The 59,202-nt window shown below is 37.9% G+C and overlaps 2 protein-coding genes across 4 annotated transcripts in view; one reads left to right on the top strand and one right to left on the bottom strand.

Annotated features, from left to right (window-relative positions):
* LOC138306723 (uncharacterized) overlaps window positions 1-4,139 on the top strand; it is a 5,602-nt gene extending 1,463 nt beyond the window's left edge. Inside the window, exons 3-5 of the mRNA XM_069247193.1 lie at window positions 926-1,068; window positions 2,337-2,453; window positions 2,793-4,139. Coding sequence (XP_069103294.1) covers window positions 926-1,068; window positions 2,337-2,453; window positions 2,793-2,920 — 388 coding nt within the window. The 3' untranslated portion in view covers window positions 2,921-4,139. The remainder of the gene's footprint in view (window positions 1-925; window positions 1,069-2,336; window positions 2,454-2,792) is intronic.
* Window positions 4,140-22,157: 18,018 nt separating this feature from the next.
* Window positions 22,158-41,822, bottom strand: LOC138306702 (uncharacterized). 3 transcript variants are annotated; one of them, XM_069247165.1, is made up of 7 exons: window positions 41,720-41,822; window positions 41,201-41,317; window positions 36,906-37,019; window positions 36,599-36,751; window positions 35,956-36,161; window positions 35,439-35,597; window positions 33,616-34,441 (listed from the first exon to the last, which is right to left on the bottom strand). In XM_069247165.1, the coding sequence occupies exons 1-7, from the start codon at window positions 41,820-41,822 to the stop codon at window positions 34,238-34,240; spliced, it is 1,056 nt and encodes a 351-aa protein (XP_069103266.1). In that variant the 3' UTR covers window positions 33,616-34,237. The 3 variants fall into 3 exon arrangements, 1 of the variants encoding a protein (XP_069103266.1); XR_011205898.1 differs by lacking the exons at window positions 33,616-34,441; window positions 35,439-35,597; window positions 35,956-36,161; ... (1 more) ...; window positions 41,201-41,317; window positions 41,720-41,822 and adding exons at window positions 22,158-22,300; window positions 23,708-23,903 and having other exon boundaries at window positions 36,599-36,712; XR_011205897.1 differs by lacking the exons at window positions 33,616-34,441; window positions 35,439-35,597; window positions 35,956-36,161; ... (2 more) ...; window positions 41,201-41,317; window positions 41,720-41,822 and adding exons at window positions 22,158-22,300; window positions 23,708-23,903; window positions 24,520-24,653.
* Between the last annotated feature and the right edge of the window lie 17,380 nt (window positions 41,823-59,202).

Here is a 59,202-nt window from a genome sequence, read left to right as displayed (position 1 = left end):
GCGAAATATGATATGTTCTAGTAACTCAAAGGACAATGAAACACAGCCATTAAATAATTTTCACGGTGTATCTTTTAAATCTCGTGATTACGTTTCTTTATGAGATAACATTACACACACACAATAAGATGGAGTTAAAGCTACCTATTTAATTTCTGATTTTATTTTGTATCCATAAGAAAAGGTAGATAAAAATCTACTATTGTATTCCATTCATGTTGACATAACACAGAAGTCATAGGATACAAGCCATGTACTGAAGTTATGGGAAACTGGACATTGCAATTCGAGTTTTTCTCTTCTAGTGGCACAAAAGACTAGTGAAAAACAAAATGGCTGTCACCGGACTTAAAAAAGCTTAACACAAAAAAAAAAAAAAAAAAAAAAAAAAAAACAACAACAAAACAATATTTCACGTCAATCCTCATGCCCGATAATCCAGAGGTTACTATCACTGACCTTATATCCACTCCTGGACTATCTCAAAGTAAAACTGGAAAATCGAAATGCTCAACAGTAGTCTTTTTTTTCTAATTATGAGGATGCCTGTTTAGCTTGTATTTGCTTGTTTGCATCAATAACGGGTTCGACAATCTTTTCGTAGACCATTTATTTTCTTCAGATTTGATATTGTTAATTTTTTTCTTATGATTTTAAAATGTATTTATTTATAATTCATCTTTTGAAATACTGTCTGAAAAATGAATATTGTGCAATTTTATCTCCTCCTTTTCTTTCATTTTTGATAATTGTAATATCCCATAAAGCCTCCCCTTTAAGGACAGGTACGTTTCCAACTCTAAAAAATAGTGATAAATAGTTACTCTCTAGGATAATACTATATCTGAATAAGTTTAAGGAACATTATTGACACAATGATATCGAATGTGAAGAGACAAGAAAAAAAGTTCTTTGTTTATTCCAGGTTGCGCGATAGAGTAAAGAGACAACCCTCTTCCACGGTTATAAGAAACAAAATTCCGGAATGGACAAACAGTCGGAACGTCGTAGCTGACTTTCTTAATGCTGATCCAAGCGATATTGTTCTTGTGCCGAATGCAACAACAGGTATCAAATGTTTACCATAGTATTGAATGAGATGGTAGAATCATTTACCTTTGAACCTAAGGTTTCAACTACTGTTCATCTATGGAACAATTTACCTACTACAATAAGACAGTCCTTAAAATTATCTTGATAGTGACAAAAACAAACCGGCGGATCAATATCATCTGTAGAAACCATAAAGCACAAATCTATCATCCTATTCTCCAATTACAATATAGAAGCATAAACGCAAATCTTTCTGATAGACACCTTAGTGATGATCTATTTTATTACTGTGATTACATCGGAACACATTTTCATTTGCTTGTTATATAATTAGACTGAGAGAACAACATATCTGGACGTTCAATTATGACTGAAATGTTGGTTGTTTATTGTGGGGGTAGTCCAGGCCTTTCTGTGCAAGGAAATGACGTAAATATATTGGCTATACCAGATAAATGTACAATTACATGATATGTTTTCCTCGTTATATAAGTAAATTTCTATGGCATCACACTATCAGAGTGGAGTCACTGATGGTAATGTCTCGGTTGAAGTTGCTAGAGGTGACAAAGTCATGGTACAGTATTATTGATGATTCCCACAAACTACACCTCAAGTTAAGTTCGGGTATTACTGTAGTGTTTTTACGTAGTAACAGGATTTATTATAAAAAAAAACTTACTTTAAGAAGTGCATTGCTAACTAAAGGAATACATAGTCAGTCACGCAGAACAGTGGGTTAATCCGGGTATATGCTATTTACAGTTACATGCATCATAGGTCCATTTGGCAATAACTTATTTGAACAAACTGGGGCTACAGTTTGAAGTCCGCGGTTATGGTTAAATGTATTTATTGCCGTTATATGTTACATTTTGAGTCCTTACTTTGCCCTTAACTGGTGAAATGGAATACTGAATTTTAAAAATATTAATCATTGTACATATGGCAATTTTACATGAGCCTTTTGATGTTCCATATCCGTATTAGTAATAATTAATACCCAACATGTGTCACCTAGCAACATATGTTGATGTCATATCTCTTGGATCGGAGAAGGCAGGTTACTATACAGAGTTTGGTGAACACTTCTGGGAAAGTGATGTGCTGTATTAGTCGAGATTATGTCTACAATATCTTCTCCAAAACAGAATTTGTTATGGAATGTTCGATTGGAAACAGCTCACCTATATGTATATAATATAGTTACTGATATTGTCTATATGGCCAGTTTTACATCAGTGATTGTTGTAGTACTGTATGATTATTTCTTTGTTTACTAGCTATCAGTACCTTGTTGATGTCGGTCCCGATAAATACGGGAGATACTATCCTCATCACCAACCACACCTATGCCTCTACACACAACGCATGCGCACATGTTTTAGAGCACCATAAAGGTAATAAAACAGAACCTACAACAAACTGTGACGATGTCACTAAATAATTATATTTCGCCGTTCTCATGATTTAGTTTAGTATTATGCTTGTTTTATAATGACACACTTTAGCCTGTTTTATAAGAATATGTTCTGTAGAGGTATTTCAGACACTGATATGATTTACATGAAACTGGAAGAGATTTGATTAGGATAAATAAATTCCTCACATTTACAATCCGTATTAATGTGTACCTGATTCTTCTTGATAAAACATCATGTAGGTAAGATTCTTTAGTTGGTGAACATATTAACATGTATATATAAATATACAACTGTTGTCCTCTTGTTCCATGACAGGTGTTAAGACGGAAGTGTTGCGGATTAGCATCCCTATCAAGGACACAGCTCAAGTTATCGACTTATTCCGTGAGGCGCTAAACAACGACCCCAACATTCGAGTTGTTGTCATTGGTACAGTATCATAAGCTCACATGAGATATAGAAACAGACTACACAAAAAAGCAAAAATAAACACCAATCCCCATGTTTGGCATAGATATCGTATCTTAAGAAATTAAACTGTCGACTTGATCCGTGAAGCAAAATCAAAATATATTGAACAACTTGAAAACTCTCTGAATGATGATAAAGTCCCTCCAGACAAACGGTGGAAAATAGCTAAATCTATCACCAACTTCACTAACAAATCTTCCTCTATCCCCCTTCTTGTATCTAATAATCAAGTTTTTCATCATCCGGTAGAAAAAGCTGAAATACTAAACAATCACTTCGCTAATATATCTACAACCTCACCAAACCTTAAACTTCCCCAAACAGCAGAACATATACAACTACCACCATTCTCACTTTGAAATATCCAAATAACATAACAAGATGTCCTTGACCAAATTAATATTATTAATGTTAACAAACCAGCTGGTCCTGATAGCATTATTACAAAAATAATTAAAAAACTCAATACTTCAATTGCACTTCCCCTCACACTATTGTTAAATAAATTATTAGAATCAGGATCAGTACCATCTAACTGGAAGCAAGTTAATATTAATGCAATATACAGATGAAATGGTTCTTCCAACGATGTTCTGAATCATAGACCAATTTCAATTACTTCCTGTTTTAGTAAATTGATTGAAAAAAAAAATATTTTTAAATATTTTTATAACTACCTTGTTGATAATTCTATAATTACCAGACATCAGTCAGGCTTAACACCAGGTGACTCAACTGTAAAGCAATTATTGTTTATTTATAATGAAATTATTAGTAATATGGATCAGGGAAAAGAGTTGAGGTTTATTTTTTGTGACATAAGCAAAGCATGTGACCGAGTATGGCACCATGGTCTTCTATTTAAATTTAAAAAAGTATGGTATTTATGGAAATTTGCTTAATTGGTTTCAAAATTTCGGATAGAATGCAGAGAGTAAGTACCGAAGGTCGTTTTTCTCAATTCAAGATTATTAATGCAGGGGTACCCCAAGGATCTGTTCTTGGCCCGTTTCTATTTCTTCTTTACATTAATGATATCACAGAAAATATCTCAACTAATATAAAGATTTTTGCAGATGACACTTCTCTTTATGTTATTAAAGACAACAACCCAGCACGAGCGGCACAAGAATTAACATCTGACCTTACTAACATAAGTCAATGGGCACACACCTGGGACATAAAATTTAACCCTACTAAAACTCTGTAATCTTTTCCAGGAAAAGAAACACAAATCACCCTACAATAAATTTTCAAAACAGCCAAATCACTGACACTTCATTTAATACACATCTAGGGCTTACATTAACAGATGATGCAACATGAAATCAACACATCCACAACATATATGAAAAATCTTACAAAAGACTCAACATTCTTCGCTACATAAAAACTAAAGTCAGTAGGAAAACATCACTTTTGTTATATACACCATTTATAAGGCAAATTTTAGAATACGCTGACATTGATTGGGATAACTGCACCCAAAAATCTACTGAACTTTTAGAATCAATTCAATTAGAAGCAGCAAGAATAATCACATGCTTTCGATCAAGCACTTCTCATATTAAACTTTATACCGAACTTGGTTGGGAATCTCTGGCTGCCAGAAGAGAGAAACACAAATACATCCTGATGTATAAATCAATGCACGAACTTTCCCCACAAAATAATACTAATAACCCTAATGAAAACCACTATTCTCTCCGTCACACTAGACAATTTAACCCCCTAATATGCAGGACTAACAGTTACTATGACAGCTTCTTTCCATTCATGTGACGCACTGTTGATACCTCTGATACTAATCTCTATAACTCTCCTACACTTGCAAGAATCAAACTTTTATTAGATAAAGCTAAAGTAACTGATATAATATCAGTTCAAATTTTTAAATCAGAAGGGGAAAGGAGGGCAAATATCATTCTTACGCAACTTAGAAATAATTGTAGTGATTTAAATTCTTATTTACACCATGATCATCTAATTGATAACCCTTCATGTAGTCGCTCTAATTCATTAGAAACAGTTTCTTATTATTTTCTAGCTATCCCCTTTACAATGATTCCCGCAATGAATTACTCCAAAACCTGAATAGGTACACTAATACACATAATCATATTAGTATTGACACATTTCTGTACGGATGTCCTGATTGTGGTATAAATACAAATAGACAAATACTTAAGATATTCATATATTCATAGGAAAGTCTCAACGTTTTAATCTTTATAAGATACAGTAAGCCTTTATATTGACCTTTGGACTTATTCATAGAATATTTTTCATATCAATCAAGTACATGTAATTTTGTAAAATCCTTCAAAAAGTTGGAAACTAGTTTGGTAATATTTCTGTGTTTCTGTGTTAATAAACTGATTTTCATTTATTTAGTTTGTGATTCTTTACAACAGTTAATAAGTTATCATATTATTATATTTCTAAACTTAAAATAATTAATTATGTATAATTCAAACAATAACATTTTGGATGGTTATGACCTGTGCAATAATGCACGCGGACTTTTGGTCAATGCACCTAACTGTATATTATTCCATAAAAAAGTTATGACTCATAATATATATATATTGATATCGATATTATGATCACTATATCCTCATGTTTAGATTATAATTGTGTGTAAGGTGTGTGTTATGGTGTGTCTGTGTGTGTTAAACCTGAGTTACCTCCCCTGAATGTTATTGTATTTTTTTCATTTCAAAAATATTAATGTAACAATATATATAGAGATATTATAACTGATATAAACACTCCATCCACCAATGGAGAGAACTTATATAGGCCTAGCCTGTTGTTCCATCCTTTTAACTGTACAATCAATATGTCAATACAATTTGTTGAAATGAAATCATTAGCTCAAATCATAAACATTCTGGTTGTTGTCATTGATACAGTATCATTAGCTCAGATCCTAAACATTCTGGTTGTTGTCATTGATACAGTATCATTAGCTCAGATCCTAAACATTCTGGTTGTTGTCATTGATGCAGTATCATTAGCTCAGATCCTAAACATTCTGGTTGTTGTCATTGATACAGTATCATTAGCTCAGATCCTAAACATTCTGGTTGTTGTCATTGATACAGTATCATTAGCTCAGATCCTAATCATTCGAGTTGTTGTCATTGATACAGTATCATTAGCTCAGATCCTAAACATTCTGGTTGTTGTCATTGATACAGTATCATTAGCTCAGATCCTAATCATTCGAGTTGTTGTCATTGATACAGTATCATTAGCTCAGATCCTAAACATTCTGGTTGTTGTCATTGATACAGTATCATTAGCTCAGATCCTAAACATTCTGGTTGTTGTCATTGATACAGTATCATTAGCTCAGATCCTAATCATTCGAGTTGTTGTCATTGATACAGTATCATTAGCTCAGATCCTAAACATTCTGGTTGTTGTCATTGATACAGTATCATTAGCTCAGATCCTAATCATTCGAGTTGTTGTCATTGATACAGTATCATTAGCTCAGATCCTAAACATTCTGGTTGTTGTCATTGATACAGTATCATTAGCTCAGATCCTAATCATTCGAGTTGTTGTCATTGATACAGTATCATTAGCTCAGATCCTAATCATTCGACTTGTTGTCATTGATACAGTATCATTAGCTCAGATCCTAAACATTCTGGTTGTTGTCATTGATACAGTATCATTAGCTCAGATCCTAATAATTAGAGTTGTTGTCATTGATACAGTATCATTAGCTCAGATCCTAATCATTCGAGTTGTTGTCATTGATACAGTATCATTAGCTCAGATCCTAAACATTCTGGTTGTTGTCATTGATACAGTATCATTAGCTCAGATCCTAATCATTCGAGTTATTGTCATTGATACAGTATCATTAGCTCAGATCCTAAACATTCTGGTTGTTGTCATTGATAGAGTATCATTAGCTCAGATCCTAAACATTCTGGTTGTTGTCATTGATACAGTATCATTAGCTCAGATCCTAAACATTCTGGTTGTTGTCATTGATACAGTATCATTAGCTCAGATCCTAAACATTCTGGTTGTTGTCATTGATACAGTATCATTAGCTCAGATCCTAAACATTCTAGTTGTTGTCATTGATACAGTATCATTAGCTCAGATCCTAAACATTCTGGTTGTTGTCATTGATACAGTATCATTAGCTCATATCCTAAACATTCGAGTTTTCATTAATACAGTATCATTAGCTCAGATCCTAAACATTCTAGTTGTTGTCATTGATACAGTATCATTAGCTCAGATCCTAATCATTCGAGTTGTTGTCATTGATACAGTATCATTAGCTCAGATCCTAATCATTCGAGTTGTTGTCATTGATACAGTATCATTAGCTCAGATCCTAAACATTCGAGTTGTTGTCATTGATACAGTATCATTAGCTCAGATCCTAAACATTCTGGTTGTTGTCATTGATACAGTATCATTAGCTCAGATCCTAAACATTCTGGTTGTTGTCATTGATACAGTATCATTAGCTCAGATCCTAAACATTCTGAGTTGTTGTCATTGATACAGTATCATTAGCTCAGATCCTAAACATTCTGGTTGTTGTCATTGATACAGTATCATTAGCTCAGATACTAAACATTCTGGTTGTTGTCATTGATACAGTATCATTAGCTCAGATCCTAAACATTCTGTTGTTGTCATTGATACAGTATCATTAGCTCAGATCCTAAACATTCTGGTTGTTGTCATTGATACAGTATCATTAGCTCAGATCCTAAACATTCTGGTTGTTGTCATTGATACAGTATCATTAGCTCAGATACTAAACATTCTGGTTGTTGTCATTGATACAGTATCATTAGCTCAGATCCTAAACATTCTGGTTGTTGTCATTGATACAGTATCATTAGCTCAGATCCTAAACATTCTGCATTGATACAGTATCATAAGCTCATATCCTAAACATTCTGGTTGTTGTCATTGATACAGTATCATTAGCTCAGATACTAAACATTCTGGTTGTTGTCATTGATACAGTATCATTAGCTCAAGATCCTAAACATTCTGGTTGTTGTCATTGATACAGTATCATTAGCTCAGATCCTAAACATTCTGGTTGTTGTCATTGATACAGTATCATTAGCTCAGATCCTAAACATTCTGGTTGTTGTCATTGATACAGTATCATTAGCTCAGATCCTAAACATTCTGGTTGTTGTCATTGATACAGTATCATTAGCTAGATCTAAACATTCGTTGTTGTCATTGATAAGTTCATTACTCAGTCCTAAATTGGCTAATGATACGTCATTAGTGTTGTCATTGATACAGTATCATTAGCTCAGATCCTAATCATTCTGGTTGTTGTCATTGATACAGTATCATTAGCTCATATCCTAAACATTCTGAGTTAATGAATACTGTATCATTAGCTCAGATCAATCATTCTCGTTGTTTGTAGGATCATTAGCTAATGATACTGTATCATGACAACAACTCGAATGATTAGGATCTGAGCTAATGATACTGTATCAATGACAACAACTCGAATGTTTAGGATCTGAGCTAATGATACTGTATCAATGACAACAACTCGAATGATTAGGATCTGAGCTAATGATACTGTATCAATGACAACAACTAGAATGTTTAGGATCTGAGCTAATGATACTGTATCAATGACAACAACTCGAATGTTTAGGATCTGAGCTAATGATACTGTATCAATGACAACAACTCGAATGTTTAGGATCTGAGCTAATGATACTGTATCAATGACAACAACTCGAATGATTAGGATCTGAGCTAATGATACTGTATCAATGACAACAACTCGAATGTTTAGGATCTGAGCTAATGATACTGTATCAATGACAACAACTCGAATGATTAGGATCTGAGCTAATGATACTGTATCAATGACAACAACTCGAATGTTTAGGATCAGCTATGATACTGTAACAACAACTAGAATGTTTAGGATCTGAGCTAATGATACTGTATCAATGACAACAACTCGAATGATTAGGATCTGAGCTAATGATACTGTATCAATGACAACAACTAGAATGTTTAGGATCTGAGCTAATGATACTGTATCAATGACAACAACTCGAATGTTTAGGATCTGAGCTAATGATACTGTATCAATGACAACAACTCGAATGATTAGGATCTGAGCTAATGATACTGTATTAATGACAACAACCAGAATGTTTAGGATCTGCGCTAATGATACTGTATCAATGACAACAACTCGAATGATTAGGATCTGAGCTAATGATACTGTATCAATGACAACAACTAGAATGTTTAGGATCTGAGCTAATGATACTGTATCAATGACAACAACCAGAATGTTTAGGATCTGAGCTAATGATACTGAATCAATGACAACAACTCGAATGTTTAGGATCTGAGCTAATGATACTGTATCAATGACAACAACTCGAATGATTAGGATCTGAGCTAATGATACTGTATCAATGACAACAACTCGAATGTTTAGGATCTGAGCTAATGATACTGTATCAATGACAACAACTCGAATGTTTAGGATCTGAGCTAATGATACTGTATCAATGACAACAACCAGAATGTTTAGGATCTGCGCTAATGATACTGTATCAATGACAACAACTCGAATGATTAGGATCTGAGCTAATGATACTGTATCAATGACAACAACTCAGAATGTTTAGGATCTGAGCTAATGATACTGAATCAATGACAACAACTCGAATGATAAGGATCTGAGCTAATGATACTGTATCAATGACAACAAATAGAATGATTAGGATCTGAGCTAATGATACTGTATCAATGACAACAACTCGAATGTTTAGGATCTGCGCTAATGATACTGTATCAATGACAACAACTCGAATGTTTAGGATCTGCGCTAATGATACTGTATCAATGACAACAACTCGAATGTTTAGGATCTGAGCTAATGATACTGTATCAATGACAACAACTCGAATGATTGGATCTGAGCTAATGATACTGTATCAATGACAACAACTCGAATGTTTAGGATCTGCGCTAATGATACTGTATCAATGACAACAACTCGAATGATTAGGATCTGAGCTAATGACACTGTATCAATGACAACAACCTAGAATGTTTAGGATCTGAGCTAATGATACTGTATCAATGACAACAACTCGAATGATTAGGATCTGAGCTAATGATACTGTATCAATGACAACAACTAGAATGTTTAGGATCTGAGCTAATGATAATGTATCAATGGCAACAACTCGAATGATTAGGATCTGAGCTAATGATACTGTATCAATGACAACAACTTCGAATGATTAGGATCTGAGCTAATGATACTGTATCAATGACAACAACCAGAATGTTTAGGATCTGAGCTAATGATACTGTATCAATGACAACAACTAGAATGATTAGGATCTGAGCTAATGATACTGTATCAATGACAACAACTAGAATGTTTAGGATCTGAGCTAATGATACTGTATCAATGACAACAACTAGAATGTTTAGGATCTGCGCTAATGATACTGTATCAATGACAACAACTCGAATGTTTAGGATCTGAGCTAATGATACTGTATCAATGACAACAACTAGAATGTTTAGGATCTGAGCTAATGATACTGTATCAATGACAACAACTCGAATGTTTAGGATCTGAGCTAATGATACTGTATCAATGACAACAACTCGAGTGTATAGGATCTGAGGCTAATGATACTGTATCAATGACAACAACTCAGAATGTTTTAGGATCTGAGCTAATGATATTGTATTAATGACAAAACTCGAATGTTTAGGATATGAGCTAATGATACTGTATCAATGACAACAACTCAGAATGTTTAGGATCTGAGCTAATGATACTGAATCAATGACAACAACTCGAATGATAAGGATCTGAGCTAATGATACTGTATCAATGACATCAACTAGAATGATTAGGATCTGAGCTAATGATACTGTATCAATGACAACAACTCTAATGTTTAGGATCTGAGCTAATGATACTGTATCAATGACAACAACCTCGAATGTTTAGGATCTGCGCTAATGATACTGTATCAATGACAACAACTCGAATGATTAGGATCTGAGCTAAAAATACTGTATCAATGACAACAAAACTCGAATGATTAGGATCTGAGCTAATGATACTGTATCAATGACAACAACTAGAATGATTAGGATCTGAGCTAATGATACTGTATCAATGACAACAACCAGAATGTTTAGGATCTGAGCTAATGATACTGTATCAATGACAACAACTCGAATCATTGAATCTGAGCTAATGATACTGTATCAATGACAACAACTCGAATGTTCTGGTATCTGCGATTAATGATACTGTATCATTGACACAGTATCATAGCCGATTAGGATCATGAGCTGTATGTCATTTAATACAGTATCATTAGCTCAGATCCTAATAATTCGAGTTGTTGTCATTGATACAGTATCATTAGCTCAGATCCTAATCATTCGAGTTGTTGTCATTGATTCGTTATCATTAGCTCAGATCCTAATCATTCGAGTTGTTGTCATTGATACAGTATCATTAGCTCAGATCCTAATCATTCGAGTTGTTGTCATTGATACAGTATCATTAGCGCAGATCCTAAACATTCGAGTTTGTTGTCATTGATACAGTATCATTAGCTCAGATCCTAATACATTCGAGTTGTTGTCATTGATACAGTATCATTAGCTCAGATCCTAATCATTCGAGTTGTTGTCATTGATACAGTATCATTAGCTCAGATCCTAATCATTCGAGTTGTTGTCATTGATACAGTATCATTAGCTCAGATCCTAAACATTCGAGTTGTTGTCATTGATACAGTATCATTAGCTCAGATCCTAATACATTCGAGTTGTTGTCATTGATACAGTATCATTAGCTCAGATCCTAATACATTCGAGTTGTTGTCCATTAATACAGTATCATTAGCTCAGATCCTAAACATTCGAGTTGTTGTCATTGATACAGTATCATTAGCTCAGATCCTAATACATTCGAGTTGTTTGTCATTGATACAGTATCATTAGCTCAGATCCTTAACATTCTGAGTTGTTGTCATTGATACAGTATCATTAGCTCAGATCCTAAACATTCGAGTTGTTGTCATTGATACAGTATCATTAGCTCAGATCCTAAACATTCGAGTTTTGTCATTAATACAATATCATTAGCTCAGATCCTAAACATTCGAGTTGTTCATTGATACATTATCATTAGCTCAGATCCTAATCATTCGAGTTATTGTCATTGATACAGTATCATTAGCGCAGATCCTAAACATTCTGTTAGTTGTCATTGATACAGTATCATTAGCCCAGATCCTAAACATTCTAGTTGTTGTCATTTGATACAGTATCATTAGCTCAGATCCTAAACATTTCTAGTTGTTGTTATCATTGATACAGTATCATTAGCTCAGATCCTAAAACATTCTAGTTGTTGTCCATTGAGATCCTAAACATGTATTGATACAGTATCATTAGCGCAGATCCTAAACATTCTAGTTGTTGTCATTGATACAGTATCATTAGCTCAGATCCTAAATCATTCGAGTTGTTGTCATTGATACAGTATCATTAGCTCAGATCCTAATCATTCTAGTTGTTGTCATTGATACAGTATCATTAGCCGCAGATCCTAAACATTCTGGTTGTTGTCATTGATACAGTATCATTAGCGCAGATCCTAATCATTCCTGAGTTGTTGTCATTGATACAGTATCATTAGCTCAGATCCTAATCATTCGAGTTTGTTGTCATTGATACAGTATCATTAGCTCAGATCCTAATCATTCGAGTTGTTGTACCATTGATACAGTATCATTAGCTCAGATCCTAAACATTCTAGTTGTTGTCATTGATACAGTATCATTAGCTCAGATCCTAATCATTTGAGTTGTTGTCATTGATACAGTATCATTAGCTCAGATCCTAAACATTCTAGTTGTTGTCATTGATACAGTAATCATTAGCTCAGATCCTAATCATTCGAGTTGTTGTCATTGATACAGTATCATTAGCGCAGATCCAAAACATTCGAGTTGTTGTCATTGATACAGTATCATTAGCTCAGATTCAATTATTCGAGTTGTTGTCATTGATACAGTATCATTAGCTCAGATCCTAATCATTCGAGTTGTTGTCATTGATACAGTATCATTAGCTCAGATCCTAATCATTCTAGTTGTTGTCATTGATACAGTATCATTAGCTCAGATCCTAATCATTCGAGTTGTTGTCATTGATACAGTATCATTAGCTCAGATCCTAAACATTCGAGTTGTTGTCATTGATACAGTATCATTAGCTCAGATCCTAATCATTCCAGTTGTTGTCCATTGATACATGCATCATTAGGCTCATTCTAAATTCAGCTCAGATCCTGAAAATATTCGAGTTGTTTGTCATTGATACAGTATCATTAGCTCAGATCCTAATACATTCGAGTTGTTGCCATTGATACAGTATCATTAACTCAGATCCTAATCATTCGAGTTGTTGTCATTGATACAGTATCATTAGCTCAGATCCTTAATCATTTCGAGTTGTTGTCATTGATACAGTATCATTAGCTCAGATCCTAATCATTCGAGTTGTTGTCATTGATACAGTATCATTAGCGCAGATCCTAAACATTCGAGTTGTTGTCATAAATACAGTTTTATTAGCTCAGATCCTAATCATTCGAGTTTGCTAGTCATTGATACAGTATCATTAACCCAGATTTCTAAACATTCCGAGTTTTGTCATTGATACAGTATCATTAGCTCAGATCCTAATCAGATCGAGTTGTTGTCATTGATACAGTATCATTAGCTCAGATCCTAAACATTCGAGTTGTTGTCATTGATACAGTAATCATTAGCTCAGATCCTAATCATTCGAGTTGTTGTCATTGATACAGCAATCATTAGCTTAGATCCTATTTAGCTCAGATCCTAATTATTCGAGTTGTTGTCATTGATACAGTATCATTAGCACAGATCCTAATCATTCGAGTTTTTGCCATTGATACAGTAAATCATTAACTCACGATCCTAATCATTCGAGTTGTTGTCATTGATACAGTATCATTAGCTCAGATCCTTATCATTCGAGTTGTTGTCATTGATACAGTATCATTAGCTCAGATCCTAATCATTCGAGTTGTTGTCATTGATACAGTATCATTAGCGCAGATCCTAAACATTCGAGTTGTTGTCATTAATACAGTATTATTAGCTCAGATCCTAATCAATTCGAGTTGTTGTCATTGATACAATATCATTAGCTGAGATCCTAAACATTCGAGTTGTTGTCATTGATACAGTACCATTAGCTCAGATCCTAAAACATTCGAGTTGTTGTCATTGATACAGTATCATTAGCTCAGATTCAATCATTCGAGTTGTTGTCATTGATACAGTATCATTAGCTCAGATCCTAATCATTCGAGTTGTTGTCATTGATACAGTATCATTAGCTCAGATCCTAAACATTCTGAGTTGTTGTCATTGATACAGTATCATTAGCTCAGATCCTAAACATTCGAGTTGTTGTCATTGGTGATACAGTAAATCATTAGCGTATCATTAGCTCATTAATACAGTATCATGAACAACAACTACGAATGATAGGATCTGAGCTAATGATACTGTATCAATGACAACAACTGGAATGAATTAGGGATCTGAGCTATTGATATTAGTATTAATGAAACTCGAATGTTTAGGATATGCGAGCTAATGATTCTGTATCAATGACAACAACCAGAATGTTTAGGATCTGAGCTATGCATACTGTATCAATGACAACAACTAGAATGTTTAGGATCATGAGCTAATGATACTGTATCAATGACAACACTACTCGAATGTTTAGGCATCTTAGCTAATGGATACTGTATCAATGACAACAAACCAGAATGTTTAGTATCTTAGCTAATGGTACTGTATCAATGACAAACAACCAGAATGTTTAGGATATGAGCTTATGATACTGTTTTCAATGACAACAACCAGAATGTTTAGGAATCTGAGCTAATGCATACTGTATCAATGAACAACAACTAGAATGTTGTAGGATCCTGAGCTAATGATACTGTATCATGACAACAACTGAATGTTTAGTATCTGAGCTAATGATACAGATCAAGGAAAACAACCAGAATGTTTAGTATCTTAGCTAATTGATACTGTATCAATGACAACAACAGAATGTTTAGGATATGAGCTAATTACTGTATCAATGACAACAACCAGATGTTTAGGATTGAGCTAATGATACTGTATCAATGACAACAACAGAATGTTTAGGATCTGAGCTAATGATACTGTATCAATGACAACAACTCGAATGTTTAGGATCTGAGCTAATGATACTGTATCAATGACAAACAACCGAATGTTTAGTATCTGAGCTAATGATACTGTATCAATGACAACAACCAGAATGTTTAGTATCTGAGCTAATGATACTGTATCAAATGACAACAACCAGAATGTTTAGGATCTGAGCTAATGAATACTGTATCAATGACAACAACCAGAAATGTTTAGGATCTGAGCTAATGATAACTGTATACAATGACAAACAACTCAGAATGTTTCCGGATCTGAGCTAATGATACTGTATCAATGACAACAACTCCGAATGATTAGGATCTGAGCTAATGATACTGTATCAATGACAAACAACCGAATGTTTAGGATCTGAGCTAATGATACTGTATCAATGACAACAACCATAATTTAGGATCTGAGCTAATGATACTGTATCAATGACAACAACTCGAATGATTAGGATCTGAGCTAATGATACTGTATCAATGACAACAACTCGAATGATTAGGATCTGAGCTAATGATACTGTATGAATGACAACAACCAGAATGTTTTTTAGGATCTGAGCTAATGATACTGTATCAATGACAACAACTAGAATGTTTTAGGATCTGAGCTAATGATACTGTATCAATGACAACAACCAGAATTTTTAGGATCTGAAGCTAAATGAAGTTACTGTATCACATGACAACAATCAGAATGTTTATGGATCTGAGCTAATGATACTGTATCATTGACAACAACCAGAAATGTTTAGGAATACTGAGCTAATGATACTCTATCCAAATGACATACAAATCAGTATGTTTAGGGATCTGAGCTAATGATACTGTATCAATGACAATAACTCCGAGAATGATTAGGATCTGAGGCTAATGATACATGTGATCAATGACAACAACTCGGAATGATTAGGATCTGAGCTAATGATAACTGTACTCAATGACAACAACTCGAATGATTAGGATCTGAGCTAATGATAACTTTTGGGTATCAATGACATCAAATAAATTAGGATTATTAGGATCTAATGATGCTGTAATGATAACAACTGGAAATGATTATTTGAAGCTAAATGATAACAGTACAATAGACTACAACTTCGAATGATATTAGGATCTGAGATATTGATACTGTATCAATGACAACAACTCGAATGATTAGGATCTGTGAGCTAATGGATACTGTATCAACTGACAACAACCAGAATGTTTAGGATCTGAGCTAATGATACTGTATCAATGACAAACAACGTCGAGATGATTAGGATCTGAGCTAATGATTACTGTTTCAATGACAACAAAACCAGATGTTTAGGATCTGAGCTAATGATACTGTATCAATGACAAACAACTCGAATGATTTAGGATCTGAGCTAATGATACTGTATCAATGACAACTAACCAGAATGTTTTAGGATCTGAGCTATTGATACTGTATCAATGACATCAACCAAGAATGTTTAGGATCTGAGCTAATGATACTGTATCAATGATCAACAACTCGAAATGATTAGGATCTGAGCTATTGATACTGTATCATATGACAACAACCAGAAGTTTAGGATCTGAGTCTAATGATACTGTATCAATGACAACAAACTCGAATGATTAGGATCTGAGCATAATGATACTGTATCAATGACAACAACCAGAATGTTTAGGATCTGAGCTAATGATACTGTATCAATGACAACAACCAGAATGTTTAGGATCTGAGCTAATGATACTGCATCAATGACAACAACCAGAATGTTTAGGATCTGAGCTAATGATACTGTATCAATGACAACAACCAGAATGTTTAGGATCTGAGCTAATGATACTGTATCAATGACAACAACCAGAATGTTTATGATCTGAGCTAATGATTTCATTTCAACAAATTGTATTGACATATTGATTGTACAGTTAAAAGGATGGAACAACAGGCTAGGCCTATATAAGTTCTCTCCATTGGTGGATGGAGTGTTTATATCAGTTATAATATCTCTATATATATTGTTACATTAATATTTTTGAAATGAAAAAAATACAATAACATTCAGGGGAGGTAACTCAGGTTTAACACACAAAGACACAACCATAAACACACACCTTACACACAATTATAATCTAAATCATGAGGATATAGTGATCATAATATCGATATCAATATATATATTTTAGGAGTCATAACTTTTTTATGGTAATAATATACCAGTTAGGGTGCAATTGACAAAAACGGTCGCGTGCATTATTAGCACAGGTCATTAACCATCCAAAAGTGTTATTTGTTTTGTAATTTACTATAATTAATTATTTTAAGTTTAGAAATATATTAATATGAATAACTTATTAAATGTTGTAAAGATCACAAAACTAAATAAATGAAAAAAAATCAGTTTATTTAACACAGAAACACAGAAATTATTACCAAACTAGTTTCCAACTTTTTTGAAGGGATTTTTACAAAATACATGTACTTGATTGATATGAAAAATATTCTATGAATAAGTCCAAAGGTCACATATAAAGGCTTTTACTGTATCTTATAAAGATTTAAAAACGCCATTTGAGACTCTTCCTATGAATATTATGAATATCTTAAGAATATGTGTCTTATTTGTATTTTATACCACAATCAGGACATTCCCCCCGTACTGAAATGTGAATTGTTCAATAACTAATATGAATGTAATGTGTATTATGTGTAACATATTCAGGGTTTTGGAGTAATTCAATTCCGGATTCATTGTAAAGGGGATAGCTATAAAATAATAAGAAACTGTTCCTAATGAATTAGAGCGGATACATGAAGGGTTTTAATCATTAGATGAATCATGGTTTGTAAAAAAGAATTTAAAATCAACTACAATTTTTTCACTAAGTTGGCGTAAGAATTATATTAGCCCCTCCTTTACCCCTTCTGAATTTAAAAATTTGGAACAGATATTTATTTCAGTTATCTTTAGCTTAATCTAAACAGAAGATATAGATTCTGTGCAAGTGTATGAGAGTTTTATCGATGATTTAGATAACATGATGGTTATCAACAGTGGCGTCACATGTAATGGAAAGAAAGCTGTACAAAGTAAACTGTGTAGACCTTGGCAAATTAGTGGTTAAAATTATCTATGTGTGACCGTGATGAGAATGAGTGTGTTTACCATTAAGGGTTATTAGTAATTATATTTGTGGGGAAAGTTCGTGCATTGATTTATACATTCAGGATGTTTATTTGTGCTCTTTCTCTCTTCTGGCAGCCAGTGATTCCCAACCAAGTTCGGTTTCATAAAGTATTAAATAAGTGAGGAAGTGATTTAGATCGAAAGCTTGTGATTATTCTTGCTGCTTCCTAATTTGAATTGGATTCTAAACAGGTCAGTTAGCATTGTCGGGTTGCTTGTCTATCCCAAACAAAGACCTTCATATTCAAAAATTGGCCTAATATATGCTGATATATACTCAAAAGTTAATGTTTTCCTTACTGTACTTTAGTTTTTATGTAAGCGAAGTATGTTTGAGTTATTGTGTAAGATATTTCATTATATGTTGTGGAATGTATTGGAGATTTCCTGTATGCATCATCTGTTTAATGTACAGCCCTAGATGTGTATTAAATCTGAAGTTGTCAGTGATTTGGCTGTTTTGAAAATTTATTGTAGGGTGATTTGTGTTTCTTTTCCTGGAAAAGATTACAGATTTAGTTTTAGTAGGGTTAAATTTTATGTCCCAGGTGTGTTGCCCATTGACTTATGTTAGTAAGGTCAGATGTTAATTCTTGTGCCGCTCGTGCTGGGTTGTTGTCTTTAATAACATAAAGAGAAGTGTCATCTGCAAAAATCTTTATATTAGTTGAGATATTTTCTGTGATATCATTAATGTAAAGAAGAAATAGAAACGGGCCAAGAAAACAGATCCTTGGGGTACCCCTGCATTAATAATCTTGAATTGAGAAAAAACGACCTTCGGTACTTACTCTCTGCATTCTATCCGAAATTTTGAAACCAATTTAAGCAAAATTTCCATAAATACCATACTTTTTTAAATTTAAATAGAAGACCATGGTGCCATACTCGGTCACATGCTTTGCTTATGTCACAAAAAATAAACCTCAACTCTTTTCCCTGATCCATATTACTAATAATTTCATTATAAATAAACAATAATTTGCTTTACAGTTGAGTCACCTGGTGTTAAGCCTTGACTGATGTCTGGTAATTATAGAATTATCAACAAGGTAGTTATAAAAATATTTAAAAATATTTTTTTTTTTCAATCAATTTAACTAAAACAGGAGTAATTGAAATTGGTCTATGATTCAGAACATCGTTGGAAGAACCATTTCAATCTGTATAATTGCATTAATATTAACTTGCTTCCAGTTAGATGGTACTGATCCTGATTCTTAATAATTTATTTAACAATAGTGTGGTAGGGGAAGTGCAATTTGTGAGTATTGAAGTTTTTTAATTAGTTTTTGAATAATGCTATCAGGACCAGCTGGGTTTTTACATTAATAATATAATTTGGTCAAGGACATCTTGTTATGTATTTGGATATTTCAAAGTGAGAATGGTGGTAGTTGTCTAATGTTCTGCTGTTTAGGGGAAGTTTTAAGGTTTGGTGGTGAGGTTTGTTGATATATATTAGCGAAGTGATTGAGGTTTATATTTCAGCTTTTTTCTACCTGGGATGAAGACAAAAAACTTGATTATTAGATACAAGAATGGGGGGAATAGAGGAAGATTTGTTAGTGAAGTTTGGTGATAGATTTAGCTATTTTCCACCGTTTGTCTGGAGGGAGCTTTATCATCATTCAGAAGAGTTTTCAAGTTGTTCAATATGATTTTTGATTTTGCTTCACGGATCAAGTCGACAGTTTAATTTCTTAAGATACGATATCTATGCCAAACATGGGGATTGGTGTTTTATTTTTGCTTTTTTGTGTAGTCTGTTTCTATATCTCATGTGAGCTTATGATACTGTACCAATGACAACAACTCGAATGTTGGGGTCGTTGTTTTAGCGCCTCACGGAATAAGTCGATAACTTGAGCTGTGTCCTTGATTAGGGATTGCTAATCCGCAACACTTCCGTCTTAACACCTGTCATGGAACAAGAGGACAACAGTTGTATATTTATATATACATGTTAATATGTTCACCAACTAAAGAATCTTACCTACATGATTGTTTTATCAAGAAGAATCAGGTACACATTAATACGGATTGTAAATGTGAGGAATTTATTTATCCTAATCAAAATCTCTTCCAGTTTCATGTAAATTCATATCAGTGTCTGAAATACCTCTACAGACACATATACTTTTAAAACCGGCTAAAGTGTGTCATAATTTATACGAAGCATTAATACTAAACAAAATCAGAGAAATCGGCGAAATGTATAATATTTTAGTGACATCGTTCACATGTTTGGTGTGTGTGTAGGTTTCTGTTGTATTAACCTTTTATGGTGCCTCTAATAACATGTGCGCATGCGTTGTGTCGTAGTGGCAAATGGTGGTGGTTATGGTGATGAGGATTATGTAAACTCCAGTATTTATCGGGGGACCGACATAAACCAAAGGGACCTTGATAGCTCGTAAATCAAAGAAATAAACATACAGAACTACATCAATGCGACTGAATGTAAAAACTTCCAGCCACTATTAAGGACTATTAACTCGGTAACTATAACATTATATTAGCATATAGGTGGAGCTGATTTCCAATCGAACATCTCCATAACAAATTCTGTTTTGGAGAAGATATTGTAGACATAATCTCGACTAATACAGCACATCACTTTCCCAGAAGTGTTTCACCAAACTCTGTATAGTAACCTGCCTTCTCCGATCCAAGAGATATGACATCAACATATGTTGCTAGGTGACACATGTTGGGTATTAATTATTACTAATACGGATATGGAACATCAAAAGGCTCATGTAAAATTGCCATATGTACAATGATTAATATTTTTAAAATTCAGTATTCCATTTCACCAGTTAAGGGCAAAGTAAGGACTCAAAATGTAACATATAACGGCAATAAATACATTTAACCATAACCGCGGACTTCAAACTGTAGCCCCAGTTTGTTCAAATAAGTTATTGCCAAATGGACCTATGATGCATGTAACTGTAAATAGCATATACCCGGATTAACCCACTGTTCTGCGTGACTGACTATGTATTCCTTTAGTTAGCAATGCACTTCTTAAAGTAAGTTTTTTTTTATAATAAATCCTGTTACTACGTAAAAACACTACAGTAATACCCGAACTTAACTTGAGGTGTAGTTTGTGGGAATCATCAATAATACTGTACCATGACTTTGTCACCTCTAGCAACTTCAACCGAGACATTACCATCAGTGACTCCACTCTGATAGTGTGATGCCATAGAAATTTACTTATATAACGAGGAAAACATATCATGTAATTGTACATTTATCTGGTATAGCCAATATATTTACGTCATTTCCTTTGCACAGAAAGGCCTGGACTACCCCCACAATAAACAACCAACATTTCAGTCATAATTGAACGTCCAGATATGTTGTTCTCTCAGTCTAATTATAACAAGCAAATGAAAATGTGTTCCGATGTAATCACAGTAATAAAATAGATCATCACTAAGGTGTCTATCAGAAAGATTTGCGTTTATGCTTCTATATTGTAATTGGAGAATAGGATGATAGATTTGTGCTTTATGGTTTCTACAGATGATATTGATCCGCCGGTTTGTTTTTGTCACTATCAAGATAATTTTAAGGACTGTCTTATTGTAGTAGGTAAATTGTTCCATAGATGAACAGTAGTTGAAACCTTAGGTTCAAAGGTAAATGATTTCTACCATCTCATTCAATACTATGGTAAACATTTGATACCTGTTGTTGCATTCGGCACAAGAACAATATCGCTTGGATCAGCATTAAGAAAGTCAGCTACGACGTTCCGACTGTTTGTCCATTCCGGAATTTTGTTTCTTATAACCGTGGAAGAGGGTTGTCTCTTTACTCTATCGCGCAACCTGGAATAAACAAAGAACTTTTTTTCTTGTCTCTTCACATTCGATATCATTGTGTCAATAATGTTCCTTAAACTTATTCAGATATAGTATTATCCTAGAGAGTAACTATTTATCACTATTTTTTAGAGTTGGAAACGTACCTGTCCTTAAAGGGGAGGCTTTATGGGATATTACAATTATCAAAAATGAAAGAAAAGGAGGAGATAAAATTGCACAATATTCATTTTTTCAGACAGTATTTCAAAAGATGAATTATAAATAAATACATTTTAAAATCATAAGAAAAAAATTAACAATATCAAATCTGAAGAAAATAAATGGTCTACGAAAAGATTGTCGAACCCGTTATTGATGCAAACAAGCAAATACAAGCTAAACAGGCATCCTCATAATTAGAAAAAAAAGACTACTGTTGAGCATTTCGATTTTCCAGTTTTACTTTGAGATAGTCCAGGTGAGTGGATATAAGGTCAGTGATAGTAACCTCTGGATTATCGGGCATGAGGATTGACGTGAAATATTGTTTTGTTGTTTTTTTTTTTTTTTTTTTTTTTTTTTTTTGTGTTAAGCTTTTTTAAGTCCGGTGACAGCCATTTTGTTTTTCACTAGTCTTTTGTGCCACTAGAAGAGAAAAACTCGAATTGCAATGTCCAGTTTCCCATAACTTCAGTACATGGCTTGTATCCTATGACTTCTGTGTTATGTCAACATGAATGGAATACAATAGTAGATTTTTATCTACCTTTTCTTATGGATACAAAATAAAATCAGAAATTAAATAGGTAGCTTTAACTCCATCTTATTGTGTGTGTGTAATGTTATCTCATAAAGAAACGTAATCACGAGATTTAAAAGATACACCGTGAAAATTATTTAATGGCTGTGTTTCATTGTCCTTTGAGTTACTAGAACATATCATATTTCGCAGCAAAACTGTTTTAATCTCAGCGTAAAGCGTGACTTTGCGCATGACATTATTAGCAAAACAATTGTGACACTCGTAACTTCTCGGCAGACCCCGTGCCAAGGATGCCGGAATCAGCCGAGGTTAGTCGAATGCAAATTAAAACATTGTTCGATCACATCTGATGGTCTCTGTGGAGAACAACACGTTAAGTCATGATAGTAATAAAATAGTTATTACCAACATTCTGGTTAATATTCAATAGAAAATCGTTGGCGCACCAAGTCATGGGTCTATCCTTCGTAGAATTGATTTCAAATATATCTAAGCATTGTCGGTTTAATTTTTTATTGTCATACATTATGTACATTCGTAATGAATGATATTTGTCTCGTATTTAAATAAATTTAAACATTTGTAGACTAAATATTCGTTAACATGTGTTACGTTGTCTCGGCCTCAGATAACAGTTTGGAAAGCATATGTTATTACACTATACCTACTTTTGCTCCGCTGCTATCACTGACTTAGGTACAGCTCCCATGTAGCCATTATTGATGAAAGTGTAGCCCTCCTCCAGAACAAAGTCAGTCTCGCGCAGTTTAGATCCAAACTCTGGGAAGTCTTTCAAGAGATCCGACATTTCGCCGACGATCAGCCTTTCTGAAGCTTACTGTGCAATCTGAACCTATTCACTTCCTGCAATGACACGGGGCCTAGTTAATAACGTGTGGGCATCCATCCATGTCAAACAAATATCTAGTATGGAATACATTGGATGATCAAGCATGCATAACATATTTAATAGGGGTCTCGAAAATCAATTCATCTTGATTACTATTAAAAGTTGTGTTCCATATTTTAAGATTTAAAACAATTATTATATAACAGTTCGAAAAAGTGCTTTTTAGTGCATGTCAATATGTTTGATTACACAAACAATTAAAACGTATTCTTAATATTTTCTTCGGGTTATCAATTATGGCTAATGTAGTGCTATTCACAACCAGTTTCTTGCGTGACGTTTCGGTGACTAGTACGATGTGAACTTCAGTACTGTCAATTTCATCAGAAAAATGACATAATAAACATTCACTAATTGGGTAACATATAACATTACGTAAAAAAATTAAATGCAACTAAACTCTTTACCTTAAATAAGGCCATATATCACAACAAAACATATACTTTAAAATACAATAGTTCTATCATTAAATTGCATTTCTCATATCATGCACATACATATCCTACTACCAAACCGCCATAGAAACGACTTCAATGTTTAATGGAGCGTTAATGTCACCATTCAACAAACCTGTACAATAATTGACTAGTTGTATAGATTCCTTCGATCCAATCCCATTTTCGACCTTGTCGGTATTGACCTAGATATTGTCGAGCAGTTAATACCCAATTTGTCTTCTCCGAACAGTAATTGTCTACCTATTAATTAGTCAGACAAAATTCAACAAGGTCAGGGTTGTCAAAACCGCTTTACCCGAACCATTAACAATGGAGTAGAATTGACAATGCTTGATTTTGCGCAGCACAGTACATGGTAAATAATAGAATAGACTTGTGGAAAAAAAATCAAAATGAATGTTCGTGTATATAACGCATGATTCCAAAACTGACTTTACACTGCTTATCTTATGCTTAGTCATGGATGAACTGTCACATAGCTTTATTACACTGAAATACGGATAATATTACATACCTTTTAGTTATCATGGGTCTTTCGTTACTATAACTTGTGACTATAAAATAATGTATGTAACGCTCATCCTCTGTACCACGAAGATGAGTGTGGAATAGTTATATATACTTAAGATACAGCATAGACGCAGTTTGGTGTGTAATGAAATTGATATCATGTTGTTAAAATTTACTACTTGGATGCATTTATATACTCTATAATAAATTGTCTTATTAATGTAGATATGATAAATTCTTTAGACACATTCACATCTAGGACAATAACATGCAAAACACAATCTTAGTAGTTATAACTCTCTCCTATCTCTTTCTCTTCTTAATAATAATTATTTGATAAGAGGTGCCACTGTTCTTAAATAATTTTTGGGGGCCGCGGTGGCCGAGTGGTTAAGATGTCCCGACATATTACCACAAACCCTCCACCTCTGGGATGCGGGTTCGAATCCCATATGGGGCAGTTGCCAGGTACTGACCGCTGACCGGTGGTTTTTCTCCGGGTACTCCGGCTTTCCTCCACCAACAAACATTTTTCTTTACCCATGATCCTTTACTCCTATCATTAAAAGGAAGTAATCCTTACAATAAATTTGGGTACTAGATCAAAGAGAGAAAACTCGTACAAAATATATGTGCAAGTATTGGTATGCATAAATTAAGCTAAGTACTTAGCTGCCTTCGATATCAGCCACAAAACGACAGATATCCACTGAGAACGACCATAAATATTCCTTTATCATTATGTAGCTGTGATAGCTTTTTCAATTTGAACAAAATTGCATTGTGTTTATATACATCAAATGGATTGGACATCAAGCTACGCCTATTAATATACATATATATTCAATGCATTTTAATGTATACACAAATAACATTATGTTATATTAATATACAAAGTGAGACAACGCCAATTTCAATTATAGTCCTTATAAAATATATTTCCATATGACGCCAAAGTTATTCACACATACATACATACACACGCGCACGCGCACGCGCACGCACATACATACACACACACACACACACACACACACGCACACGCACGCACGCACGCACACATACATACATACATACATACATACATACATACATACATACATACATACATACATACATACATACATACATACATACATACATACATACATACATACATATATATAGATATGGATTTCCCGATTCAGTGCATCAAAGCGTCGAAGTCATTTAAGCGTTTGAATGCGACATGCATTATAACGTTGATGAATTAAGCGTTTCTAAGATGCTGATTTTGTTGGTACCACATTTTCGTCAAACACAACGAATGATAGATACAATGTAGACGGGTTTGCCTCTCTGTCGGTAGTCTTGGGAAGAAATGAAACATTTTAAACAACGTCAGAGCTACAAATACAAAGATGTAATTATTATACACGTACGGGCGGTGCTTTTATTTATATTCTAGACAGTAATGTTTGTAAAAACTGAATGTAACGCAGTCCGCTGAATGACTGGCTCACCTACTCCGCGTCGCGGGCTCGACGGCAAGCGTAGACGCCATCGTTGGGCTGTGTCTGGCTCCAAATAGCTCAAATACAGGGATGGTAAACAACACACACGTCCGTTTAGGTTGGGGCTAGGTCTGGAACCGGGCGCTCAAGTGGGAGCCCCGACGTCACTTCCGGTAGTGTCTGGTCAGGGGTCTTCGGGACGCCTGACATCCCTGGGCAATTTCACTACATTCCTCCCCACTTTATATTTGGGAATTGGTGGTAGGTTTAGGGATCAAAGAAGTCCTGGGGATTTCTATTTCAGTGAACCGGCACCGGTTCGAGTGATACATCTGGCTGGGCCGTTATCGGTCCAGAGATATCCAATTGTTACCGTCTCCGGGCGTCAGGGAACCACCGTCTCCGGGGTCGGGAATGAGCTGGTCATCCTAGTCAGACAGACGAGAAGGGTTCTCATTTGTCAGTCCTAGGACGACTGCCATGTCGAGGTCCCTGAGGTCCTCTGCTATCCGCTGTGGGGCATAGCCCAACAGATATGGGATACTGTATGGGTGCCCTCGAGTTACCGGTGAGTAAGTTAAGTCCAATTCCCGGACAAGCTGACCCCAGGCAATGACCCACAGGGTCCGACAATGAGTGCCATTGTGATGGAAAGGGTTAGTCCTTCCAGACATACTACAGTGGGTGTTTATGAACCGTCTCAGCAATGTATGAACTGCCCAGCCGGTTCCGCTGATGCAGTGCCATTGTATTCTTGGACTTGGCAGTATAAGCTCAGTCCTCAGTGGCGTAGCGCCCCTGCATGCTTGCATGCTCAAGCATACAAAATTTGAGCATGCAAAATATAATCTGACTAACATTTGTGTACAGTCAGAAAAAAACCACATTTGTATACACGTAACGCTGCAGAATATAGATGACGTATAAATACACGTGATATGACCGGCTGTATGTCTAACATAACTTTGTGTACATTTGAAAGACTTACTGGCCACCAAGGAAATTTATTAGAATAGTGTATATTTCCTGTTACTTGTTTAATGTGGTTATGTTTGAAAGAAAATATTAGATCCGGCAAACACTTACGATCAACAAAATAAGTAACATCGTATGATAGTTAGAAATATCTTAAGACAAATAATTATGTTATAAGATAGCAAAACATCTCAGAACTAGCACTTACAACATGTTTTTTCGCCTTAGCTATGATTTTTTTTCATTTTGGTTCAATTCCAGCTCGTTTAAACGCGTGTTAACCAATGATTTCCGAGGTACGATATAGTTGGCTTTGATTTTTGTCGAATATGAAGTTCAGGTTGTGTTGTGAATTTAGAAAATAGTTTTTGTTGTTGATTTTTAGAAAAAATATCTTAATAGACCAGAATATGTAGAAATCTTGTCATAAATATAATGTTTCATTTTTTGACGTGTTCGGGGACTGGTCTTACGCAATTTCCACCATTTTGGCAGTGGTCTTTGACTTGCTGTCGTAAACAAACCAAACACGTGAACTTACTTAATTTTGTTGAAAATATTCGCCAAAATTTTGTCCTAAGTTAAAATAATACAAAATTTAGCCATTGCTTACTATTTTATTTTTCACAGCCAAAATCCGTGTTTATTGCTCGAGCACTGATCAGGGGAGTCTAGTATAGTACGATTATACAGTGAAGACAATATAAAATCACCACTGTTCTAATTTTGTGTATTATTTTCGCATGGTTATAAACCTTAATATCGTGACCTCCATTTAACCATTCATATATACGTTTTTAGTTACCAAAGGGGTAAAATAGTTATTACATCGTGACAATTTCCCGTCAGCTTCCCCATACCCCTACCTACCTCTTCGCATAACGTCTATATGACAGAGCATAAATGATACCCATCATTTGAATTATAACTGATGTATAATCGTGTTTATATTTACATTATCAACTCAATGTAGGGTATCTGCATTAACATTGGTTAAAACCTAGACCAGGGAACCCGTTTATCAACGACGATTTAATCCATAAGAAGGAACAGCCATTTTGACGGTGATCAGTTGACGTCACCACTTCAACATTAGTGACGTCATAGTGGTCACGTTTTGGGTATCAGTTATTTAAGGATTAACTTGAATAGATTCTTTATGTTATGGAGATATAACAGTATATGTACGCTAAATAAATCGCGAAGCGGTTTATGATGTCTCCTGGACCTTAGGGTGTACAGGTATGCAAAATGCCATTGGGGAACTGGGTCACACAGTACCGGGAAGTGCAACCTCATAACCTGGTAGGGCTGGATAACCTGTGGTTCATGTTCCTGCTTATACTGGAGATCAGGGAAAGTCACTGCTTGGTCTATACCGACTTCACTTAAGACTTTAACCTCTGGCTGCTTTGTCAGCCTCAGGATGGAGTGATTATCTTCAGATGACAACGGCCCATTTAGGTAGGTTCCAACGTCCCCGTGGAAACCCTCCCTGTTGGTCTGGGAGATCTCAACTTCGCTAGGGTAGTTGTTAAGGTTACAGAATACTGATACTCTCCCAAATACCCTCGGGCAGTACCCAGCCTCAAGGGAATCCTTTATGTCCAGTACCAATGTGGTTTCTGATAACCAAAGTCTACCACAGGTCTTGTCTACAGGGAAGGGGCTGTCACAAGGTAGAAAGTCCTCCATTTCCTCTTCTGGTAATACCCCACCATATTCAGGGTGGAAACACATGTCATCGTGTACCGATGACAAAAGGGCTGACTGAGAGATGGTTGGCCCATAATTTTCCATAAGCTCCGGCACTACAGTATTTGGCTCAGCTGTAGTTGTCACCGTCGGGCATTGCCAGTGCATTAGGGCCTTTGCATTGTTCACCAGGTCCGGGATGATCCAATCAGGTATTGGTTCATCTAGGGTCCGACATACAGTGATGATGGCTTTCCTTCGTACCTTTGTTACCTGGGAAATCAGCCGGTATTGGTTGATGTGATTCAGGTTATCACGAATTGCCACTTGAGGCCTTAACGCTGCCGTCCAACCCAAACAGTCCTTCTTGGACCCTTTCAAGGGGATACAGCAATTCCTATAACCTTGTTGCGTAGACAATGGTTCCACGCACTCCTTTGTTTTGTTTTGTTCAGGTCTTGATCCCAGATACTCAGTCTGCTGAACCTGACCTTGTCTTAAGACCAAGGTCACTGCTACCGCATGATCTAATCTGTGTTCCCGCCCTCGGGAATGCGACACAGTTTCCTGGGGAGCCATATTTAGGCTTTGTGGTTCTTTGGCCCAGACAGGGCTTGGACATGAAGCCTTATCCCTCGAGATGTCAGGGGAAGCTGGACAATCTCTAGCTAAACTAGCATAGAGAGTACGCAGAAATGACTGCAGCTCAACAACCCTTTTCGGTCCCGAGGCCCCATAGTATAGGGCTCTGCCATTCCAACATCAACAATCTGGCGAGATATATCCGGGGGTCCCTCTGGTATGTTGGAGCAAGGAGGCTTGATATCAAGGACATATGAGCCATCTAAGTAATGAAGAAGTGCAGTTGGACTCTTTTGTATTGGAATCATTGGATATCCTGACACAAGTGGGGAACCCTTCTGCATGGAAAAAACCGACACTGGCTCTGGGTTTGCACTTATGGCCTTCATATGAGAGAGTGCCACCAGAGCTAGCAACCTGTGAATGACAGTTTCATGACCATGAACATATTCAGGCCTATTTACCTTAAGGTTGACCGTTCCTTGAATGTCCCCAGGAATAACGACCTCCTTTCCATGATCATGTACCTCACCAGGCTTGAGTCAATCTCTGAACCATTTCCCGTGACATCCACCATGGAACCAGCCACAATAATATTTTCAATTTTTAGCTCGTCATTTGTTGATAACTTTGGTTTATGTCCCATCTTACTGGGACATTCTTTACTAGAATATCGGGGTTGGCCAGATCCATAACCCTGTCCTGCTGGTGCAGATGACCGACTCCAGTCATACTTTGCATTGCACCCTGACTTGTCGAGGATAACAGGGATTTTGGTAATCATTGTATCCACAGCTTTGTTTATTTATCCACTCGTGCAGGCAAGCATCTCTCATGACCCGTCATTAGTTTCATGGAGGACTGCAACTTAGTTTTTGTCACGTCACCGTGGCGTAGATCGCTGTGTCGTGATTTGACCTCTTTTGCTGAAGGATATGGAGTCTCTTCATCCTCACTGGAAAACGATGTTAAAGATGACCAGTTGTCCTCAAGTTTAGTCTGTCTTCTGCATGGCTGGCGAGATGCTGTCTTGTACCTGTTTGAGGTAGAGTCCGTCGTGTGCCTCTCTTGCCTTCTACGTGTGCATTGGTACCGCTCCATCGCATCTATTGCCTCATCAATGGATTTATGTTTACCCATGCCTACATACAATCCAGCCTCTTGATCTCTACAGCCAAGGCAAAAATGTTATATTGCTTGGTTCTCAACGCACACTTCGTGTCGATCACGAAATGCCTTTGATGCTAGTAACAGGATCTTATCCCCCCAATTATATAGGTCTTCGTCTTTGCGTTGCTCCGCAAGCTGAAACTTGGTCTGTGCGGTCTCTGGTGATTCATCCGATTTAAACCGGCAGTCAAATTGACGGAGGAGTCTTCTATAGGAAATCTCGCCATCCATTTTCATGACTGCACTGTAGAAATCCCTAGCTTTACCGGCCATGGCCCCACAAAATGCATCTTTTCGTGCTCGGTTGCTCAATTCCTCATTATCCGAATATCTCGTAAACTTCTGTTTGAATAATAACAAATCAGAGGTTCCATTGAATTTCAATGTCTTAGGTAAAGTTCGGGAATCGAGACTTCTGCAAGATTTGGTCGATCTCCGACCATAATCAACATCACTATCGCTATCAGATGGTTTCGTATCCCGACATGGCCTTCTGCGCCTATAGCGTTTATCCCAGTCGCGAGATTTGGTCGATCTCCGACCATAATCAACATCATCATCACTATCGCAGTCAGATGGTGTCGTATCCCAATGTGGCCTTCTGTGCGCATAGCGATAGCATCTATCCCAGTCTGAGTCTGAATCTGAGTGAGACGAGTCCACTCGACGAGACCGTCTAGTGGAGACTGGAGGTGAATGGAATCGTCTGGATGTATGTCGACGTGAGTGTGACCTACGTGATGATGAATTATCCTCGCTGTCGAGATAGTACTTGCTGGATTGCTTGGTGGATTTTCTGAATGAAAGGTTGTCACTGTGTGTACACTCAAATGTCACATCCGACACTTTTCGACTTTTGCTCTGTCGCTGTGCATTGTTTTCTCGGCTATCTAATACAGCATTTACCCTCTCCGCAAAAGTCTTGGATGTTGTTCTCATACCTGGTTCGAGACCAGATAGTTTAGGGTTTGGTGTAAAATCAATCAGGTCAAACAATGACCTTGTGACCTTCACATTGGGTATCTGCGAAAGGGTCTTTGGTGTAATGTTGCCGTAGAGGTCCTTAAACCTACTTATCTGCTTTGCCACATTTTTACCAACACGGGGAAGTATATGGAAATCCTCCTCTTGACAGAAATTGATTCGTAATGGATAGACTGGAGGCGGTCTTCTAGCCATGCTGACTAATATATATATACATATATATATATATTGAAGTTTACCTCAAAAATATATGAAGACAATATCCCAGGAATTCTTAGCAAGGTACAGAGTAGAGTGCTGAAATGATATCACAACACATGACACACCACACTCCTCCCCTCCTTATATATTGACAAAATGTGGGAAAAATAACTGTAATCGAAACCGATCACAGATACTATAAGTAAATTTGATGTCGACACCGGCAAACAAATTATCCAATTCTTATAATCGTAACCCGAATATAAATATAATTGTACTAAAAATAAAAAATAACACTGTATAGAAGTATAACTGCTATCGGTACCGACAGAGTATACAAGTGTATATTGTTTTATTTCATACAAACCTGAAAAATATAAACTCAGTGTCAAGTATAAACAAATACAAAATTACTCCTAGTTGATAAAAAACATAGAATAAATACAAGTCAAAATCTGATTGACACCGACAGAAATTTTAACAAGAAATATGTGAATATCACACCTTTTTTACTATAAACAGTTAACTCAATTTAGAAAACCAACCAGTAAAATATGAGTACAAAAGCTAAATGATACTACAATATCATAGTATCACAGCAATCACAATCAGGTTTGTCAAAATATATAAACAAATATCAGCTGAATATAGCAACCGGAAACAGGAAGTATATTAGAGGAAGTACCCAGTGCGAGTCTCGCTCTGAGATGACACTAAATATTCACCTTCCAAAAGTAATTTGGCACAAACAAAAAACGAAAAATAGAATACAGGGCCGAAAAATGGTTGCTTTGTAAATATAAATGAAAAAATAGTAACCAAATAAATATACACAAATAATAACAGTACCAACTCGCAATATACTAATCACTGGGGTACACGTGTGTGCTACTACGACGTGCTACCGCGCATGTGGTTCACACATAGTCGTCCCCGACCAGTTTATCCTCGTCGCCAATGTTGTAAAAACTGAATGTAACGCAGTCCGCTGAATGACTGGCTCACCTACTCCGCGTCGCGGGCTCGACGGCAAGCGTAGACGCCATCGTTGGGCTGTGTCATGCTCCAAATAGCTCCAATACAGGGATGGTAAACAACACACACGTCCGTTTAGGTTGGGGCTAGGTCTGGAACTGGGGCTCAAGCGGGAGCCCCGACGTCACTACCGGTAGTGTTTGGTCAGGGGTCTTCGGGACGCTTGACATCCCTGGGCAATTTCACTACAGTAATATAAGCTACACACGTCATTTATCGGACATTGAGAACTATGAAAACTACAGTATGATGATGCATTCGCCATCTTCTACTGTATATGTATCTGGAAAGCAGGATTAAAAGGAAAACTGTATCTTAATCCTCGTAACATTGGTATGATCAATTTTGTTATTTACTTATTCAATTTCTGGTAATATATCCTGAAATACAAATGCAGATGTATACACTAGATTGTTTTATGTCTTTTTATTTATTGCTTATAAAAAAATCAAATAATAAAACAATTGTAGCATTTTGAATTCGGTCGATGCATGTTTCCATTGACCAAAGAAAAATTATAAACCTTGGACTACGTCCTCGGTCGATAAGTTTTCTTTGGTTAATAAAAACATGCATCGATCTCATTAAAATGCTATAATTGTATTATGAATGCACGGATTGTACTCATTAAATCAATATACAAAATGTAATGTTGTCTTCATTTATTATCGATGTCTCTTTCTTTTTCAAATTAATTTTGTTTAATTATTAGTGAAAATGTGTAAAGAAAACGGTCTAGTTGATGTCAAACGCAGGTAATGTAGGCAAATATATCCGGCAATTTACCGGTATTACTCGTATATTATAAACGAGGACTTGTGTGTTTATATTTTCTTACATTATATACAACATGTGTAAAAGACGCATAGAAATAGGGCTAAATTTGCCTCTTCTGGTGCCTTTGGGTTAGCGTAACAAGGTACAATGTGAAAGGGTTGATGTGAAACCATGGTATTAGGTGATTTTTTCTGATTTTTGTCTAGGAGAGTCGTCAAAATATATGTTATCGGATGATGTAGAAATAAAACTTACAACACATGACATCAATTTATATATTTCCTTCAAAGAAACACAAATCTGAGTACGCTAATTGGAACTAGAGTCGGCCAGTGTGATAGTCACATATTACTCCTAACGCTAAGCCATAGGAATTCTGTACAATTTAAGTTTGCAGAAAGGAATCTATTATTTAGATAATGAACAGGCGTGATTCCCGTTTCTCCTCTTCTCCATCAGTAACAAGACAGCATTCCCAAGTTTCTTATAATCATCCAGACAGTTGTAGATGTGAACAGACAAACGGACGTACAGCTGATCGTTGACGGACTTCAGACAGACGTCTATGTGGTGGTCATGGTAAATTAGGTCCATCAGGGATTGGATATCGTCCTGTTAATTACAAGATGTCATGCAAATTGTGTGCAGAAAGAATTTTTTCATAAAAACGATTTTAAAAGTCTTGACATTTACTTTATCAATTAACATATACTTTTTAAAATTCCATATCAGTTTCCTTTATTTTATTGGATCATGAAAAATGTATCTAGGTCATTTTCTCCTTTGTAAATGATATCGAGAAATAAAATTGTTATTCAAAAGAATATATTGAATTTGATATCCTACTTTAAATCAGATTTTTGTGTTATTTAAATAATTTCTATCTATGCGGGACAGATAACTATCACAAACATACCATTCACCGATCCGCTCGATATGTAAATTGTATATAAGCCTTTGTGTGTTAGGAATAATTTACAATACCCGCGTAGGACGATCAAGCCTGAAAGTGTAGTATGTTCTATCCTGCCAGGCTTAACACTAATGTGTATCACCATCGGTAATATTGGGCATCAAAACCTTACTGTGCTACCTCAAAATAGATGCCAACAATTCTGATTTTCCAAAGCAAAAAGCTACAATCGCCTTTGACATTGCCTATCTGATGTCACCTTTTGTTGACTTATAGGGACAGTTTAGTTAATTCATTCTGCCACAAAATTACGAAGCCAAATATTAAATGCCTCTGTTAATAAGGTCGAGTAAACCCGCTACTTGAAGGACGATGATTTTAGTAGTTCTAGATATAATGTGCTCCACAAGTGCGGGTATGGGTACGCTCTATAAGTAACTACCGTCGATTTGAAATTGTGGGGAGCAGGTTATTCTTCGCAATTCAAACACTGACCATGGTAGGCATTTTCGGGCATATAGATCACAAAGTACTTACAGTAATACAATTGTACCAACTTTCATTAGAACTGCTTTACTTTTAGATAAACGTTTTATATATAATTAATGTAAACTGAGACTTCATCATCCATTTACGTTAGTGTTTTACTTCGTTGGGTTCGGAAAATCGGGACCAGTTCCATCATGATATTTATACCTCAGAAGTATTGAATCCGTTGATTTTCGGAAGACGAATCATCCGGATAAATGGCGGTTCCATGGAGGACGGGACGTCTAATGTACTCGTCTGCCACAGTCGTACCAAGTACTCGGACGCCATTTGTAAAAGTCGGGTATTGTACATAGAAATCCTCTCCTATCAAACACACTCAACTTGTAATTTGTTCCGGTTTAGAGGACAGCAGCAAACAATGTTGTAGATTGTGTAAGGTGACTTTGTTAACAGATATCAATGAAGAAATTAAGACATTGCATACTTTAACATTAAAATCATAATAATAACTCATAAATTCATTATCCAAACTCCTATTGGCGTGGATGTAATTAGGAAAGTCTTCGTACAGAAGCTGAACCTTCCCGCCATTTCCTTTCTTTGTTTTCAGTTTTTCTTACGCTATTACACCATTGGAGGTACATATGAACTGTACAAATGACGTTACCACACTCTACATACCTAGCTGAGTACAAATAAGGATATGTCATATTCTACTCACGATTCCCCCTTTACTCCTGATGTAGTGTACTGCAGTAGGTAGGGAGTAGTAACAACTCTCGTTCCTACAGCTCTGGTCGTAAAACTGGGACAAAATATCATTCTTAGGGGAGGAACTCGTGAGGGACTTCAAAGGAAAACTGACTTTCTTGTTCTTCCACACGAAAGCACAGCCCCATGGCGCGAACATCCATTTATAGAAGTTTCCTGTATCAAGATCAGTGCCATAATCAGGCTTTATATAACCTTATCATGATTATTGTCAATTGGGCATTATTGTTACTGACAATGAAATCGAATCGACTCTTGAGTCATATTATTTATGTGGCGAACAGTTTATGTAACACAGCGAGCGGAAAAACACCGCGAAACATTTTGGGTTAATGACGACCATCTCCAATCTTCATTTGACTACGATATCAATTACATTTAAGAGCCATCTGTGTCCAAAGGTAACATTTACAAATTCCAGATAACATTGCACAAACGATCAATTACAGAACCACAAAGTTTATAATCTGTCTCTAAAGACTACGCATATGGTCTCTGTTAATGCTAGTTGACCCGTTTAAAACGATTGCTGAGGCAAAGTAAGTATTGAAGTCATTTTAAAGTTGTAGCAAAATTTACCAAAAGTAACCTACCAGTGAAAAATTCCGCCTTCATTTTGTCCAAGTAAAGCGAAAGTTGACCAGGGGCATGCGCCCCGTCAATTATAGTGAAAACCGTGTACTGCTGACATACATCAAGGATCTCTTCTACCGGAAGTTGTAGTGCGTACTCGCATGTAATATAATCTAAAACAAACATAAACATATTAGCATATGTTCTGATAAAAATAGTACATATTATTTATGTCAACGAACGTTCGTGGAAGGCAGGCCTCTGACTGATTTAACTGTCACTTTTAAAACCAGTGATCATTTATTGTAGTAGGATTTAATACTGTACCTATGACAACTGCCCGGATGTTAGGATCTTTGTCAAGCGCCTCTCTGAACAGATTGACCACCTGGGTAGTACTGTGAATTGGTATGGTTATACGGATGGTTTTAATTGCCACACCTTTGTAAAATAATTCAACAGTCCACAATCATTGAAAACGATGAATGCAAGGGGTTCTAGATTCTTCATTCTTTAGAGAAATGTATATATAATTTAGTACGGTTTGATACAGTTGGTAGTAGACTAAAGGTTACACCCTTGTGCACACGGAGTGCACTACGTTTAGACTACAGGTAGACACGGAGTGCACAAGATTTAGACTACAGGTACACACGGAGTGCACTACGTGTGAACACGGTGTCCACTACTGGTGGACATGGTGTCCAGGTACATTCAGACCTAGACAGTCAAGGTGATGTGTTACAGTTAGGGATCGGGGAAGAATACGTTCTTCAATTTGAAATAATACATAATTTTATTTTTTTAGTGTTTTGTTTTTTTAATTACAACATCTACAATTTAATGTACAGCATATATTAATATATAATACAATTTTTAGTATACATGAATAAAACCTTTTCACTGCAAAAGTAATAAAGATTGCTTTATATTCTGTCTATTTAATTTTATATCAGTAGTTTCCATATCATATCTTAAATTGTCTATATTACGTTTTCAAAAGTCAATGTTTTATGGGTAAATTGCATTTAATATATATGTATATCATTTACATGAAATAGTAAATACAAGCATATTTTCACAAGTCAAAAACAACTTTGAATTGCAGCAAAATCCAGTCCTATTGTGCTTTTGAGACACTTTTTCTTTTATAATAAGCTATCAGTAATACAATCATATACCAGGTAATACATAGCTTTTAAATAAAAAGATTTGGTGCCTATCAATCAGTTGTCTAGCGATACCCTTGAAGATCGTCTTTCATTAAAATATATACACTTTTATAATATTTTTCTTCATGCTGTTTTAAGTTCTAAAAGTATTGTACGTAAAAATAGCTTAATTACATATTCTTTATTAAAAACTGAACGTCTTTAAAAGATCATGCAAAATTAAATACACTTCAAACTATATATGACGTCCTCCACACTAATTGGTGGCTAGTCTACCTACAAGTACCCAATTACCGGTAAACACAATATGTTTATGATCCCAACCCCGCAAGTTATTTTAGACCGTATATTGCGTCATGGTCCAATAATTATAACTTGTCAAACGTACAGGTAAGCCACATTATCCAGCTATACAGGTACCTCATAAAGGTGACCATCGATAGATGGCCAGAGGGCAGAATCGTTGCCTTTTTGTGTTTGCACGGCTTTATGAGAATGGGAGCAGTATCTTTATATAATATGTAATTTTAAAATTGTTTCAATGGAAGATATGCTTTACCGTTTAAAAAATCATATAGGTTTATGAGTTTGAAACACATAAGTACCATTCTTATTAGATACATGTACATGCTTGTTGTAGAGCCTGGGTAAACATGTACACCGTTCACCGGGGGAAACATGCATGTATATATTATAATCAAAATTAATTTAGATTAGGAACTTTTTCAACATTGTAATATGGTATTTTATATACATAGTCATAATAATCAGGTTTCTGATATATGCAAAAAGCCAGTGTAAAAAAATTAAATTAATGAAAAGATATTGGATGAAATATGATATTCCAATAATCTTGAAATAAATGTTTTAGTTAATTATACACTTGGTATTTTGATTATTTTTAATTATAATATATAAAGCTTCATTATCAAGGACGTATATGTCCTTGTTCATTATCAAATAAATTAAAATGCACTACCAGTTAAAATACATATCCCTATTGACTAGCATTTTTGTATAACTCTACGTATTTGTGTGATGAGTACAATGTATGTATGTAGAGAGGCTGCCACCTAAGTACAGCATGCTATATATAGGTACTACATATATACAGGTGTTGTTAGTCTGTGATACACTTGACTGAACATATTGAAGGGTGCCCAAAGAAGGCCCCAGGCCCCTGGCCCCACTCTGACCAATGTTAGGTACTTTAGATTATCATACCCGTGTGATTGATGGAACAGTATGAAGTCCAAGTGACCATGGCAACTGCACTCCTAGCCTAGGGGTCTACCTTTCGAGCTGGCATATTTTAAGTGTACAATATACATGTTTACTACATGTATGGATCACACATTGTTATCACGTAATTTACGCGGTTTGTAAAAGAAGATCAGAATAGGATATTGTCAAATTATCAGAGTTTCTTGAATTAAAATAATTGTGACAAATTGAGAATCTTATCAACCAACAACTATGAATCTACAGTTTAAATGGGTAGAAGTTGGATTTATTTTGATTCTGTCTGTTCGATTTATTATCAGGCATGTGACCTACATTTTAGCGATCGGTCCTTTGAACAGTGTTGATGCTCACGAGCAGCCACATGCCCGATACTCTTAAGCCAGTGCTTACAGGTTCCTCAATCGGTTGACACAATAAAATGTAATTTCTAATGCAGATTTTTAACGTCTATATGGACGATTTCTCATATTTCCAATGCTTTGCAACGCGCCAGGTTCCATGTAGATACATTTGACAGGATTAAAACTACATGTATTTCGCGCACCTTGCCGTTTAGAAAACTATATTCCATACATACATAGTTAAACATTTTATGAAGAATTTACGTTGTTTATGTTTATATGTCCTTGCTTTTATTATGCCCATCAATATATCCTTTTTAATCAAAATATTTTGTCGATCAAAATATCTCTTGGGCGACGATTTGCTAACACTGAAAATCTTACTCCATCCATCTTTAAAACTACATATCACTAGCTAAGAAAAATATTTTTTACTGGGAAAATGCGGACTATCCATTGATGAGACATAACCAGTACGTGGTTTACCGTACGCAGTTAATTTTCTTTTATAACTTCTAATAAACGTCCTTATTTATAAATTAAATTACATGATAATATATATGGATACATTTTCCTTTATATGTATCTATTCAAATAAACATTACAGTACGAATGATTTCCAGTAATTAATGGCAATTTTATGTTGCAATAAATATTTTGTTTCTGATCGCAATAAATATTTCTATCTGTCAAAGTCCATATAGACTGCAGAATAAATACATATTTTCTCATATCTCTGTGGCACATCATCTAGTCTGTCTGTGGTCTGCATGTAGTGGACATTTTACCTGGACACCGTGTCCACCTGTAGTGGACACCATGTTCACACGTAGTGCACTCTGTGTCTACCTGTAGTCTAAATCTTGTGCACTCTGTGTCTACCTGTAGTCTAAACCTCGTGCACTCCGTGTCTACCTGTAGTCTAAACCTCGTGCACTCCGTGTCCACTCGTAGTTCACACCGTGTGCACAATGTGTAACCTTTAGTCTACTACCAATTGCAACTGTACGACACAGGACCATCATAATATACTCCTACAAAATTGTATACATTTCTCTTTGGATATATAAGCACTAATTGTTATATGACGAGTTTTGCCGTTTTATGATTAGTCTAGACCGCTCGGTCAGGTCTTCATTCAATTCAATGCAATGTCTACCTGAGACCGATGAACACCTGTTCAGGGGTTGACATTGTAATCCGGTAACCTGGGTATAAATAGACACAGGGAATTCCCTGTCTCTTCCACAATTTTTGACCAATCAAAATAGAGCATTGCCGATCATCGGGCAATAGTCAAATAAAACATGGCAGACAACAGCAAGGTAGGATTAGGAAAGATGTTTTTACACATGTTATATATAGCTATATGGTCGAAAGTTATATTATGAAGAAGTACAGCAGAAGTACTATAAATTTACCTACTGTGCTGGTATGTGAATGAAGATTTTCTTGTTTTTTGTTTAATTAGTCATTGCCTAGGCTAGTCCTTGCTTCAAATTTATTCTTAAAAGCAAAACTTGTATCGTTTCATATAACAAAACAATTATTGACTTTTTGTAGGTTAATACGAGGAATTGTTAAACCTTTGAAAGGTGATATTTCCCTCGGCCTTCGGCCTCGAGGAATATCACCTATATTTGTATACTATTACAGCTTGCAACTAAGATATTCTTGGATTATGAATTTAAATTGACAACACAAAAGTACATGTTTGGTAGGTAGCTACAATGTATCAACACTGTAAATATCACATAAGAGTAACATTATACTGGCAGATGTTGTCTGCTAATCACAAACCTCATGCTTTCTTTCACCCAGCGTTTACATAAACATAAAGTACAGATAAACAAATCCTTCTTACCACTGAAATAATGTAAAATGTGTACACAAGCATTGTATGTGGACTGGAATGCCAGATTTGTGATGAGAATGGTGTCTCCTGGTTTGAATGGGATTGACATCAAAATGGTGACAATACCTGTAATTTACTCGATATGTAATATGTGATGCTGAAATGGGTGGGTACAATATATGGAAAACCATGGTAACATCACGATTACACCAGCATTTAGTTATACATATAGTTATACATATAGTTATATATATCGTTGAGTATGTATTTACATGTACTCGTAAAGTGATGCTTAAAGATGATAGCATTTATATTGCCAATATTCCTCATATGTGAACTCAATGGAGAGAAAACTACATTTTAGCTTCATTTCATAATCTTATAGAAAATCAAGTTGGTTCTCTTACTTGGAGTCAACGAGCGAAAAACTGTTTAAATACCTATTGTTGTGACTCCTTTGTTTATATGAGCCCTATGTCGCAAACTATTTTTATCCTTCTGGTATATTGTTTATTGTAGATATACTACCTGTTGTAACGTTCGGAAGAAGGACGACGTCATCCGGATCTGCGTTTAGAAACTTTGCTATAGAGTTCCGGCTCTTTATCCAATCAGATTTTTTCTTTCTCATGAACGAATTGGTTGGCTGTCTTCTAGTCTCGTCTTGGAATCTACAAAATTAAATAAAACAATCATACATGTTGTTATCAACATTGTGAAAATACAGATATAATACTGATCATTTTCCCCACAACTTCGAATGTGTCAAAATTCAGTATTAGAACACAAAGTATATAAATCATCTTTAATATGATTTAAATATGTACCCTTGTTGTGTATGTTTGCATAGTTTACATTCTTCCTGTTATGAAAATGTTTATTTCCATTTTCTATCTAGATATGTTAAAAAGGTGCGACATACTGTTTTATATCTTTTTAGAGATATAAATAACTTTATTGATTTATTATGAACAACAAAAATAACATATTTAGTCCATTCCTGTCATATGATATGTTTCTCCTGATCTTTAGTTTTGCATATTTTTATATATATCTATTTAAGAGAGAGAGAAAATATAAAAATGAATTAAAAGAATCTTACATGGGTTTTTCATATCAACCCTTGTGAAAGATTTTGGCCGATCACAATCTTTCATGAAGATTGAGATTAATAAGATCTCTCCCTGCCTTGAGTATAGGACAGAGAAATCTCTACTCGAGGAGGAGATTCATGACTGTCTATCCCAAGGCTTTCAGAGGGTTAGACTTTGGTGAATCTCCTCCGAGGGTAGGTAGGGAATTATCCTTTTTTTCCGACCTATAAATTAAAAACAAATCGTTTAAACTATTAATAGTCTACCCTATTTCAAATAGCAAATTTACTGACTATGATTTTGAAGGGTTTTTTTTCAACTTTGTCACAAACTTTGCTAAGCTAGTTGCACTGTGACCAACAAGAATCTAAATCATATTGAAATGAAGAATTATTAATATTATATTGCTTCAAAACCATTTAAATACAGTGTTTTACCGGGTTAACATCAACAAAATATGTGAAAGCAGGTGGACTTCCGATTGCGATGATCATTAGGTCAAAGTTGAGCACGCCCGCGCAAAGCACGAGCTCAAGGTCAAAGGCAATATTGATTGTCCAATTAAAATGTAGATACAAATGTTTTATTTGTATATGACGTTTTTACAACTTCCTGTTTAGCACGCGAATTATATGTCTACGCGTGCAGACTGTCTTGCGCTGGGTAAGACAGAGAAATCTTATCCTCACCGGAAGAGCAGATATCTTTGTCCGATTGGATAGAATTCCCTGTCCACTGACAGATCTATGTTTGTTTATTTGTCTCCCACACTTTAATATTTCCAAAGCGTCGGAATCACAGAGACGCCTTAATACGTCACAATAAATGACGACTATAGTCTCCGCATATATCGATGACGTTACGTCATTGTCAAGCGCGTGAGAGCCGTCTTTTCCTTACCTCGGTTATTTTCCTTATGAACCGCGGGTTAGACGGTTAATCATGGGGAAAAGAGTATTTTTAAGTGGACATATTAGTGTGATATATGGATTTGACAAGAGATTTCACTATGATGGCAAACGCTGACACGCGCAATTTTATTTCAGATTAATAATATATCGTTCCCCACCTAACCATGTGGTTACTGTAAGTATATACAGACCTGCTAATTTGATAAATTTATACTCATTATCTCCTTGCAAAAAAGAGATGTAAATGAAATCTTAACTCTATCCCATAGGTAAAAAAAAAAAAAAAAAAAAACCTTTCTCATGTTAATCTTAGTTTTGTATATATTTGTTTATGTTATTTTGTTGATAGTGTATCTCCTCCTCATGACCTGTCTATTATGCAATACTTTTTCTCCATGTATTTCATGTACCACATAGCGCCATAACTTTCTTGATACCGGTTGATGGATTGTAAAATTTCTATCAAGCTATGGGCACGTGATATGCATGGAAGTTACAAATCATATCTAACATTCAAGCAATTTTATTCTGATATACTTTATATAAATATCTTTTCTATTGTTGAAAAAAATTTGGCATTCAAATTATTTCATATAAAGTTTCTATTATTGTGTAATGATATCGAACAAAATCCCGGTCCTCTACACAATTTCCAAATTTCACATCTTAATGTAAGATCACTTAGAAATAAATTAGATATAATAGATAGTGAGCTGACTGAAAATGATTAAATATGTCTTTCTGAAACACACCTTGACCCGTTAGTTCTGGACTCTGACCTTGTTTTAGACAGTTTTAGTAGTTTTCATCGAAGGGATAGACAGGTAGGATTGGTGGTGGCATTATTATATATACAAGAGATACTGTAATCTGTTAGCGAAGAAGAGATTTGGAGTCTAACAATATTGAAATTATTTGGTTAGAAGTTTTAGTAGATATCCACAAGTTTTACTAGGGTGTATATATAGACCAGAATCTAATGTAGAATACTGGCGAACATTGGATGACATGTTTAATATTGTTTTTGATGATAATATTACTGATGTAGTTATAACTGGTGATATAAATGTTGATATGTCAAACCTTCAGCCACACTCTCATCTAGGCCGATTACTTACAAAAAACATAATCTAAACAGTTTTATTAAAGAACCCACTCGCATTACTCCTACCTCTTCTCCTATTGACATTGTTCTATCTAACAACAATCATCTTGTAAGGGATACAAATGTTCTTGATCCAATTTGCAGTGATCATTGTCTTATTAACTTTTGTATATCATATTCAGTAAATAGACAAACTGCATATAAGAAAACGATATATGAATATGATGGTGCAGATATTGATAGGATTGATGGTAATATTAGTAATATTGACTGGATGTCTATCTCACAAAATAATGATGTAAACGAATTTAATAATATTCTAGTTGAAACAATTAACACACAAATAAATGACCATGTACCACAAAAGATAGTTACAGTGCGACCGAATGACATGCCTTGGTTTACAAACACGATTAGATTAAAAATTAGACAGAGGAACCGCATCCACAAAAAAGCTATTAATTCAAAATCCCCTACCCAATGGGAAAGGTAGAGATTAGTTCGAAATGAAACTATTAACCTAATTAGAGAAACAAAACAGAATTAAACTTGAATTATCGTTAAATAATAATAGCTTGTCTCCAGATAAATGGTGGAAAATTGCTAAATCTTTGTTAAAAAATTGATAATAAGCAAACGTCTATCCCCCCTCTAAAACATAATGAGTCTTTTCTCCAACAACCTTTTGAAAAAGCGGAACACCTAAATACATACTTCTCTCTTCAATCTCCACTTCTTCTAATCATCTTGATCCTCTTCCCCCTCCTCCCGAGTTTCCTTTTAAGATTGACAATATTGTATTTACTGAACAGGATATCAAAGATCAGCTTTCTAATCTTAATGAAAAGAAACCTGCGGGACCTGATGGTATTGTCCCAAAATTCATAAAACTATTGACACCCTCTATTTCTATTCCTCTTACCCTTCTCTGCAATAAAACTATGGAAACCGGCTGTATTCCCTTGCCATGGAAAGCTGCTAACATTAATGCTATATACAAAGGGAAAGGTGATGTAAATGACATTTCCAACTATCGTCCCATCTCTATCACCTCTTGCTTCAGTAAAATAATAGAAAAAGTAATTTTTAAGTATCTCTATAATTACCTACGTGATTGTGAAGTAATCACCAAACATCAGTCCGGCTTCATTCACGGTGATTCAACTGTGAACCAACTTCTTTCGATATACAATATCACTGACTCATTAGACAAAGGAAAAGAAGTTCGGTCTGTTTTCTCTGATATAAGTAAAGCCTTTGATAGAGAGTGGCATGATGGGCTATTCTTTAAATTAGAATCTTATGGTTTTAAAGGGAAATTATTAGGGTGGTTTAGAAATTATCTTACTGATAGGAAGCAACGTGTTTTAACTGAAGGCATTTTCTCTACGTTTAAAACTGTAAATGCTGAAGTCCCCCAACGATCTGTCTTAGGCCTTTTTTATTTCTATTATATATTAACGACATAACTAATATTGTTACTAGTGATTGCAAATTGTTTGCAGATGACACTTCGATTAGTGAAGTAATTGATAATAACCAAATCTATGCTGCCCATACACTTTCACAAAATCTTTCGAATATAAGTACCTGGGCCCTGAAGTGGGACATAAAGCTTAACCCCACTAAAACTGAATCATTAATATTTTCAAGGAAACGAAACGTTATTCATCCCGATATATACTTTGACAATAACACAGTTCATACAGCTAGCACACATAGACATTTAGGAGTTTTACTTTCTGACGATTGTAAATGGACTCATCACATAGATTATGTATACCAGAAAGCATTTAAAAGGATAACTATTTTAAAAAACATTAAAAAAAAGAGTGTCACGTAAAACTCTTTTAAACATTTATAAAAGTTATATTTTACCTATTTTAGAATATGCTGATGTTTTATGGGATAACTGTACTGAACAATGTAAACTTCTGTTAGAGTCTGTTCACTTAGAAGCCGCTAGGATTATAACAGGATTGCGCAGAGGTACCTCCCATGATATACTTTATAAAGAACTAGCTTGGGAATCTCTCTCTGATCGGCGTCAAAAGCACAAACTTATTCTTATGTTTAAGATACTCCGTGGCTTTGCTCCACAGTATTTGATTGAAGTTGTACAACCATTTTTATATCAGCCTGAAAATGAGAGATATCCACTAAGGATGACAAGATATTTTAATATTCCTATGTACAGAACTGCAAGTTACTATACTAGTTTTTTTCCAAGTACCTTTAGAGAATTTAATTCTTTCGCTTTAAACTTTAACTTATCGAATGTTAATACTGTTGCACAATTTAAAACACTCCTTTTTAATATTAATAAAATTGAACATGATATAACAAATACCTTTATAAACAAAGGTTCTCGAATTATGAATATTACTCTGTGCCAGCCTCAGAAATTCCTCTAGCAATCTAAATTCTGACCTATTTCGCGATCATTTGAGAGATTCTCCAATTTGTTCTTGTGGCCATGGTGATGAAACAGCCCAACACTATCTTTTCATATGTCCTTTATTTAATGAACAAAGATCATCACTCATAACCAAAATACATAATTCTAATATTCCACACTCGCATTTTAACACAAAAACTTTACCGCATGGCTGTGACAATTGTGATGAAGAAAAAAATACATATTTATTGCAATGCATATCAGAATATATATCTGAAACTAAAAGATTTATTTAGATTTTTCTACTATGATAGGTTGGGGAGATACACTAATAATAATATTCATTCATAATGTAATGTTAAATGTTATAATATTTTGTTGATAATTTGTACTATACCAGATTTGTTTGGAGATGGCTATATATTCTTTGCTTGTTGCCAAATCCATTTGCATATTATTTGCAATAAAATTTGTTGAAATGAAATACCTTGCCCTGGGGCTTGTACATGAGTGTGAAGGCTATATACCAATCATAATTCTCACAAAATGAAAGGGAATGTTTACTATATGCAATATAGCTCTATTAAGTAAAGTATGTAGTTTTATTCAGAGAGTAATTAAGCTTCTTTAAACTACATGTATATAAGGAAATATATAGAATTGTTAGTTTCAATGTATCTAAATATTTGTCCTTTTGACCTCTTGTTGCATATGTACATATGTCATGAGTGAATAAAAAATCTTGAAATCTTGAAATCTTGATACCTAAGAGGTATGTTATTATTTAATTAAATGTCTATTGTTTAGATAATTTCACGAATTGAAGCATGGGACTGAAGGTACTGATATGGTTTGCACCACGCCTTATGTTTGCCGTTGATTCAGCCCCTAGTAAGGAGAACCTTATTTGGGTAGTGCAGATTGAACTACAACATCATGGTTAAGGAGCGCAATCAACTGGGAGTATACAAGTTTGAACTTCAAGCTCACTGTTAAGGAGAGATTTATTGGGAGTACAGGTTGAAACTAAGCGCCCCCTGGTTAAGGAGTCATTCACTGGGGAGTGTAGGTTGAAAAACTAAGCCTCCTAGTAGGTAAGGAGAAAATTTACTGGTAGTACGTAGGGCAACTTAAACCCTGTCTCCTGGTAAGGCGAAACCTTCTTAGAGTGTTGTTGAACCCGCCCCAGGATAATGGAGACACTTGCTCGGAGTGCAATTGATCTCAGACCCCTGGTAAGGAGAATTCACGGGTGTTACAGTTTGAAACTCAGCCCCTGCTAAGGAGACATTCATTGGGAGTACAGTTAAATCGACAGCCACCTAGTAAGGAGACACCTTCTTGTAGAAAACAGATTGATATCAGACCCCCTTGTAAGGAGGGACATTTTACCTGGCTAGTGCAGTTGAAGTCAAAAACATCCTGGTAAGGAGACATTCACTGGGGTAAGGGATAACAGTTGAAACTCAGCTCCCTGTTAAGCAGACCATTCATTGGGGAGAGTACAGTTGAATTCGGCTTCCCTGGTAAGGGAGACATTCGCTGGGAGTAACAGTTGAACTCAGTCCCCTGAGTAAGGAGACATTTACTGGGAGTACAGTTTAACTCTAACCTCCTTGGTATGGAGACTTTTCACTGGGAGGTGCAGTGAAACTCAGTCCCTTGCCTGATAAGGAGGACACATTGCATGGTTAGCAATAGAGACAGGCTCTAGTAAGGAACACTTCTTGGAGTGCAGTGAACCTGCCTATGTAGGAGACACTCACTTGGGGAGTTTCAGTTGAAAACTCAGCCTGGTAAGGAGAAATTTATTGGTAGTGGCAATTGAACTCAGCCCCCTGGTAAGGAGACTTTCACTGGGAGTACAGTTGAACTCAGGCCCCTGTGTAAGGAGACATTCACTGGGGAGTGCAGTTGAAACTCAGCCCCTTGATAAGGAGACACCTGCTGGTAGTGCCAGTTGAAACTCAGCCTCCTGATAAGGAGGACATTACATGGAGAGTACAGAATGAAACTCAGCCACCTGGTAAGGAGACATTCACATGGGAGTCCAGTTGAACTAAGCCCTTGGTAAGGAGACATTTAGACTGGTAGTAGTACAATTGAACTCCCAGCCCCTAGTAAGGAGACATTCATCTGGGAGTTACCAGTTGAACCCAGCCCCCTGGTAAGGAGACACCTTCTGGGAGTGCAGAGTTGAACCCAGCCCCCCTGATAAGGAGACACGCTGCTGGGAGGTACAGTTGAATCCCTAAGAGGCCTCCTGGTAAGGAGACATTTAACTGTAGTACAGTTGAAAACTCAGACCCCCTGGTAAGGAGGACATTCATACTGGGAGTACAGCTTGAACTCAGCCCCTAGTAAGGTGACAATTTACTGGGTATAGCGGCAGTTGAACCAGTCAAGGCGAAACCTTCTAGAGTGTGGTAAACCGAGACCATTCACCTGGTGAGTGCAGTTGAACTCAGCCCACTGGTAAGGAGACATTTCAACTGGGATGATACAGTTTGAATTCAGCCCCCTTGGTAAGGAAACATTCGCGTGGGAAGTTGCAAAGTTGAACTCAGCCCCCTGGTAAGGAGACATACTACTGGGAGTACAGTTGAACTCAGCCCCTTTGAAAGGGAGACATATCACTGGGAGTGCAGTGGAACCTCAACCCTTGGTAAGGAGACACCTTCTGGAATACAGTTGAAACTCAGCGCCCTGCTAAGGAGACATTCCACTGGGAGTACAGTTGAAACTCAGCCCCCTGGTAAGGAGACATTTACTGGCACAGGGAGTGACAGTTGAACTCAGCCCCCTTGATAAGGGAGACACCTACTTGGGAGTTACAGTTGAAAACCAGCCCCCCTGGTAGGAGACACCTTCTTGTAAGTGCATTTTGAACCCCGTCCCCTGATTAGAGGAGACACGACCTGCTGGAGTGCAAATTGAACTCAGCCACCCTGAGAAGGAGACACATGCTGGGAGTACACCCCCCCGTTGAACTCAGCCCCCCTTGTAAGGAGTCATTTACTGGTAGTGCAAATTGAACCTCAGAGCCCCTGGTAAGGAGGACATTCATCTGGGACCTACAGTTGAACTCAGCCCCCTTGGTAAGGAGAAACATTCACTGGGGTTACAGTTGAACTCAGCCCTCCTGGTAAGGAGACATTCACTGGGAGTACAGTTGAATACAGCCTCCTGGTAAGGAGGACATTTTAGCTGGGAGTACAGTTGAACTCAGTCCCTGGTAAGGAGCCATTCAACTGGGAGTACAGTTGAATCTCAGCCTCTGGTAAGGGAGGACATTCGCTGGGGAGTGCAGTGAACTCAGTCCCCTGGTAAGGAGACCATTTACTGGAAGTGACAGTTTACCCAGCCTCCAGGTAAGGATGACCCTTCACTGGGAGTGCAGTTGAACTCTGCCCCCGGTAAGGAGACAGTCCTGCTCTGGGAGTACATTTGATCCTCAGCCCCCTGTTAAGGAGACATTCACTGTGGAGTACAGTTGAACTCAGTCCCGCTTGGTAAGGAAGACATTTATTTGGTTAGAGCAGTTAAAACTCAGCTCCATAGTAAGGAGACACCTTCTGGTAGACGTAGTTGAAACTCAGCCCTTAACTAAGGATGAACAATTCCACTGGGAGTGTTGCAGTTGAACGCCAGACCCCTGGTTAAGGAGACACACCTGCTGGGAGTACAGTTGAACTCAGCCCCTGGTAAGGAGACATTTACTGGGATGTGCAGTTGAACTCAAGCCCACTGTTAGGAGACACATTCATTGGGAATTCATCAATTGAACCTCAGCCCTAGTCAGAGACACCTTCACTGGGAGTATCAGTTGAACTCAGCCCCCTGATAAGGAGACACCTGCTGGGAGTGCAGTTGAACTCAGCCCCCTGGTAAGGAGGAGACTCCTTATTGGTAGTACAGTTAACTAAGGCCCCTGTTAAGGAGACTATTCACTGAGGAGTACAGTTGAAACTCAGCCCCCTGGTAAGGAGTACACTTTGGTAGTGGTAGTGCAGTTTGAACTCAGCCCCCTGGTAGGAGACATTCACTGGGAGTACAGTTGAACTCAGACCTCCTGGTAAGGAGACCAGGCCTACTGGGATAGTAAACGTTGAAAACATAAGCCCCTTGGTAAGGAGGGACATTTACACTGGGAGTGTACGAATTGAACTCAGCCCCCTGGTAAGGAGACATTTACTGGGAAGTACATTTGAACTCAGCTCCTTGTTAAGGAGTTGACATTCACTGAATAAGAGACCACAGTTGAAGTCATTGCCCCCTGGTGAGGAGACATTCACTGGGAGTACAGTTGAACTCAGCCCCCTGGTAAGGAGACATTCATTGGGAGTACAGGTTTGAACTCAGCCCCCTGGTAAGGAGACATTCTGGAGTGTAGTTGAAAAAACCAAAGCAGACCATGTAAGGAGACATTTACTTGTAGTTACAGTTTGTTGAACTCAGCCCCCTGGTAAGGAAGACATTCACTGGGAGTACAGTTGAACTCAGCCCCCTGGTAAGGAGACATTTACTGGGAGTAGCAGTTGAACTCAGCCCCCTGGTAAGGAGACATGCTCATGGGAGTACAGTTGAAACTCAGCCCCCTAGTAAGGAGACATTTTCTTGGAGTACAGTTGAACTCAGCCCCCTGGTAAGGAGAACACCATGCTGGGAGTGCAGTTGAACTCAGCCCCCTGGTAAGGAGACACATGGTTGTAGTACAGTTGAACTCAGCCCCCTGGTAAGGAAACATTCCACTGGGAGTACAGTTGAACTCAGTCCCAGACCTGGTAAGGAGACATTTACTGGTAGTACAGTTGAACTCAGCCCCCTGGTAAGAGACATTCACTGGGAGTGTCAGTTGAAACTCAGCCCCCCTGGTAAGGAGACATTCACTGGGAGTACAGTTTGAAACTCAGCCCCCTGGTAAGGGAGACATTCCACTGGGAGTACAGTTTTTGAACTCAGGTCCCCTTTGGTAAGGAGACACATTCTGGTAGTGCAGTTTTGCACTCACCCCCCTGGTAAGGGAGACATTCCACTGGGTGTACAGTTGAACTCAGCCCACCTGGTAAGGAGACATTCACTGGGAGGTACAATTGAACTCAGTTCCCCTGGTAAGGATACCTTCACTGGGAGTTGACAGTTGAACTCAGCCCCCTGGGTAAGGAGACATTCACTGGGAGTAACAGTTGAACTCAGCCCCCTGTAAGGACAGTCTACCTGGAGTACATTTGATCTCAGCCCCCTGGTAAGAGACATTCACTGAGAGTACAGTTTGAAACTCAGTCCCATGATAAGGAGACCTCCTTCTGGTTAGAGCAGTTGAACTCAGCATCCTGGTAAGGGAGACATTTACTAGCTAGGAGTACAGTTGAACTCAGCCCCGTGCTAGTAAGGAGACACCATTCACTGGGAGTCTTACAGTTGAAACCAGCCCCCTTTAAGGAGACACCTTCTGGTGAGATGTACAGTTGAAACCTCAGGCATCCTGGTAAGGAGACATTCACAAGGAGTACAGTTTGAACTCAGTCCCCTGGTAAGGAGACATTTACTGGGAGTGCAGTTGAACCCAGCCCCCTTGATAAGGAGACACCTGCTGGTAGTGCAATTGAACCAGCCCCTATTAATGAGAACCCAGCTTCACTGCAGTTGAACCCAGTATCCCTGATAAGAACACCTGCTGGGTAGTACATTTGAACTCAGCCCCCTAGTAAGGCGAGACACCTTCTGGTAGTGCAGTTGAACTCAGCCTCCTGGTAAGGAGACATTCACTGGGAGTACAGTTGAACTCAGACCCCTTGTAAGGAGACATTTACTGGTAGTGCAGTTGAAGTCAACCCTCTGGTAAGGAGACATTCACTGGGAATACAGTTGAACTCAGCCCCCTGGTAAGCAGACATTCACTGGGAGTACAGTTGAAATCAGCCTCCTGGTAAGGAGACATTTACTGGGAGTACAGTTGAACTAAGCCCCCTAGTAAGGAGACATTCACTGGGAGTACAGTTGAATTCAGCCCCCTGGTAAGGAGACACTTACTGGTAGTGCATTTGAACCCCGCCCCCTGATAAGGAGACACCTGCATGGAGTGCAATTGAACTCAGCCCCCTGAGAAGGAGACACATGGTTGGAGTACAGTTGAACACAGCCCTCTTGTAAGGAAACATTTACTGGTAGTGCAGCTGAACTCAGCCACCTGGTAAGGAGACATTCACTGGGAGTACAGTTAAACTCAGACCCCTTGTAAGGAGACATTTACTAGTACTAGAGTTGAAGTCAACCCCCTGGTAAGGAGACATTCACTGGGAATACATTTGAACTCAGCCACCTGGTAAGGAGACATTTACTGGGAGTGTAGTTGAACTCAGCCTCCTGGTAAGGAGACATTCACTGGGAGTACAGTTGAACTCAGTCCCCTGGTAAGGAGACATTCACTGGGGAGTAGTAGTTGAACTCAGCCCCTGGTAAGGAGACATTCACTGGATTGTACAGTTGAACTCAGCCGCCTGGTAAAGAAAGACATTTACTTGGAGTACAGTTGAACTCAGCCCCCTGGTAAGGAGACATTCACTGGGATCTACAGTTGAACTCAGCCCCCTGGTAAGGAGACATTTACTAGGGAGTACAGTTGAACACAGCCCCCTGGTAAGGAGACACTGGGAGTACAGTTGAACTCAGTCCCCTGGTAAGGAGACACCCTTCACTGGTAGTGTAGTGCAGTTGAACCTCAGCCCCCTGGGAAGGAGACATTCACTGGGTGTACAGTTGAACTCAGGCCCCCTGGTAAGGAGACATTCACATGGGCGGAGTACAAATTGAACTCAGTTCCCTGGTAAGGATACATTCACTGGGAGTACAGTTGAACTCCCCCCTGGTAAGGAGACATTCACATGGGAGTACAGTTGAACTCAGCCCCCTGGTAAGGAGACATTTACATGGGAGTACAGTTGAACTCAGCCCCCTGGTAAGGAGACATTCACTGGAGTCTCAGTTGAACTCAGTCCCCTGGTAAGGAGACACCTTCTGGTAGTGCAGTTGCACTCAGCCCCCTGGTAAGGAGACATTCACTGGTAGTACAGTTGAACTCAGCCCCCTGGTAAGGAGACATTTACTGGGAGTACAGTTGAACTCAGCCCCTAGTAAGGAGACACCTTCTGGTAGTGCAGTTGAACTCAGCCTCTTGATAAGGAGACATTCACTGGGAGTACAGTTGAAAATCAGACCTCCTGGTAAGGAGACATTTACTGGGAGTACAGTTGAACTAAGCCCCCCCTTGGTAAGGAGACATTCACTGGGAGTACAGTTGAACTAAGCCCCCTAGTAAGGAGACATTTAACTGGTAGGGCATTTGAACCCAGTCCCCTGGTAAGGCGAAACCTTCTTAGAGAGTAGTAGTTGAACCCCGCCCCCCTGATAAGGAGACACCTGCTTCGGAGTGCAATTGAACCCAGCCGCCTGAGAAGGAGACACCTGCTGGGTGTACAGTTGAACTCAGCCCCCTTGTAAGGAAACATTTACTGGTAGTGCAGTTAAACTCAGCCCACCTGGTAAGGAGACATTCACTGGGAGTACAGTTGAACTCATACCCTTGTAAGGAGACATTTACTGGTAGTGCAGTTGAAGGTCAGCCCCCTGGTAAGGAGACATTCACTGGGAATACAGTTGAACTCAGCCCCCTGGTAAGCATTCATTCACTGGGAGTACAGTTGAACACAGCCCCCGTGGTAAGGATGACACCTTCTGGGGTAGTGCAGTTGAAACTCAGCCTCTCGTAAGGAGACATTCACATGGGGAGTACAGTTGAACTAAGCGCCCTGGTAAGGAGAAATTCACTGGGAGTACAGTTGAACAAAGCCCCTGGTAAGGAGACATTTACTGGTAGTGCATTTGAACCCAGCCCCTGATAAGGAGTACACCTGCATGGAGTACAATTGAACCCAGACCCCTGGTAAGGCGACACCTTCAGCTTATAGTGTAGTTAAACCCCCGTCCCCTGATTAGGAGACACCGTGCTGGTAGTGCAATTGAACCCAGCCCCATGAGAAGGAGACACCTGCTGGGAGTTCAGTTTTGAACTCAGCCCCCTTGTAAGGGAGACATTTACTGGTAGTGCAGTTGAAGTCAACCCCCTGGTAAGGAGACATTCACTGGGAATACAGTTGAACTCAGCCCCCTGGTAAGGAGACAATTCATTTGGGGAGTACAGTTGAAATCTACGCCCCCTGGTAAGGAGACATTTACTGGGAGTGTAGTTGAACTCAGCCTCCTGGTAAGGAGACATTCACTGGGAGTACAGTTGAACTCTTTTTTTTTTCTAGTCCCCCTGGTAAGGAGACATTCACTGGGAGTACAGTTTTGAACTCAGCCCCCTGGTAAGGGAGACATTCCGCTGGGAGTTCATTGAACTCAGTCCCCTGGTAAGGAGACATTTACTGGGAGTACAGTTTACCTCAGCCCCCTGGTAAGGAGACATTCACTGGGAGTACAGTTGAACTCAGCCCCCTGGTAAGGAGACAGTCACAGGGAGTACAATTGATCTCAGCCACCCTGGTAAGGAGACATTCACTGAGAGTACAGTTGAACTCAGCCCCCTGCTAAGGAGACATTCATTGGGAGTACAGTTGAAAAACTCAGCCCCCTAGTAAGGAGACACCTTCTGGCTAGATAGAAGTTTGAACCCAGCCCCCCTGATAAGGAGACACCTGCATGGTCAGTGCAATTGAACCCAGACCCTTGGTAAGGAGACACCTTCTGGTAGAGCAGTTGAAACTCAGCACCCTGGTAAGGAGACATTTACTGGGAGTACAGTTGAACTCAGCCCCTGCTAAGGAGACATTCATTGGGAGTACAGTTGAACTCAGCCCCCTAGTAAGGAGACACCTTCTGGTAGAGTAGTTGAACCCAGCCCCCTGATAAGGAGACACCTGCATGGAGTGCAATTGAACCCAGACCCCTGGTAAGGCGACACCTTCTTATAGTGTAGTTAAACCCCTGTCCCTTGATAAGGAGACACCTGCTGGGAGTGCAATTGAACTCAGCCCCCTTGTAAGGAGACATTTACTGGTAGTGCAATTGAAGTCAACCCCCTGGTAAGGAGACATTCACTGGGAATACAGTTGAACTCAGCCCCCTGGTAAGGAGAGATTTCATTGGGAGTACAGTTGAACTACGCCCCCTGGTAAGGAGACATTTACTGGGAGTGTAATTGAACTCAGCCTCCTGGTAAGGAGACATTTACTGGGAGTACAGTTGAACTCAGCCTCCCTGGTAAGGAGACATTCACTGGGGAATGGACACATTTGATCTCAGCCCCCTGGTAAGGAGACATTCACTGGGAGTACAGTTGAACTCAGCCCCCTGCTAAGGAGACATTCATTGGGAGTATACAGTTAGAACTCAGCCCCCTAGTAAGGAGACACCTTCTGGGTAGAGTAGTTGAACACAGCTCCCTTGTAAGGAGACATTCACTGGGAGATACAGTTGAACTAAGCCCCCTGGTAAGGAGACAGTCACTGGGAGTACATTTGATCTCAGCCACCCTGGTAAGGAGACATTCACTGAGAGTACAGTTGAACTCAGTCCCCCTGGTAAGGAAGACACCTTCTGGTAGAGCAGTTGAACTCAGCACCCTGGTAAGGAGACATTTACTGGGAGTACAGTTGAACTCAGCCCCTGCTAAGGAGACATTCATTAGGAGTACAGTTGAAAACTCAGCCCCCTAGTAAGAGAGACACCTTCACTGTAAGTATTTAACTCAGCCCCCTGATAAGGAGACACCTACTGGTAGTAGTAGTTGAACCCAGCCCCTTGATAAGGAGACACCCTGATAAGTGATTAAACTGCCCCATGCATCTGGAGTAAGGCAATTGAACCTGGCCAGGTCCCTCATGGTAATGAGACACCTTCTTATAGTGTAGTTAAACTCACCCCCTTGTAAGGAGACACCTGCTGGGAGTGACAATTGAACCTCAGCCCCCTTGTATAAGGAGACATTTACTGGTAGTGCAGTTGAAGTCAAACCCCTGGTAAGGAGACATTCACAGGGAATACAGTTTGAACTCAGCCCCCTGGTAAGGAGAGATTTATTGGGAGTACAGTTGAACTACGCCCCCTGGTAAGGAGACATTTACTGGGAGTGTAGTTGAACTCAGCCTCCTGGTAAGGAGACATTTTACTGGGAGTACAGTTGAACTCAGCCCTCCTGGTAAGGAGACATTCACTGGGAGTACAGTTGAACTCAGCCCCTGCTAAGGAGACATTCATTGGGAGTACAGTTAAACTCAGCCCCCTAGTAAGGAAGACACCTTCTGGTAGTGGTAGAGTAGTTGAACTCAGCTCCCTGCTAAGGAGACATTCACTGGGAGTACAGTTGAACTCAGTCCCCTGGTAAGGAGACATTCACTGGGAGTACAGTTGAACTCAGCCCCCTGGTAAGGAGACATTTACTGGGAGTGCAGTTGAACCCAGCCCCCTGATAAGGAGACACCTGCATGCAGTGCAATTGAACCCAGGGCCCTAGTAAGGAGACACCTTCTTGGAGTGCAGTTGAACCCAGCCCCCTGATAAGGAGACACCTGCTGGGAGTACAGTTGAACTCAGCCCCCTGGTAAGGAGAAATTTATTGGTAGTGCAATTGAACTCAGCCCCCTGGTAAGGAGACATTCACTGGGAGTACAGTTGAACTCAGCCCCTAGTAAGGAGACACCTTCTGGTAGTGCAGTTGAACTCAGCCTCTTGGTAAGGAGACATTCACTGGGAGTACAGTTGAAATCAGCCTCCTGGTAAGGAGACATTTACTGGGAGTACAGTTGAACTAAGCCCCTTGGTAAGGAGACATTCACTGGGAGTACAGTTGAACTAAGCCCCCTAGTAAGGAGACATTTACTGGTAGGGCATTTGAACCCAGTCCCCTGGTAAGGCGAAACCTTCTTAGAGTGTAGTTGAACCCCGCCCCCTGATAAGGAGACACCTGCTCGGAGTGCAATTGAACCCAGCCCCCTGAGAAGGAGACACCTGCTGGGTGTACAGTTGAACTCAGCCCCCTTGTAAGGAAACATTTACTGGTAGTGCAGTTGAATTCAGCCACCTGGTAAGGAGACATTCACTGGGAGTACAGTTGAACTCAGACCCATTGTAAGGAGACATTTACTGGTAGTGCAGTTGAAGTCAACCCTCTGGTAAGGAGACATTCACTGGGAATACAGTTGAACTCAGCCCCCTGGTAAGCAGACATTCACTGGGAGTACAGTTGAAATCAGCCTCCTGGTAAGGAGACATTTACTGGGAGTACAGTTGAACTAAGCCCCCTAGTAAGGAGACATTCACTGGGAGTACAGTTGAATTCAGCCCCCTGGTAAGGAGACATTCACTGGGAATACAGTTTGAACTCAGCCCCCTGGTAAGCATTCATTCACTGGGAGTACAGTTGAACTCAGCCCCCTGGTAAGGCGACACCTTCTCTGATAGTGCAGTTGAACTCAGCCTCTCGGTAAGGAGACATTCACTGGGAGTACAGTTGAACTACTCAGCGCCCTGGTAAGGAGACATTCACTGGGAGTACAGTTGAACTAAGCCCCCTGGTAAGGAGACATTTAGTGGTAGTGCATTTGAACACAGCCCCCTGATAAGGAGACACCTGCATGGAGTGCAATTGAACCCAGACCCCTGGTAAAGCGACACCTTCTTATAGTGTAGTTAAACCCCGTCCCCTTGATTAGGAGACACCTGCTGGGAGTGCAATTGAACCCAGCTCCCCCTGAGAAGGAGACACCTGCTGGGAGTACAGTTGAACTCAGACCCCTTGTAAGGAGACATTTACTGGTAGTGCAGTTGAAGTCAACCCCCTGGTAAGGAGACATTCACTGGGAATACAGTTGAACTCAGCCCCCTGGTAAGGAGACATTTACTGGGAGTGTAGTTGAACTCAGCCACCTGGTAAGGAGACATTTACTGGGAGTGTAGTTGAACTCAGCCTCCTGGTAAGGAGACATTCACTGGGAGTACAGTTGAACTCAGTCCCCTGGTAAGGAGACATTCACTGGGAGTACAGTTGAATTCAGCCTCCTGGTAAGGAGACATTCGCTGGGAGTGCAGTGAACTCAGTCCCCTGGTAAGGAGACATTTACTGGGAGTACAGTTTAACTCAGCCTCCTGGTAAGGAGACATTCACTGGGAGTGCAGTGAACTCAGTCCCCTCGTAAGGAGACAGTCACTGGGAGTACATTTGATCTCAGCCCCCTGGTAAGAAGACATTCACTGGGAGTACAGTTGAACTCAGTCCCTTGGTAAGGAGACACCTTCTGATAGAGCAGTTAAACTCAGCCCCCTAGTAAGGAGACATTTACTGGGAGTACAGTTGAACTCAGCCCCTGCTAAGGACACATTCATTGGGAGTACAGTTGAACTCAGCCCCCTAGTAAGGAGACACCTTCTGGTAGAGTAGTTGAACCCAGCCCCCTGATAAGGAGACACCTGCATGGAGTGCAATTGAACCCAGACCCCTGGTAAGG

Source organism: Argopecten irradians, chromosome 1, assembly GCF_041381155.1.
Source record: "Argopecten irradians isolate NY chromosome 1, Ai_NY, whole genome shotgun sequence".
Lineage (NCBI taxonomy): Eukaryota > Metazoa > Mollusca > Bivalvia > Pectinida > Pectinidae > Argopecten > Argopecten irradians.
Note: the sequence above shows the minus strand (reverse complement) of the source record. Positions and strands in the feature narration are given on the sequence as shown.

What these genes read in the sequence shown, in the direction of transcription:
- LOC138306702 (XM_069247165.1), bottom strand. Translation starts at nt 41,822, where the DNA reads ATGAGAAAGAAAAAATCTGATTGGATAAAGAGCCGGAACTCTATAGCA. An exon ending in CATTTTACATTATTTCAGTG is followed by an intron (nt 37,020 to 41,200) that starts GTAAGAAGGATT and finishes TATTTTACAAAG; the next exon opens with GTGTGGCAATTAAAACCATC. An exon ending in CATCCGGGCAGTTGTCATAG is followed by an intron (nt 36,752 to 36,905) that starts GTACAGTATTAA and finishes TGTTTGTTTTAG; the next exon opens with ATTATATTACATGCGAGTAC.